The 72,089-nt window shown below is 38.9% G+C and overlaps 1 protein-coding gene across 2 annotated transcripts; it reads right to left on the bottom strand.

The window, feature by feature from the left end:
* Positions 1-24,843: 24,843 nt before the first annotated feature.
* LOC148011333 (uncharacterized) lies at positions 24,844-37,298 on the bottom strand. Of its 2 annotated transcripts, none has more exons than XM_087669837.1 (3): positions 35,952-37,283; positions 35,578-35,733; positions 24,844-25,233 (listed from the first exon to the last, which is right to left on the bottom strand). In XM_087669837.1, the coding sequence occupies exons 1-3, from the start codon at positions 36,024-36,026 to the stop codon at positions 24,973-24,975; spliced, it is 492 nt and encodes a 163-aa protein (XP_087525963.1). In that variant the 5' UTR covers positions 36,027-37,283; the 3' UTR covers positions 24,844-24,972. The 2 variants fall into 2 exon arrangements, with proteins under 2 accessions (XP_087525963.1, XP_087525965.1); XM_087669839.1 differs by lacking the exon at positions 24,844-25,233 and adding an exon at positions 25,948-34,302 and having other exon boundaries at positions 35,952-37,298.
* Positions 37,299-72,089: the final 34,791 nt, after the last annotated feature.

The raw sequence follows: 72,089 nt of genomic DNA, 5'->3' as shown, positions 1-72,089 counted from the left end.
CAAGGTTGCAGAAATGCATAAGGTATGTGAAGCCTGTCAATTTGGAAAACAGACAAGGAAACCATTTCCTAGACATGTTCAAGAGAGTAAGAAGCCATTGGAATTAATCCACTCTGATGTGTGGACTACTAAAGCTGCATCTATTGGAGGCTGTCATTATTTTGTCACTTTTATTGATGACTATAGCAGAAAAGTTTGGGTGTATTTTATGAAAAAGAAAAGTGAAGTTTTTGGGCATTTCAAAACTCTTAAAGCTATGGTTGAAAAAGAAACATGCCTGCAAATAAAATGCATAAGGTCAGATGGAGGGGGAGAGTACCTCTTAAATGAGTTTGCAAGGTTCTTGCAGGAGCATGGCATAAAGCAGCAATATTCATGTAGTCATACCCCACAGCAAAATGGAATTGCAAAAAGAAAAAACAGGCATATTGGAGAGGTATCTCGTGCCATGCTCAATGAAAAAGACCTGTCAGATTTTTACTGGGTTGAGGCAGTTGCTACAGCAGTCTACATAATGAACAGGACTCCCACTGTAGCAATACATGGCATGACTCCAGAGGAGAGGTATACTAGTAGGAAACCAGATATTTCTCATTTAAAAATTTTTAGTTGCATTGCCTATGTTCATGTGCCAAATGAGTTGAGATCCAAGTTGGATCCAAAAGCTAAGAAGTGCATCTTTATTGGTTACTCTCTGCAGAAAGCAGAAAGGGTATAGATGCTATAACTCTTCTACTCATAAGTTTACAGTGAGCAGAGATATTGTTTTTTATGAGATGAGTAGCTGGTATAAACCAGTAAATGTGATTGATGATGTAGATGCACAAAATGGTAATGCTGCACAGAATTCACAGCAGCAGTCACAAAATATTAGTGGACCTGGAGTGTCCTCTAGCAGTGGTTCACATTCTTCGCCATGGATAGGCGAATTGAGATCAGGAGAATCTCCTCAAAGCAATGCAGATAGTGGTATGCAGGTTTCACAAAAAGAAAAAGAGAAGGTAGATCAGCCCATGTTTGATGTGAATGCAGGTCACTCTTATATGGATGGTGAATCCAGTGGCTCAGAACAGAGCATTGATGATGAGTTGGGTATTCCTTCTATTGTTACACCTAGAGTAAGGAAGACTAGGGATGTTTTGAGAGCACTTGGGAGTGAACCTACTTTGCACAGGTCTACCAAAGCTAGGTATCCTGTGGATAGGCTGAAATATGATGGATTTACAGCCATTCACTATGCCTATATGGTCAAAGTGATACAGGAACCAAAACCCACTTCTTTTGAGCAAGCCATAGGAAAAGAAAAATGGGAGAAAGCCATGGATGAAAAAATGGATGCCTTGGAAGCAAATGCTACATGGAAATTGGTACTTTGCCTAAAGCCATGGATGAAGAAATGGATGCCTTGGAAGCAAATGCTACATGGGAATTGGTACCTTTGCCTAAAGATAAGAATGCAATTGGTTGTAAGTGGATTTATAAGGTGAAGCACAATGCAGATGGTTCTGTGTGAACAGATACAAGGTAAGATTAGTAGTCAAGGCGTATGCACAAACATATGGCATTGATTATAAAGAAACATTCAGTCCGATTGCAAGGATGGCAACCGTAAGAGCAGTTATTGCTATGGCTATATCAAAGGGATGGTCTTTATATCAGATGGATGTAAAGAATGCCTTCTTACATGGTGATTTGCAAGAAGAGGTCTATATGGAGCAACCACTAGGTTATGTGTATGCTCTTTATCCTGAGTTTGTTTGCAGGTTGAAGAAAGCCTTGTATGGCTTGAAGCAAGCACCTAGAGCATGGTCTGACAAGATAGGACAGTATCTTGTCACTATTGGCTTTCAGATTTCCACGGCAGATTTCTCACTTTATGTGAGAAAAACAGAGAAAGGTATTATGCTACTTGTCATTTATGTTGATGATTTGATTATGACATGTGATAGTGATGAAGATATCCTTCATGTGAAAATGCTATTGAAGCAGAAGTTTGAGATGAAGGATTTGGGAGAGCTACATTATTTCTTGGGCATTGAGGTGATTAGATCACCAAGTGGGATACGGCTCTTGCAGAGGCAGTATGGATTGGACATACTGTCCAAATATGGGATGACAGGTTGTAAGCCTATTTCAGTTCCTTTGGAGCAAAATGTGAAGCTGAGTGCGCAGATGCAGGTGAGCTTCTGGAAGACCCTACTATGTACAGACGCATAGTAGGAAGTTTGATTTATATGACTATTACCAGGCCAGATTTGAGCTATGATGTTGAATTGGTAAGTCAGTTTATGCAGGCTCCAAGGAAACCGCATATGGATGCGGTTAGACACATACTCAGGTATGTGAAGTCCACATTGCAGTATGGACTATTTTATGAGACTGGGATTCAGATACAGTTGCATGGATACACTGATGTTGATTGGGCTGGTAGTATTTCTGATAGACAATCTACCAGTGGATATGTGTTCTCTTTTGGGAGTGCTGCAGTCACTTGGAGCAACAAGAAACATCCTAAAGTTGCCTTGTCGAGCACAGAGGCTGAGTACAAGGGTGCAGCAATGGCTGCATGTGAGGTAGCTTGGTTACATAAGCTACTTTATGATATGCATCAGCCTACAGATGGGCCAGTTGTCATTTATTGTGACAACATGAGTAGTATACACTTGGCAAATAACCCAGTCTATCATGCTAGAACAAAGCACATTGAGGTGCATTATCACTATGTGCGGGAGAGGGTTTTATTAGGTCTTATTGATCTAGTTTATATCAGCACAGAGGATCAAGTAGCTGACATATTTACGAAGGCATTGGGCGCAGAGAAGCTGCGCAAGTTCAGAGACCTGCTTGGTGTGCACGAATTGGGATTGAGCTCAAGGGGGAGTGTTGAGATATCGAGCTCCACTCGTGATATGCCAGGGTGACCGTTGTGCATTTATGTCACCGACTTGTTAGCTGCAGATGCGGTTGGTACACCGCCCATGAATAATAGCTAGATGACAACTATCCTTATCTACTCTAGTTCGTGGCTCAGTTAGTATGCCACCTTAGTTAGTTGAGTTTGGTTTGAGACCCATATATAGGATTCTTCTATTTCTCTGTACTAGAGTTCTTTTTGGCTTACACAACTAAGAAGAGAAAAATTGTTTTCAGCCTCCACCTTTGTGTGTATTCCCCCATTGTGTAAGTGAGAAAGCTACAAGTGAGACTCCTTCCTTCTCTCCCACAATCTTGACATAATCAGCACTTATTATCCCCTCCTCTCCCTATCGTTTAGAGTTGTGCATTCGATGGTAGGTTTAGAGTGTTTTGATCTTTGTTTTTTATAAATAGTAATAAATACTCACTTTAACATAAAGATAGTGCTATACTAAGTTTAAACCTAATGCCTTAACCATACCATACATCCACAGACACATATATTATTTTTGCCTATTTTTGAAGTGTAAAAAAACCTAAATTATTTTTATTTTCTCTATTTATTTATCAATAAATATTAATATTTCTTTATTTTCTGATATGACTTGATTAGATTTGTTGAAAATTATTTTCATCCCTCATTTCATCAGCAGCCTTCTAAATAGTACATTTCCCTCCCTCTTCACCAATAGCCCTAGTTGTGGCCCTGATAGCCTCTGTCTCAACCCCCTTGCCAAAGCCGTCCAGAAGGCTACCCCACAAATGAGCATCTCCCCCACCAATGGCTGCTGGATCCACCTCAGGTAGAGGCGTCCGAACTCACCACAACTACGTCACATACTAATTACACACAACACATACACGTTGTGCATATATACACAACACACTTACACACTAACTCACGCTTCCATCTCCATATGCATGAACTCACACGCACATATCACCCACTAAATGCACCACATACACACATGATTGCACACACATCACCACACACAATACACTCACATATACATACCCACATAGACACACATGATACACAAGATACACCACTTATACACACATGCACCTCGCACCACAATATACACACACATATAACACACAACACAGTACTCACATTAACACCCTCCACACCTTACACTACACACACTACATGCATGTAGACACGCACATGCAAAGTGCATTTTAAAAAATCAGATTCAACATGTAAACAGCACTTATTACCCCCTCCTCTCCCTATCGTATAGAGTTGTGCATTCGATGGTAGGTTTAGAGTGTTTTGATCCTTTTTTTTTTCATAAAGAGCAATAAATACACAATTTAACATAAAGATAGGGCTATACTAAGGTTAAACCTCATGCCTTAAGCATACCATACATCTACATACACATATATTATTTTTGCATATTTTTAAAGCGTAAAAAACCTAAATTGTTTCCATTTTTCTCTATTTATTTATCAATAGATACTGATATTTCTTGATTTTATAATATGACTTGATTAGATTTGTTGAGAATTATTTTCATCCCTCATTTCATCCCATGTGAACACCATTAACACATCAAAACCCCCAAAATCCATGATTTGCTTTAAAACCCCAATTTGATGGGTTTTGCGTGTTTATAGAAAAATTAATAGATGACCGCTTCTTGCTGATTTTCATAATGTTTCCCATAAAAAATATCATTAACAATCGAGAGCAATCATCTTCAACCATTTGCATTCAAATTTCATCATAAAACGATAAAATTTATCACTTACTCATAAAACTATGATTTATCTCATACGTATCTTACATTTGGAAAGTCGCTAATGCTCATTAACAACCACTAACACTCCTCCAAACATTGAAGCTTCATCATGTATTAGGAGCATCATCTCCCAAATGGAAATCTCTCAAATCAGCCCACCCCTCTCTCACATAGGTTGAACGTTGGGAACAAGGAGCAAAGAGGAGAGAGAAAGATTGAAATCAGATATTTTCATTCCTCACATCATATTGCATGTGCATACAATCAGATTGAAGCCTTGAACGCATAGATCACGGATATACTTTCCATCTCTGATCAATCATCCCGGTTGAAAAGCCATCAACATTCCAATCGATAAGGTGCCAAAAAGTTGTGCCCCCTCCCTTCTCCATGCTGAAAAAACGTTTTTTTATTAAGCCCTTAGCTTAATCATTAACCTTAGAAGTTAACCGGTTCAACTTTTGCATGTTCACACTGCCCGTGGTTTCATCTTCATTGAGGGTACAAACGATCTTGGAATCACACTAGGAATGGACGAATGGCTTCATAGCATCAAAATCTATCAATCTGGCCTCTATCGCGCTCTTTCCGGCTCTCTGATCCTATAGCCACTTTATAACAGGAAACCTTGTGAAGATTAAATGGGGGGTCAAATGGACTCCAATCGACAATTGGAGACTTCATTGGGTTCCTAGCGTCGAAATCTATCTAGGTAAACTCCAGCTCGTCGATCCAAAATCATTTCATTTTCCACAAAAATTTGCTCTTTTATGCCTCTCAAACCACTTTTGTGCATTAAATCGAGCTCCAAAAATCCACTCTCAACACATGCAATTTTTAAAACACATACATCATGTTTATTATGTGATCTAAAAAACTTAATGTGCACACATGAGTGGAGTAAGAAGAAGCAAGAAAAAACATAAATGACTTGTCATTTTGACAAGTTGTTGAAGACAAGCCGGGAATTTGCAAAGTGAAGTAGAGAAATTTCAAAGTGGTTGTAATGTCATAAGGTTAACATACTCCATGAGGATGCCTAGAATAGCTCAACCACTTGAGCTACCTTCCATTAGTTCTTCATTTTCACAGCCCACTTTTATGTCATTTAGATGTGGTTGTATCAAACACATTTCATTATTTTGTGAAGCATATAACAAGCACATCATACTATGAAGCATATAACAAGCATGTATTATCATTTGATTAGAGATTGAATTGTTCTACCTAAGTAAAATCATGATATTTCTAAGTAATCAAATGCTTGATATATGAAATTATTTTTGGATGATTTTATGAAGTTGAATGTCTTAGTATCCTTGTATGACAATCACCCATGTGAAAAGAATGCACTCAATACACAATAAACATGGAAGAAAGGGGAAACCATCATCATCCATTATATATTCTCTAACTCAAAGCTCCATAAACTTGAATGAAGGCCAAATGAAGTCCTCTCTATAGAAGAAGTAGGTAGAATTTGTTGACTTGGATATTCCATATGCTAGAGAGCTCAAACTTAAGCTAGTTTGTTTCAAATTTTCCTACTCTTGTTCATTGTGGGATGTGGCGCCATTACTCTAGAGAATACCCTAACTTCTAAGATTGTTGAAGAAAACGTCCTCCACATCAGTAAGCCAAGCAAGCCCAAAAACCTTGTTGGGTGGATGTGTCCAAGATCAATAATCAAAGCTAAGGCAAAAGGAAATACAACTTGGAGCCTAAAGGAGAGGAGGGGGAAGGCTGGGAAACTATAAAAGATCAAAATGAGAAGTAGTTGGGGGACAAACACATTGGATCTTTCTAGAAGGCATATCAACCAATCCCCCACAAGTTAGAAGCTTATGGAATAAAGCCTTTATTCCCAAGAATAATAGAATGAAATCAAGCCCTTTTATTCATCTCAAAAAAGTGCATTGGAGCACCTAGATATGAAGTTTCCAGGTATTGACACAAATATCCAAACAACTTCTAGGAAAGACTATGCTACCTATCTATTTTGAGAAAGTTAAATCTAGTTTTTTGCTCATCTCAAAATCAAGAGCCCAAGGGAAATAACAAGACCCTAGCCATGGCATATGGTTCAAAGACTAATCACTCTTGGACTATGGGGTCAGAGGATTCAAGAAAGGGGAATCCTCCTTTCAACAAATTGATGATCAAAGTAGTAGGGGATTAGATTAAGCTCACTACACTTAATGCAAAAGGATTGAACAAAGATGCTAAGAGCCACATGCTCTAGAGGTGGATACATGAACATGACTTTGATGTGGTACTTATGTAGGAACATAAGTTGCATAAATGGAGTAGAACTTAGTTTAGCTATAAGGAATGCAAATGCATTGTTGGAGGAATGAAATGCCTTCTCTTTGGCTCCATGATTGTGGTAAAGATTTCCAGCGAGCCAAATCGCATCATCCATAATCAAGGGATGGTAGCATCCTCATGGTCTCCAATGAATAGGAGGGAAGGTGTATCAACCTTATTGAATGTTTGTGGCTCAAATGGTAGAAGGGTAAGAATGAAACAATGGACTTAGCTTGGAGATGCACAACAAGGAGATAGCTTGGTGGTAGGAGATCTCAACATGGGCCTAAATCAATTAGATTCGGTGAACTTCCTCCAACTAAGACCTCCCTTTACTTTCAACTCTCTTAGTTATAAGGGCTATTGGACACACTTAGACAAACGGCTATGCAATAATTTGGGGGATTGGCTATAACCATTTCAACTTTGGAGGTGGATCTAGAGTGCCTACTCTTATGCCTCTTCCTTGTGAACTTGTAGATGAAATCAATAATCTTTAAGAGACTCAAAGGCATGCACAAATTTTTGATAGCCAATGAAAGGCACTATGAGCATCTACCTTTTCAAATATAGTATTGGGTGTCATTGAGAAAATATCTAAGGATTATAAAAACTAGCTTCTAGATCCTTGGGGAATTTTTGCTGACACTCTTCAACATATGGCCACCCTATTAGGATCTTGGCTTTGTCAATCACATTGAAAGGAATTTGATCGAGACAAACACACCCTTTAGGAACTAGTTGGGATTGCTAAATTCAATGAGCTTAATTATGGAGAATTGGATATTATTAAGAAATCTCATATAGTCAAAAATGTGGCCATCATTAAAGATTTGGAGAAGCTTAGTTTTATATTTAATAAGAGAATGATTACATATCTTAATTGCATATCTATAGATTTCATTAAAAGCCTGCATGCAAAAAGGCATTAACCATGAGGTTTGCACATATAGTCAGAAGACATATCAAATGCCACCGATATGCGCTCATGAAAGGTAGGAACTTGTTAGATAATGTGTAGCTCAATGGGCCAAGGCATTTGTCCCAAAAAAATTTTCTTCAATTAGACACCGAAAAACCATTTGATAGCGTAAAATGATCCTACATTCAAAACATGATGAGAAAAATTGCTAATTCTTTCCTTCTTCCTTGTTCGATAGAATCATGCCTATATTTTTCTCAATGGATCTCTTGCCAAATAATTCAATGTTGAAATAGGGGTAGACAAGGCTATCTTCTTAGCCCCCTGCTTTTTACAATCACTACTCACCCCTTATTATGCATGTTGTAGCACTTGGCACAATAGTGGAGCCTAGAGGGCATCTCCTAATTAGGAAAGAAGTTGATAGGGAAAGGATTTGTAGATGATTTATTAATGTCTCTCAAGTCCAAGAAAGAGCACATTGACAAAGCATTGGATTTTCTTGATCTTTATAGTGATGCTTTTAGGTTTCACATCTATTATAGGACATCTTCGTTGATAAGTCTCACAAATGAGCATCTAGGAGACCAATGGAAAGGAGGGCTGAATTGATGTCATTGAGTCTAGGAGGACCATGGGGGATGGACAAGTTTAGAGGGAAAACCAAAATTTGGAGTCTAGCAAATTGGCCACTCCATGTCCGATTTTAAATTTTGAAATTATTCATTTACCCTTTCCTATCCTTCTATCTCCCCCTCTTATGCTAGAATGTAGGGACTCAAAAGCAATGGGAATCATTGATAGATTCCTAATAGGGGAAAAGAGGAGCAAGAGATATGCTTCCCCAAGTACAATGCATAATCTCAAATACCCCCTTAGCAAACGAGACCTTAGCTATGCTGGATCTAGAGAAGGAATGAGTTACTTTGAGGGCTAATTGTTGGATAGATGTTGCTCAACAACAACCCCATAGGCTCAAATGCTAGTAGACCATGTTTTGAGAAATAAGAAATTTTGTCATTCCTAGAAGGGACTTATGTGAGATGACATCATTCAATTTCAAACAATCACTCAAGTTAGGGTCTCATGCTAATTAGCTAGCTTGTTGGATTCGTGGACCAATATCCTCGATCATGACATAACTTGCACCACAATTGATGTCCTAGAGGACAAAAATTTTTTATGGTCTTGGAAATTTACTTCTTGCTTAGTTAATGCTAATGATAAGATAGGGGTTGCTTTAGCCAAAATAGGATTTATTAAGCTTGAGAACTCATGATACCTTGATAGGCATAGTTGAACAAGTGAAATCAAGCTTCAATTAGCCCCATTCTTTCAAGTTGTGCTAGGATTTGTGGCGGCTAAATATAACAGCCTTAAATTGTCTAATCAATACCATCACATATACTCTTTCACCAAGAGTGTTGGTAAAAAGATATGGGATCCTTTCAAAACGAGGATTGTTAAAGGTAACTTGGGATGGAGATCAATAGATTTGTTGAGCTAACTCAAAGAATGGGAGATCCATATGCTTGAGGATAAGCTAATGAGATGTTTCGATATAAATTTTTCTTTGAAATTCCCTCTTAAAAACTAATTATTTTCATAGGAAAATCATGGATGGCTGGGACTATTTTCATTAGGGGGAGAACCTCAAGAAGCATGGATGTACAAACACCTTTGATATATGTGGTAGGAAAGAAACATTAATCCACCTCCTGTGGAACAAATGCATAGTTAGAAGTATTTGGTATCAAGTGATGCAACATATTAGTTCCTTGAAGTTGAGCATCAAGGCATATCGTTTTGGACCTTTTGGCAATGTCAATTTTAGAAGAATATACAAATGCCTAGCAGCGCAAATTGTTAGGCTTTCTACCTTGCACTCTATCTACAAAGGAAGAAAACTTGCTTTTAGTGGGGAAAGCAAGCACTTATCTTGGCATAAAGTTACCTTCAAAGAATTATGGTATTGAGATATTTTTTGTAAACTAGGTGGAATGGGTTTGAGAGAGCCAATTTAAATGAGTTCAAGAGATCTAGCTAGGATAGTAAGCTATTAAGCCACATCAAATAGTTCAAACCTCCTTTTGTAAATGTTGTTATTACTTAATATTCTTGTCTAAAAAGTACCAAAAGAGACCTAAAAGTTTGAGAAATCCTTTATCATATGCATGAGAATAATGGACATAATGGTTCTACCCTATAATAGTGAGTTTAAACATCAAGAAGGTACTACGAGCATTGTTGTTGAATCTTGCATCCGATTGTGTTTGCAATTTGAATCGCCCAAATATTGGGCCAAAATCAGAAATGAAATCATCCATGTCCTTAATTTGTTCCTCCTCTAAGACCAACAATTCTTGAGTGCAAAAATTGTAACCATGAACATAGATGGTTGATTGCATTAAAGTTTGACGATTATCAATTATTGGCACAAAACCAGTTGAAATGATCTTATGGGACAAAGTTCACCATGCAATAAATTATGTGATTTTAAATTAATCTTAGGGGATATTTTATTCAAAAGGTTGCTATCCTATACCAAATCCAAACATTCCAATCTTATAATAACAGCCTTATGTAAAAATTTAGTTCATTTATCATATGTGCATGTCCCTCATCTATTGAGAGACTTTGTTAAAGTGGTCCATTCATGCAAATTTCCCCAAAAAGATGTTGGGGTTAAAGGCCAATGGCCAAAGGTTTGGTTGGTACAAAGATCATATGTAAGTGAAGGTAATAAGAATAAGAGTATCTTTGTACCAACCAAAACTTCTTGTCTACTTTTCTCTCTTTCTCACACTCTTGGTCTCCCAATCAATTGGCTTTGTATCCTACCATCACTTCCTTTCAACTAGTATCAAATGGGCATCCATCAAAGCTCATGGCTAGTGTAGGGAGCATGAGGAGTCAAGCTTCATTACGACACTCATGCTTGCTATCTATAATCAAAAAAGGTGCAAATCTTATTACCAATCTCTTTATTTAAGTCAAGATTAATTGCAACATTCATGCTTGCTATCTAGCATTGAAAGAGGTACAAATCTTATTAACCAATCTCTTTATTTAAGTCAAACAAGTACTCCACCAACAAGGAGCCATTGAGGCTTAGTATATTGGCTTCCATATTCCTTTTTGCAAGATTTTGGATAGCCAATAGTGGTTGGGTTCAAGGTAGTTGAGTTTGGTTCACATGCCAATAGTTGAGTTTGATTTTCATGTGAAGGAGACTATGAGTAGTGGACATGGAGTGTGGAAGAAGTTATGCAAGCTTTATGAGAATCAAGGTGCCATATTACAAGTTTATTGGTTGAAGAAACTCATTGACCTTTGTATGGAGGAGGTAACATCTACGTCCAACCATTTAAACATGTTCAACACTTTCTTTGGGCCAAATTTTTGCACAAAATATTACCTCTCTGAGGATTCATTCAAGGCTATGTTTTTCCTTGTGACCTTGCCTAAAAGTTGGAATACTTTTAGAACTGCAATAAGAAACTTGGCACTGCATGTGGATTGATTAATATTAATTTGGAAAGTAGCTTGCTTATAAAATAGGTGGAAAGAAAGAATAATGCAAGTACTAAAGGGCTATAGTGTACTTATAGTTGAGCGAGATCAAATGTAAGGGGGGAATTCCATGACAGAGGAAACTAAAGAAGTAAGTCTCTCACAAGAAAAGATGTAGAGAATGCTTTTACTAGAACAAGAAAGGACACATTAAGGACTTATTTAAGTGGAAGAACAATAATGGGTTCAAGTAAAAGAGTGATGAAGATGGCAAGAAAGAGAAAAAATGGAAGGCTAAAATTGAAGAACTAAACAACATATGTTGTAACAATGACGATGTGGTGATGTATAGTATGTCTCTACTATCTCGCATGCTTTCCTTATTGTTATGGATGATGGTATGTCATAGGACTTGATCTATCATTTTGGAGCATCATTTTATATTGTTCCTCATAGGGACTAGCTTACTATATATGATACATGTAGAAAGAAATGTCCAATTGCCAAAAATGGGTTTACACATAGCATTGTTGGAGTAAAAGATGTACATTTATCACTTGTTGATGGTTCCTCTTTTGTACTTAAGAATGTTTGCATGTACCGCACTTAAAAATCTTGATAAGCACTGGAAAGCTAGATGATTGTTGTTATCATGTTATATTTTATAGTCATGTTTGGAAGATATGCAAGGGGTCACTTTTTGTTGCTAGAGAGCCGGAGTTTGGGACTTTGTGCCATCCCTATTTGGATCATATATTAGTGACTAGAATGGAAGTTATTTTGCATTTGTAGAATCTTCCATCTTCCAACTTCTTTGACTTTGAAATGTGTGTGAACACTCCATGTATGGAAAATAAACTAAAATGTCCCATAAGAAGGTCTTGGTATGAGGAAATCCAAACTATTGAAATTAGTGCATAGTGATGTGTGTGGATCTATACCTATGGTATTTGTATGAGGTCAAGTCATTAGAATTAGTGCATAGTAATGTGTGTGGGTCTATGCCTATAGTATAATTGGGAGGATCATCTTATTTTGCTACATTCATTGATTATGCTACTGGAAAAGTATGGGCTTAAATCATATTCTGTAGAAGAGTGATACATTTGATGCCAAAAGTTCTTGGTTTACATGAAAAATCATTCAAGAAAGAATGATTAAGGACTAATAATGGTGGAGAATATAATTAAGATGCAAGTGACTACCCTCAAAAACCTAGCTCAAAATGGGGTGGCTAAAAATATGAATATGACCATACAAGAAAGTTCAAAGAATGCTATCTAATAATGGTCTCACTTATATTTTTGAGATGAAACTATTAAGATAGTTGTTCACTTGATTAATCAATCACCTGGCAATCCATGGATGGTGAGATACCCCAAGAGGTATAATCTAGAAGAAAAGCCCTCTTCTGATCAATTTGTGGTGTTTGGGTTGAGGGCTTGTATGCATATATCAAAGGACAAGAAAAACAAGATTGATCCAAAGTCCAAGAAATATTTTTTTCTTCGATATGAAAATTCAAGTGAGATGGGGTATAATCTTTGGGATCCTAAAGCCAAGAAGATAGTTCACAAGCATAGTGTTACCTTCAATGAGGAGAAGATGCATAAACAACCTATCAAGATAGTTGAGATACACATGATGGTATTCCAAGAGGACGGACAAACACCATATGAGTAGCATGTATGAGTTGTCTCACATGATGTAGGACTAGGACAGCTAGGAAATGTCGAGGAGGATGTGTTCTTAGCAACTAGCTAGCCTCACATACAATATGATAGATAGTTGGGACAGCTAGATACTTAGGTTGAGCTAGTGTTGAGATCATCTACGAGACTCTTTAGACCACCAGAGAGGTATACTGTCTCTTGATCATATCATAGTGATAAATTCGGAAGAGCCTTCATGTTATGTTGATGCTACGATCAGGGATAGCAATGCCGCCCTATCTCTTCAATGGTTTTGCATAAAGCCTCTACAATGTACTCCCCTAATTCAATCTTTCTTATGCTATCTATGGCTTTTAGGAATGTCTCTCTCCTTAGTGAGACCCACATGATGTTTAGTAATGGTGGTGTTGAACAATGGTCTAATACAATTGTATATCCAATCATGTCCCAAGTTTCACACAGAACAATCCTCTGAACCTTCTCTTTCACCTTTGAGAGGCACTTATCAAGAACATCATGCCTTATTGAGTGATAAGACGATAGGGAAAAGCTAGTTGCAAACTATTACATGAAAACTCTCATGGAGAAAGATTTGATGGACACTCACTCTATTCCTAGTTAATAGCCTCCCCAATTATGCACTACTTAAAACTCTTTGGAGTTAGAAACAAGGGGTTTTTGAGACTAAGAGGCACCTGCCTAGTTTCCAATGTCATTTTTTTGAGTCGACATCTCAACCTCAACACATGATACTCATTGTTGTTGTAGAGTCCTTCTTACTTTCATAGTGCTCTAGAATGGCTTTGGCCGCTTATTTGGTAGCTAGGTGTTGACACATGAACATGAACTTCTTCACACTACCAAGAAAGTAATCCCTAATGTGAGATGCACCATTGGACTTCATGATGTTACAAAAAATACACTCCTAATGCATGTATCCCCCTAGTAAGTTTTTCACAAATTGCCACTCTATCCCTGCTGACTTCTTTTTACATAAGAGACATAAATTTGCATTATGTTGGTCAAAGAAAGAACCATCATTCATCTTTGAAAGCTTGACAATCAATGCCCTTATATTCTTAGACATTGTAATGCACATGGAGCTAACAAGTAAGGGATTAGTGATCACTAATCTATAAAATTGCTAGCCACATCAAATGGTTAGAATAGTACAAAATAAACAAATAAGCAACACATGGAACAAACACAAATGAATAGACAAACAAGCAATATAACAATGCATAGAGCTATCAATCCTTTAAAATCTAAGCTCTAGACATATGAAAATAAGTTCAATTAAAAAACAAAGTATATGCACTCACATGTATATCACTACATCATTTCGATAACTAAATATACACACTACTCATTTTTGCATTGAAATAAAAGTTTGTAATCAATCAATGTTTTGCAAATGTATCATGGTTTGATTTTGAATTTTATCTAAATTTAACAAACAACTAATGCATGTAACATGAAAGGGTTGTAAAATACACATGTACATAAACATGCAATAATAATATGAAAATGGATAGCTTTTACACCTTACCAAAATGTACTAATACATATGTATGTACTATGCATGTATAATTATACTGAAATTTTCATAAGTAGCTATATTTATATGCATACAAGCTTTGAATATAATGTAATTTACATCCTAATAATATACAAACAAAATGATTAAGTAAATACAACTTGAAAACAATAAGTATAATATGAAAGCACATGTTTAATCTAATGAGCAACAAACGCTAATGAACTAAATTTTCCCAATTAAGGATAGCTTAGTCCAATTAGCATCAAATAGTAACCATTCCATGAATTAACATTATCCAAGCTAGGATGTTAGTCCATTAAAACCAAATCGTACATATCTAATTGCTACTGTCTAATACAATGCTTCATCTCTCTCTCTAGGATAATTGTTGCCCATAAGAGGATCAAATACTTGAGATATAAGGACTTTGTGATTGCCCCAATGTTTTTTCAAAAATAAAAACCAAATCTAGTACACAATCAAGGATTACCTCTTATTCTCAATAGAACAAGGAACATGATCTTGTCTATCACACACTTTGGTTCTTGTTTATAAGCATCTCTATGTAAAAATGAAACCTCGCCCATCATTGAACATTTCACAGAACCATTCACTCAATGCACAAGATACTCTCAAGGTTTTGCCTCATAAGTGACTTCTTTACCCAAGAATGATGTACTCCCCAAGAGACTCACCTAAAAGCTATGGGGGTCTAGGGAATATTCCATGAAATATTTTCAAGTAGTAGTGTTAGGTGGATTGGATGGACCATGAGGGTGGTGAGTTAAGAGGAACCACATGAATGGTAAGTCAAGGAGAACCATGGTGGAGGATATTTAACATCCTATATATTGACAAAACATATTAGCTCCCCAACATCCTTATCCATCCACCTCCATTTTCCATCCACTTTATGGATGCACTTATCATTTACTTTATGGATTTTCCAACCATCCACTTTATGGATGCACCTACCATCCACTTTATGGATCCACCTTTTCCTCATCTACCATGGTGACCTCTTTAGGAAGCCAATGTGTATACAAACACAACATAGTATTGAGCATGTTATTACATACCTTCTCCACTCATTTTTCTTCATCCAACATCTCTCTAGATTACAATCAAAGCTTGTAGGAGCACATGGATGGACAAAGCATTTAGCCCACTAGTTGTATCAATATGGTAAAAGAGAAAAAAAAAATCTTTTTTTCTCTCATATTCTTTCTTGTACTTGTGTTTGGTGTTATCTTCCACTGTGCTATATTTTCTTACATGGTATTAGAGCAACAAGGCTCCAAGTAACATCTTAGTACAAGAAAATTCAACTTTTTAAGTTGATAATTCTAAAAGTAATATCAATTAGTGGTAGCAATAATAGTTGCAAAGGGAGTAACAATGTGGCTATACCAATACAAACCCTACAAATTAGCCCATCCATCTTCATAGAAGGAAAACTTGATGGAACAAACTACACCTTATATCAGTTCAAGATCAGCACCATCTTGGCCTTGTACAAGTTGCTGGATACAATTTGGGGGATAGATATTAAATTAGTGTCAACACTAGATCCAAGTAATCTAAGAAATTTTGGACTCATATAAGCTCTTATATACAATTCTAGATATACTAAATTAGTTACAACATTAGATCCAAGCAATGCTAACAACCAAATCCCACTTGATCTGACTCTTCTTTATACCTAAAAACAAAGAAATGCATATGCACTCCTTACCATTATTACCAATGCATTTGATTCTATTCTCCCTCTCATTTAATGCATAGCCAAAGCTATCCAAGCTTCAGATATACTAACATGTGAGTATGATCCATGAAACAAGACTAGGATTCAAAATCTAAAGAATCAGCTTGCAATAGACAAGCTTTCTCATGGAGAAGTAGCAAAGCTCTTTATTACATGTATCAAAAATTTTCATGACCAAAATGCCATCAATTGGAATAAGAAAGGCGACTAAGGAGATAGCTAGGAGATACATCCAAGTTTTGTAAAGAGGATGAGGAGAGAGAAGGGAGGAGAGCGAAGACTATAGAAGAAGAGAGAAATACTAGAGGATGGAGAAAAAGAAGGAAGGGAAGCCATGGAACCTATGAGGAAGGTAAAGAAACTTTGTTGATTAATTTTTTGGATGCCCTAATCAAGTCCCTTTACACCTTTATACCCTGTTCGTGTGATTGATTCTTGTGGTATCCCACTCTTTATTTTCCATCCCAACCTCTAAGGTTTTTGCCCTTAAAAACCAAAGATGACTTATTGCCATAGCAAAGTAGTAGGGTTGCAAGTAGTACTGCTCTATTCAATATTGCAATGAGAAAAAAATGGATAGGAAAGCTCAAAATATAAATGGAATTGGGGAATATTATCATGCATGGGATATGTACATTAATGGGGTAGTAGTAAGTTGTAAGCTTGGCCACCAATTCTTCACAAGTGGGTTCCTAAAGACTATAAACAACATGTTGTCCACCACAAACCTACTATAGTAAATCTGCCATAAATTTCTACGAGCTGCTTCAAACGAGGCACCAATGTCAAGCATCCATACATCTAGCATAAAAGAAGTAAATACTTAATGTTGAAATAGTGAACATTAGACCTCTCCTAAACTATAGATCAATGGCTAACCTCAAAACCCTTCAAGAAATGCTCAAGATCAAAGTCATAGTACCGAGGAGAATGCCAATTGAATAACCAATGCTGGAGCAAGTCTAGAGCTAAAGCAAGTTGAAAATGATTGAGGAAAACTAAATGCGAACAGCCAAGATAGCTAGTGCAAATCATGCTTGCTATCTTGGAGGCTTCTACTACTACCATTAACCTCAATGGTTGCTTGTTGGAGCTCAAATCAATATTGGGAAGGTCTTAAGCAATGTCAAAAAGGATGGAAAATATTAGGAAAGTAATGGGACTGATGCATACCTCCTTGAGTGGGTGCCATGAAAGTTGTGAATGAAGCTCTTTTTCTGAGCTGAAGTGAATGCATATGAAGCTCCTTGAATGCCTACTTGAATACTAAATAAAAGGTAGAGCAAGAGGTGAAAGCACGTGGAAGAAATAAGATGCAAGAGCTATGGAAAGTAAGATAGTATGTGGAAACTCCAATAGTCACAATGTGTGATCGATCTTCCCTTATTTTATTATCATAGAAAGAATAAAGAAGAAAGAGACAGTGACGAGTGGTAGCCACCTGCAATGTACAAGTATGCAAGTAGTAAGTACAAGTAAATATAGGTAGCTAGTCATAGACCACCTTTAACACCCAATAACCTCCCACTTAAAGGTGAATGTGCCTATGTGTGGAAGAAACCCACAAAAAAAAGTGGTAATGTATAATGTATACTAGCATTCTGTGCACGCTTCGCGCGCACAGAACACTAGGCCGCGCCGTGGCAACTTCGCTGCCCCGAAGCAGCAAGCGCAACTTCGCTCAACAATCCATTTCTCATCTTTCTCTCTCCTCTTTTCTCTTTCTCTCTCTCTCTCCAAAATTCCCTGTCTAATTTTCTCTTTTTCTTTGCCTTCTATTTTAGTTTATTTTTTTCCTCTCCTAGTTCTCTCTCTCTCCTTTTTTTCTCTCCCCGCTTTTCTTCTCTCTCTCTCTCTCTCTCTCTCTCTCTCTCTCTCTCTCTCTCTCCTTTTATTCTCTCCCCTCTCTCATCTCTTTTCCTTCTCTCTCCCTCTCCTGTTTTATCCTTTTTTTCTTCTCTCTCTTCATTCTCTTTTGCTTTCTCCTCTATTTTTTATTCTCTCTTTTTAAATTTTATCTTCTCTCTATAATTCTCTCTACATGTTCTCTCTCTCTTCTTCTTCTTCTTTCACTTTCTTCCCCCAACCCCCGGTCTCTCTTAAAGTATGTAAATTTTATCTTTTTCTTATATAAAATTCTCTCTTTATGTTTATATTCTCTCTTCTCCTCTCCTCTCTCTCTCTCTCTCTCTCTCTCTCTCTCTCTCTCCTTTTCTTCTTCTCCCCTTTCTCCTAATTTTCCTTTTTTTCTTCTCTCCCTCTCTCTCTTTTAAATTTTATCTTTTCCTTCTCTTCTTCTCTTTTAAATGTTATATTCTCTCTCTCTCTCTTCCCCCCTCTCCTTCTCTCTCTCTCTTCCTCTCTCTCAAAAAATATTTAAAATTTAAAAAGATTTCTCTTTTTTCTTTTTTTCCATCTCTCTTCCTCTTTTCCTCTCTCTTCTTCTTATTCTTCTTCTTCTCTCTCTCACCCCCCCTCTCCTCTCCTTTCCTTCTCTCTCCTCTTTTTTCTTTTTTTCTTCTTTGTAAATTTTTTAATTTTCTTTTTATTTTAAATTTTATATTTCCTCTCTCTATAATTCTCTGTGTTCAAATTCTCTCTTCTTCTTCTTATTTTCTCTCTCTGTCTCTGTCCCCCTCTCTTTCCTTTTTTTCCTTTTTTCTTTTCCTCTTAAATTTTATATTTTCTCTCTATAATCCTCTTTCTCTCTGTTCCCTCCCTCTTCTTTCTTTTTTGCTCTCTCTCTCTCTCTCTCTCTCTCTCTCTCTCTCTCTCTCTCTCTCTCTCTCTATTTTAATAAAATAAAAAGTTTACATTAAAAAGTTTTATCTGAGAGAGAGAGAGAGAAAGAGAGAAAACCTAGGCCCTACGCATAAGAGACAGGGGGGAAGGGGGAGAAGAAAAATGTTTAATTAAAAAAAGACTATTCTCTTTCCTATTTCTCCTCCTCTCTCCGTCTTCTTTTTATCCTTCTTCTTCTTCTTCTTCTCCCTCTCTCTCTCTTTTATTCTATCTCCTTCTCAAAGTGTGAAAAACTATGTTCGAAAAATTTTAAATTAAAAAAAGCTTAATCTAATAGAGAGAGAGAGAGAGAGAGAAACTTTTGATTTAAAAAGAAGTTTGATTTAATTAAAGAGAGAGAGAGAGAGAGAGAGAGAGAGAGAGAGAGAGAGAAAGAGAGAGTGTGTGTGTGTGTGTGTGAGGAAACCTAGGCCCTACACATGAGAGAGAAGGGGGGAGAGGGGAGGAATTTAATTAAAAAGAGAAGGGGGTTTTAATTTAAAAAAGGGAGGTGAGGAAAGGAGGCTTTAATGAAAAAAGGGAAGAGGAAGAGAAAATGAGATATTACACGTGAGAAAGAGAGGAGGGGAGGGGGTTTTGATTAAAGAAAAGAGGTTTGGAAAAGGGAATAGGTTCAGGAAGCCCTCTGGAGGTTTGAGGCTTTCCAAACCTATAGCTAAAATAATATAGTAGTAAGATAAGATATAGAAGTACAACATGATGAGGACTAGATATCATTACATTCTATGCCCATTATCTTCCTAAGAAAGGCATAAAGTTCCACTAAGAGGCTTTTAGTAAGTAGATTCACAAGATTCTAGTCAATCAAGATCTTAACAAGCTCTATTTGTTTATCCTCAATCACCTCTCTGATGAAGTGATAGTATACCTTAATGTGCAAGCATACATTACCATGCAAATGGTCCTATAAGTTCAAAATATCTCCATCATATGCATTGCCTAAGTAAAAGGAAAGATTGGTAGGCAAAGGATTTAAGAAAAAAAAGGGGAAAATTTTTTATAAAATCTTTTCACCAATAGTCAAGGTGACCACTATTTGTACAATGCCATTTTGGTAGCCATAAGGAGCATATGGAGCTTATTTGAATGGATGTTGAGATACCTTTCTTACATGGAGACTCACATGAGGATATTTACATACAGCAATCTAAAGGGTTTGTTGTGTAGTAGGGCAAGTAATAATTGGTACACAAGCTCCTTAAGAGCATGCATGGATTAAATCAAGCTCCCCAAAAATGCCATCATAAGTATAATACTTTTTATGAGGTATCAAGGCTATACTAGGAGTGAGGCTAGTTGCTACTTGTACACACAAAAAACTATGTATGGTAGACTTATAATATCAATTCTTTATATGAATGACATGCTTAATGTCGAGAAGTCACTCATACAGTGGATGCATTAAAGTAGAGATTTTATGAAAACTGACATAAAAGATATAGGGAATGCAAGTCACATTCTTAGCATGCAAATAATGAGGGACAAAGATAGGAAATTTATCTATTTGTCTAAAAAAGTGTACATTGGAAAGGTTCTTGACTGTGTTCCATTGCCTCCATATTTGAAACTTAGACATGAGGATAGACCAAGAAATAATCAAGGTGCCTCATGCATCCGTATTTGGTAGCTTGATTTGTGCCATGGTTGCTATACATCTAAACATTGCTTGTGTAGTGGGAGTGGTAGTAGAATTCTGTCAAAACCTAGCAAGAAGCATTGGAAAGCACTGAAGAGTATCATGAGATACTTGAATAGCACTAGATCTTTGTGCATATGCTTTGGAAGAAAAGATAAATCTATCCTTCCAAACATTGGAAAGCAGTGAAGAATATTATGAGATACTTGAATGGCACTAGAGCTTTGTACATATGCTTTGGAAGAAATGCAACATCACGGGTCTCTCGATTGAAGCCATCTTGATTTTATAAGAAATGTGGACTCTAGGAAGCTGACGACAACTTTTTCTTCGCATTCATAGGAGGTTCAATCACAGGATCTCTCAATTGCAACCATGTATAACTTTATCTAGTGCTACTACTGAGGCTAAATATGTTGTGGTCATTGAGGTATCCAAGGAAGCTGTATGGCTTACTCATCTAGTGGAAGATTTGGTTATTGCCAGAGAGGTGCCTATTTTGCATTGTGATATTCAGAGTGCCATCCAGTTGGCACAAAATCTTTTATTTCATGCAAAGACAAAGCAAATTGTGGTGAAGGATCACTTCATCAAGACGGTGCTTGAATTTAAGTGAATTGGACTTAATTCATATAGATGACAACCCTATAGATCCTCTTAGATTACAAAGTGTTGATGGGCATTGGATAGTATCTTCAATTAGTTATTCTCTTTTAAAGGTACATTGGCCGTTAAATGGGAGGTTGTTGGGGTAAATTCCAATGGCCAATGGCCACATGGATGCCCCTTATATTAGTACACACTATAGAGTCATATATAACTGAAGATAATGTAGAATAAGGATATCTTAGTACCCACAAAAACTCCGATTTGCTTTGCTCTCTCTCTCTCTCTCTCTCTCTCTCAAAGTTATAAAAATTATAGTTATTTTAATATATCGTTCCATCTATTGAAGGAAGGAGAGACAAACAAACAAGATAACACATTGTCTTAGGGTACCAAGTAGAAAATTTAAATACACAATTTTTAAGAATATTGAAGCACTCGCAAAAAGGGGAGATCCTATAAAGTTATACAATGAAGCATAAACATTGTAGGATTAATGCAAAGGTCCTCATTTACAACATGTCTCAACAATGATACATGAGGTAGCAATAATGAGACATTTTCAAGGAAAGAGCTTCCTTGTACAACTACATACATTGTCCCTCTCTACTTTAAAATTAAGGACCTTATGTAAGAGCTTTTTTTAGCTCTAAAATGCAAATTCTAAGGAGTTGCCTATTATGAGTGTAAAATGGTAAGAAGTTTTATTTGAGCCTCCAAGAGCTAGAAGCACCCTTGTAGATGCATGGATGATTGAAAGAACAAGTGCGCACTTGGTGTACACTAGATGAAGGTAACAGGTTAAAGGATTGTCAAAATCTACTTTCTGCAATAGATTGAATGATTTCCTTTGAGGGGTATTAATGGGTAATTTGTTGATTAGAAACATTGCACAAGTTTTGTTTAGATCCTTAATGTGCATATTTCACAATAGGCATGAAGAGTCTCCTTTTCACATCTTATCGGGCTCTATGGAGGTGAGAATTATGGAGCAATGTCATGAGATGCATTTATAAAGATGTGCATAAGTAGTAGCATCAACTATGGCCACTTATAAGAGTTGAAGGCAAATTAAATGTAGAGACCCATAACTTGTGGTTAAACTATGGTCTTGCAAAAAATTGGAGGTGCATAATTTTTTTTGGTTTTATGAATAAATTATAAATAATTATTATCCACAATGCAAAAATTTGACGAAATTAACCTTGATAGAAAATTGTTTAAAGCTTAACAAAAGTTTATGAAAGTAAATTCATAAATTATAATAGGTGCAACTATACACTTACAATGTGACATAAAACATTGCCCTTCATCTACCAGACTTCGAAAGAGAGTCTCTTGGGGTTTTTCAAAGAAAGAAAGACAACTAGCCTTCCTTTAAGACTAAGGAGATGGCTTTAATGACTAGGTCACTAAAAACATAATCCCTCGTACTATATCAAGACACATCATTTGGAAGACAAATACTAGATGGGTTGGCAAGACAATAAGCTAGGCTACAAGAAGAAATACCATCTATTTGGCAAGGGTAAGAGGCATCATTCTTTCATTTGTTTCACAAAAGCGCGAAAGTGAGATTTTAGGAGAACAAGGTAAAGTTGTCTTCATAAAGATGGTCTTCATAGTAATAGTAGCTATATTTGGAGACTATGATTAGTTGAATGACAAAGAAGTGGAGGTTGATTCATGTCACTATTCTATTGGCTATTTTGATGTGTAAGGATAGGTACCTTTATGCTAGGAATGGTAATAGAAAGATGCTTCATGACAAAACAATTGAAAATGCTAATATGAACGATAAGAGCAAGATGCTAAGGATGGTAATAGGAAGATGTTTCATGGCAATACAAATGCAAATGGAATACATAAGAACTACATGACAATATTATCGACAAATGGATGTCAATTCATGGCATCATTTAATGGGCGATTTGAACTTGTAGGAATAGTAGACTTTAAGCTAGGAATGATAAAACGAGGATGTTTCATGACAATACAATTAATAATGGCATACGTAGAGTTTGTCAACAAGAATCACCCCTTGACAATGGCCTCAAGCCTACTTGTTGGTTCATTGGTTCATATCTACTAGTTAGAATAGATGAATGTTTCCTTCTAAAGATTTTGTAATATCTTTGGCTACTAAACTATATTACATTTCCTCCATTCTGGAATAAGGTTTCAACTTGCTAATCCATCTTACAAGTCTCCTAAAGTTGAATTTGCTAAGCTAATATACAAGACTACAAAGTTGGTCAATATGTCAACCATATCCCTACATGACTCTCAAACCCCCCTTAAAGAGATCAATACAAACACAACCCATTGAGGCCATGACTCACAATTATTAATCATATTCAAGATCCCCATGGCATAGTAATATATTATTAAAAGTTGGAAAGATTATAATCTATCAAAAGTAACTCATTGATGCCAAAGAGAAGTTCGCGGACATCCAAACATTGCACCTTTAGCAAAACTCCTAAGGTTGAAATTGCTAAGATGTCATACAAGCCTACAAAGTTGGTTAATCTATCAACCTTCTCTACATGATTCTCAAATCCCGCTTGAAGAGATCAATACAAGCGCATAGACCATCGAAGCCCTCACATGGCCATGACTCACAATTATTAATCTTTATTCAAGATCCCCATGAAAAAGTGATATCATTGTTAAACATTGAAAATGTTAAAATACACAAAAGCGAGCACATTGAAGCCAAAGAGAGGTTCATGTATATCCAAACATTGCAACTCTAACACAACCCCATTTACATGCTTACCTTATGCTCACCTAAAACTTCGCATTCTATTCAACATAGAGCACATTGAATTTCCTCTTATATCAGAATTATTGAAAAACATATAAATCATTGCTCTTTCTCCATTTATATGCTCATATCATATTTCTTGAAAATCCCACTATTGACAAACCCATTCATGAAAGAAAAGTGCGTAAGACATCTTCAATCTTTGGCACATGCTATTCAAACAACTCTTCATTGTTACAACTTGCATGTATCTTTTCATCCACTTAGCAATAATAAACTTTACCTATTTAATGTTCGTAACATAAATTTCCATACGTTAAATTATTCATGGAAAAAGTTCAATACAAATCATATGTTAACTTTGCCATTTGCAACATGTTAGACAAGCATTACTCATGTACTATGGCTCGTATAACATCCACATCTAATGATATGCTTCTTAACCATTTCATCTACATACACATACCTTTCATAAAATTGCTTTATATACACGACCCTTGGCTTTAAATAATGCATTAATTAACTTCAATGTTAAACTCGCCACAAGGACTACTAACATTCTAAACCTAAGCCATTTGAAACATCTTATAGACAAGCATTACTCATGTGCCTTGGCAAGTATAGCATCCCATAACACCTAGAATATATAACAAGATGCTTTTTAAACATTCTTATTTCACATATACCTTTTGTAAAATTGCTCTATACATGCATGCCCCTTAGCTTTATAGAAAACAACAATTAGCTTCAATGTTTAACTTGCAACAAGGACTATTAACATTCTAAGCCTAAGCGTTTATGCCAATCCTCAATGCTTTCATCAGGATACCTATCAAACTTCTTGTCCTTTGGCCCAAAGTGTGGCTCTACCCAAGAAGCTTTGAATTCAAGCATTATATGCGTTCTCTCTGGTGGCATAGGTAGATCACAATCGATGGCTGATGCAAAAGGATGTATAAGTTCTGGCCAAGTTGGGTCAAACAACCAAAGCATAGACCCACAAGTTTTACAAAAGCTCCTCTTGGCAGTACTAACCTGATCACACATGCAATGCACATAATTGGATATTAGCAAGGCACTTTTCACATGCAAGGTGGTGTGCCCATCTTTTAAAGAGAAAAGGAGAGTATACACAAAATCCCATTAAGGGGAGATTGAGATATGGTGAAAGGGAACAACTTGACAAACATACTAATCAAAGTGAGAGCAAGAGACATGAAAATGATACTATTTTCAAATTTAATCCCAAATCATGTTTTCTACTGCAATACCAAGGGCTAGGGCTAAACTCAAGCATGCTATAAAAGTTGTCCATACAATCTCCAAAATCAAGAAACTGCTTATGTGTCTTATTATTTTCAAGTGGAAGGCTCTAGTCTATACATCCTACCACAAAAGAAGTCACAAAGCAAACAAATAAATCACAAAAGCACTAATGTCTAATAAGGTAGACAAAGGTAAAAGTCAATAACCTACCAATTAGTCAAAAAAGCTTACAAAGTTTCTGATCTTATGAATGGACATGATTTGTGTAAGGCAAACATACAAAACTAACAAAAAACATTGTAAAGCTTGAATTCGTCAATTTTGAGGATAAGCCGAAAAACAATATCATGGTTTTGTTAAAACATTAACCTTAAAGATGAAAAGAAATATAGCTTTATACTTCAAATACTTAGAAATAGGAGGATACAATGCCAAAAGGATACATAAAAGTTCTTTAACCACCACCAAAGATGCACCCTGTAGCAAGTGGGATACATAGGAACTAAGGGTTAGACACCCAGTCATACTAACCGGGGTATATAAGGTGCAAGAGTCCTAATTTACGACAGCCAGTTATCATCAACAACATGCTCTTCACCTTCATCTTCAGCTTCCATGGCTTCCTCCTCCTCCCCCCCCCCCCTCTCTCTCTCTCTCTCTCTCTCTCTCTCTCTCTCTCTCTCTCTCTCTCTCTCTCACCTAGCTTCATTCATTAGAAGTGGTATCAAAGCATTTAAATTTGGTCATTTTCTTATTTCCTCTTTCTCCATCTAGTGCCTTTTCAAATCCCAAACCCTAGTTATTTAGGTTACATGTGTAGGTACAACAACAAGGACCATAGTTAGTTTCACCTTTTTGGAGCAGGTAAGAGCTATGGCTAGAGACTCATACATATCTAGAGGTAAAATCGCTAACTTTACAAGTCGCCACTTTTTTTCATGCAAATTTTAGGGGTTCCAAGCCAAGATAAGAGACTCATGAGTTAGAAGAGGGTAAAATCTCAGTTACTTTTTGCCTCAGCCCTCCTCTCTCTTCTCCTGCAAGTTGCCATGGCTACCAGCCCCTATAATCACCAAGATCTTGCTGCAACTCCCTTCAAGACCTTAGCCACTACCTAGGCTTAATACCCCACCCTCCCAACAGCAATTTGAGCACCCTTGAGGCTAGAGAAGAGCATGTAGAAGCTCCAGGTAGCAACTCGCAATTTGCAGTGCAAATTGCAATTTGCAGTGCAAATTGCAATGTTGTTCATGCCCTCCTCCTGCCCCTCTACCCCAGCACTCAATATCTCCCCTAGTCTCCCTGACCCTTGGGCAACTGGCTAAAGCCCCCTGAGCAAGATTTGGACCTTTTTCGACATTTGAGCTCCCGCATATTGAAAACCCTGTTGTACATTGTTTGAGACAAGCATTAAAGCTCAGCCCAAGCTCACAACTCAGCCCACAACCTCTGGAAGCTCATCCATCAAAAGATCTTTCAACTCCTTTGCCCCTTGTTACCCGAATTGAAGACGTGGAGCTCAACATGTAGGGAATTCTTGTGGGCAATCATGAAAGCTCTCTTTGAAGCTTTCCATCACTGAAGGTTAAGGTTGGGTACAAGCTTGAGAACCCTCGTCATCAATGGAAGCATTTGAATGCTTGGGGCTTCATCCATTAGAGCGCTCCAACCAATCGTGCTTACTTAATGGACAAATTGACATCATGGTGGATCATGCTTCAACCATCTTCCCCAAACACTGAAGAAGTATGTCAATCCGATCTCAATATCTCATCTTAATCCACTTGTTGAGCTTAATTTCTTTTGTTGGAGAGATTAAGGTTGCATAGGCTTTACTAGTTCAATCCTTTATTGTATGCATGTGCCCACTGAAATCAATACCCTGTTTACCTCCTAATGCATCATAACTAATCCTAAATCAATTACAATTGTTGACATTAACTCTTTCTTGATCTTATGTGCTTTGGATTAATTCAATGTGAGTAATAAGCCTTTGTAAAATGGGTAAGTAATAGCAATGAGCCACTGGACGGCCAAGATAATCACTATCCAAGCTCTCGTTCATCCTTGCATCTCATGAAACGACCTAATGTTTCCTTTCCAATGCATCTCATGCGAATTGCTTAATAAAAATACCTACCATGTGTACTCCGACTGAGGAAAAAGGTCCATGCTAGGTGATATGCATAAGGAAGTGCCCGATATGAATCCCTACAACCTACTCAACCACACTTTATGTCAACATGAGCTTCATCACATGGAGAGGAGAACGACATGGTCCCCAACGACTGCCAAATGATGTCAAATTTTGATGAAACAATTAAGCAAATGACCCTCTCAAACTCTAAGACTTAGCAAACCCTAGAGCACCTCACTACTCTTGTAGCTCAACTAGCTACCACTTCATCCCAAGAAAAAGGCAAATGAATCCAAGTGTGGATCTCAACGCCCTCCACCACTAGAGACACTACATGGTCCACAAGGCATTCTTAGATCCAAGGGTATTCTCCCTTCTACCTATGAAGCTGGTGAACCCTCTCAAGCTCATGATGAGCCTCTGTTGAGCTCCCCCATCAACCATGTAGCCAACCCTCCAGTGAGGCCCTCTCCCACCATTGGTAGAAGCTCCCCTACTCTCCCTTGAAGCCAAAATGGAACTTATATGACTCAACCCCATCATGGGCAGTATGGTATTAATGGCCAGCATGGCAATCATGGGCAATATGGCTATAATAGGCAGCATGGGATAAATGCACATGGTTTGTATGGGCAACAAGGTATGTATGGTGTTGCTATATCAATCAAGAGAATCATCACTTCATTAATTGGGAAGACTTTAAAATGCATATGGTTCAAGTATGTGTATCCCCCTGTGATAAATGAACAATTGGCAAAATGATGGTACACTCTTGACCAACGTAATCTCACTGTACAAGAGTACACAAATCAGTTTATGAACTTGACCGTGTATGTGGAGAGCATTAGTGATGATGCCAAATTGCATAAGAACATCTATGGGTTGGATCCGAGCCTATTGGTGAATGTTATGGCTCAAAAGCCTACCACAGTATTTGATGCAATTGAATTGGCTGAAAGATATGCATGAAAGTACCGTAAAAATGAGAGTTTTCAGCAAGGTTATGGATAGCCCCGTATCCCATCGAGATTAGCCCCGTATGGGGGTGGTTTTAGAGGTAATTCCATGCCTAATAGTAACCCCAAATTACCCACTTATCCCCCCCCCCCCCTTCCAGAAAGAAAACATTACACTTTCAAGACAGCACTTAGCTCTAATGTTGAGAGTAAGTATGCGTTGAAAATAGACACTCCACTGCATCCACCTCCAATGGCTCAAGTGCCCAACAGTTCATTTTCCCATATGTTGTGAAGAAACCAAAGGAAAAAGGCCTCTGTTTTAAATGTGGGGGGGTACACTCTCAAGATTCATAGCATGTATGTGATGGAAGATTGACACAACGATAAGGATGACTTACCTGTTGCTTTGACAATGAGAAGTATGCTGAGGATGTGGACCACGAGCAATTCTATGACCTGGAGGATGGGTTTCCCTTTGACCCAAGTGGTTGTCCATCCCATTCACTAGATTTGACATCCCACCTCACTACCACCTCCCTTTGCTCCATCTCCTTGGATACTTGGACAAGTTGTTGGAGCCCCAACACCTTATGCATTCAAGGAAGTATTCATGGAAAGCATGTCTTACCCTTATGGATAGTGGTAGTACTCAAAGTTTTGTCAATAAATCAGCTATTGACCGGTTGACATATACCCCTACAAAATTATAACACCCCCTAAAAGTGCAAGTAGTAAATGGTGAGGAAGAACTCAGCACACATGTATGTCCGGCAGCTCCCCTATGCTTGGCTGAAAATTATGTGGAATCGGTTGACCTTATTGCATTAGACATGGGCCCCATTGATGTTGACTTGGATTGCAATTAGCTGCAACAATTGAGGAAAATTACTATGGATTTCTCTCAACTCTACATGGAGTTTATGATGCATGGACAACTCATTTGCTTAGAGAGAATTCAACATAATGCTGATTTTTGGCTCATTACAACAAAGCAACTCAAACAAGAGTTTAAGAAATGCTCACAGATCTTTGTCTTACACTTGAATAAGGAAAATTCATATCAACCCTCTAAAATATCTAAGGATTCATCCTTCTAGGCCTTCCTTCAAGAGTATAATGATTTATTTCAGATGCCTACAGCCCTTCCCCCTAAGAGGCAAGTGGACCACCCACTTAACTTAGAGCCCCATTCCAAGCCAGTGAACAAGCTACCTTACAGACTCTCCAAGTATGAACGAAAAGAGATGCAAAGGAAGTCACGAAGTTGCTTGAGATGGGTCCTGAAGCTGTTCTAATTTTGAGATGCTTTAATCTTGCTAGTAACATTTGATCAAGTTACTAATCAAATGTACAAGGTTGTTTAGCACACGTGATGCACATGGCAATTATTTCATGGAAACGGGCCAAGGACCCTGAGGATGCAATGGGTATTAAAGGTAAAAGTTGTGTTAAGTTATGCCAACTCGGTTTTGGTGGTCAGTTGGTGCCACGTTGGACCCTAGGACAATTGTTTGGCCATTAAGTGTCAATGGTGACACTAGGGACTAGCATTAATTAATTAATGGCGGTCTAAAGGTCAATAGAGGTTGGGAACCACTCCAAGTTGCAAATGGCCTAGGCAATTTCATTCCAGATGGGCATGTTTAATTTTGGGCAAGGTCAAAAGGGTTGAAATTAACTTTCAGAATTAATTAATTTTGAAAAATTAATTTAATGGCTGAAAATGCATTAGGAAGGCTACCACTTGGCAAAACTTTCCCATGCAACTAGGGAGAAGGCTGTTGGAGGGTGGTGGAAGCTGAATGGCAGCCATTCGAAGCTTGGTGGAGGAAGAGGAGGTGATCAGATTTGGCTCTGAGAGGCGACGGCGACTGATCGCGCGCCGCGACAAGACAGGGGGCAACAAGTTTTCTCTTCCGCCTCAAGAGAGGTGGCGGTAAGAGAGGAGGGCTCGCCAGCCGAGCTTCTGTTTTACCCCCCTTTTGAAGCTGTTGGTGCCATCAGATTTATCATCAGAGCTGCGAATCAAAAGATACATTTCAGCTGATTTTCTCTCTTTCTACAGCATTCTCTTATCTCTTCCAGTCTATGCTCAAGTATTCTCAGCAATTTTCAGCCATGGGTAGCATAGTACAATCAAATTTGGCGAATAGCAGAGAGTTTACATCTGTAAACCCCAAATTACAGCAGTAATTAGGATTTAGCAGCCACCTTGGGACCCGTGCCATCAGTCAAAGGCATTGTACACTGAAATCAACATCGAAAATTCATGGAATTGTGAGAATTTCAGATGCCAACCCATCTATTGTGAATTTGGGGTAGCATTTGACCAGTTGAGGTTCCATTAGAGCAAGTCCTGGGTGAAAATCAAGGGGTAAATTGCTCGAATGCTTTGCTGATTATTGGAACAGCAAGGGGCTTTTGAATTAGCCAAGGAGATTGTGAAATCTCGCCTTGTAATTTATCCATCCGCAATTCAAATTAAAGAAATACGGAAAGGAGCGACGATTTTAGGGCCAACAGTGTCCATTGTCCAAGTTTACGAAGGTAAAGTGAGCATATTAGTTTATGTTTATTTGCTGATTGTTATAATTAAGTGCTTAATCAAGTTAAACCACCCTATCCGAGAAGGAAGGCTGGTTTCAGGTTGACTAACACCCTTGTCACATTTCAAAGCCTCATGAATAAAATTCTTCATCCCTCCTTGTTCAAGTTTGTGCTCGTTTTCTTTGACGACGTTCTCATTTACAGCAAGTCACAAGAAGAGCACTTAACACATGTGAGAAGGATGTTTGATAAATTAAGAGAGCATCGACTCTTTTCTAAGGAAAGTAAATGTATCTTCATGCAAATATCCGTGGAATACTTGAAACACATTGTTAGCCAAAATGGCATACATGATCTTAAGAAGGCGCAATGTGTTAAGGATTGACCCACTCCATCCACCACTACTTCATTACGTGGTTTCCTTTGTCTCTTTTCATTTTATAGATGCTTCATCAAACATTATGCAACCATTGCAATACGTTTGACTAGTCGCTCAAAAAAGCAATCGATCTTTTGGGATGCCACTGTTGATCATAGCTTCGAACGGTTGAAGGAAATGCTTACTTCAATCCCCATACTCATATGCTCAACTTTCTCCAAGGCGCTTACCATTCAATATGATGCCAGTGGCAAGGGTATTTGTGGAGTCTTGTTGCAAGAGCATGGTGTGATTGCTTTTGAGAGCCGCAAGCTTAATGACAATGAGATGCAAATGAATGTGTATGACCAAGATATGTTGGCTATCCTCCATGCTATTAAGAAATAGCACCACTATTTAAATGGCAATTGCTTTCAAGTCAAGAGTGACCATCAAGTTCTCCGATACTTCTTGACTCAATCTACTTTAACTCCTAAGCAAAGGAGATGGCTGGTAACATTGCAAAACTATGATTTTGACATTTCTCACACTCAATGCAAAGATAATATCATGGCTGATTCACTTTCTCAGATGTGGACAAGCAGAGTATCCTCCATTTCAGAGTTGCATAGTGATTAGATTGAGAACCTTCAAGAAGCTAATTTGTTGGATGAGGACTTCAGCCACATAATTCAAAAGCTACAGTATGGAGTAATGGCTCAAAACTCCCAATATCAGCTCAAGCATGGCCTTATTTGGTCTCATGGCAAGATTGTCATCCCCCATACTTCTCCTTTCACACAAAAGATCATGAAAGAGATGCATTCTTGCCCCACTATTGGTCACTTGAGTGCTGTCAAAACATATGATAAGATTGCCAAGAGCTTTCACTGGAAAGGCTTTATGGAGGAATGTCAAGGATTTTGCGACCAAATGTGTTTCATGCCAACAAAACACGAACAGCACGCTCAAGCCCACTAGCCTCTTGCAGCCCTTTCCCATTCCTAAAAGGAAATGGATACATATCACCATGGACTTCATCACAAGCCTCCCCATTACCAAGAAAGGATAGAATAATATATACGTAATAGTTGATCGCCTTACTAAAGCTACCCACTTTATCCCTACTAAGACACAATACACTACCTCTTAGATAGCCACTCAGTTTATAGAGTATGTCTCCAAGTTGCATGGCTTACCACAAGACATAGTGCACGATAGATATACTAAGTTTATAAGCAACTTTTGGTAGACAGTTTTCGCATCTATGGATACCAAGCTTACTCATCAACCCCAAACAAATGGCTAGACTTAAAGAGCAAATAAATGGCTTGAGACGTATTTATGACACTTTTACCATGATGTATAGCACAAATGAAATACATGGCTCCACTTGGTTGAATTTGCCTATAACAACTCTATCCACTCTAGCATTGGAATTTCCACTTTTGAGCGATTATACAAGTATAAGGTTTCTCTCCCTACAGTCTTATTCAATGATAAGATCAACCCTCAGAGCAAAGACGAGATGGATCGCATGCATATCCCACTTGAGCAATGCAAGGTGAATCTTCAAAAGGCACAAACTCACATCCCTACAGTCTTATTCAATGATAAGATTAACCCTTTGAGCAAAGCTGAGTTGAATTGCATGCGGGCCCTGCTTCAACAATGTAAGGTGAATCTTCAAAAGGCACAAACTCACATGAAACTCTATGCTAATAAGAAAAGAATACATTTGGAATTCCAAGAGGGAAAGTTGGTCCTCTTGAAAGTACTTAAATCTCGTTACTCCATTCTCAAATAAGGCAGTAGCAACAAGCTAGCCCACTATTTCTATGGCTCCTACCAAATCCTTCAGAGAGTTAGTGATTTGACCTACTAATTATAGCTTCCCCTTACCACCAAGCTTCACAATGTGTTTCATGTCAACCACAACTGAAGCCCTTCATTGGCGCCTCAATGGACTATGTGGAAGAACTCCCCCTTATAAAGAAAGAATATATCATTCAGTACATCCCTGAGGCAATCATTGGGCAACGAGACAAACACTTAAGATCTCAATCCATCAAGGAGTACCTCATCAAATGCCACGGCCTAACCTTGGAAAGAAGCCTCCAAGCACTCAACCACTATTGTTAATGAATTTCCTCGCCTCTAAGATGCCCAACAAGCTGAAGACTAGTAAGTTATGCCCTCTTTTTACCACACCATGCTTGCAAACTACACATTGTTTTAGAATAGTTTTGTACTTGCCCAAATCTTGACAATGCGCTTCCTACATCAACTGAAAGTACACGTCATAAGCTCCATTTCAACATGTGACACACATCATTTGGAGCAGCATATAAAAAATAATGACAATTTTACCCCAACAGGCCCGTCATGAACAACATGTTATCCCTACTCTTTACCCACCCACTTTCATTGTAATGTGGCTCAAAGTATAGTACTCTACACCCCACTCCTTACACCCATCTATCACTCTCCTCCGATTGTCTTTTGTTTTTTAAAGCAAAAACCATTGTGATGGGGATGGATTGTAACAAAAAAGTGAGATACACAGAAACTAGGGGGTTAGACACCCAGTCACATTGACTAGGATATATAAGGTGTAAGTGTCCCAGTTTAGGACAACCAGTTATTATCAAGAACATACTCTTAATTTCATCTTCAACTTCCATGGCTTCCTCCTCTCTTCTCCCCTCTTTTATATCTTTCTCTCTCCTCTTCTAATTCTTCCTTCTCTCTTCCTCTCTTCAGCTCTTTCTCCTCTCTCCTCCTAACTTCATTTATTCCACATCCGATCAAAGGAAAGTCAAAACTCAAAGACTACCCTGTATAAGAATCCAAGGACCACTAAATGATAAATATGAGTTGATTCAATAAGCTTACATATAGAATGAGCTAACAACGATTTTATAAACTTTCAAAGTAATGTTTAAGTCCAAATAAGCACAACAAGAGAAATATGGCTGAAGCAATCACTTCAATCTACAAGAGAATCACTTTAATGTTTTCTCTATCAAGAGAAATGTAACCAACCTTACTCATGCTTAATTCAACTAAATAAGATGTAAAAAGAAGGGTATAAAAAGGAGCCCAATTGCGATGTACATAAATCAAGAGAGTTAAAATGCATATAAGTAAAGAGGAAGAGAGCTAACATTCAATTAATGGGCTAGACATCAAGATAAATTGGCTAAATCCTATTCGGCTCTATCACAATTATTTGAAGGCACATAACAACACGTGCACTAAAGGAAGAAAGAAGCCTTAACTTAGTATACTTACACTAGTAGGGCACCAAAGTAAAGTGACACTAAAATGTTATAAAGAGAAGTGCTAACTAAGGGAACTTAAACTCCAAAGATACTATGACACCTACAGTCTTTAGTAAAGCATGCTAGTTTCATATCAACAATATGGTTGGGCTATGCAAACCCATTCTTTGCTATCCCAATTATTAACTAACCATGTATCATATTTTTATGAAATTCAAGAAGCCAGAGCAAATGTTTAGCAAGCACATTAAGAAGGTGACCTATTGTGGTTGGATTATGTAACTGATTATGAAAAACATATCTTATCTACATTAAGAAGGTGACCTACTATGGTTGGACTATGCAACTGATTATGGAAAACATATCTTATGTATCATATTTGCATGAAATTTAGGAAGTAGGAGCAAATGCTTAGTGAGTTCATTAAAAGGGCGGCCTAATGTTGTTGGACTATGCAACTCGTTATGAAAAGCATACCTTGAAGTCATTTTGTGGGAACATGATATAAATTAAATGAACCTAGGTTTTAAAACATAAAAAGCCTACTCCAAAATTTTCAATGCTTTTTCCCGATTTAACAATTTAGTTCTAGACTTCAACGTTTAAAAACCCCCTAATTGTAATATGTAAAAAACGTCCTCTCCAAATTTTTCCAAAAAAAAAAAAAATTGGGTTTATACTAAATCTCGATTTTTCTAGACTAAAGCAGCTGTAAGCCATTCCCCTACGGCCCCAATTATTAGACAAGCATGTACCATATACATATCCCACAAAATGCACGACAAATTTGTCTGCCCTGAGAAAACAGGTTAGGGTTGGGAGAATTACTCTGGGCGAAGTGTCTTCAGGGTTCTGAATGAGAGCTTGATAAGCGCTGATGTTGTCCTGGCCTCGGACGATCTGCAGCGAGCGGGCTTCGCCGGCGAGGTTGATTGCGTAGCCCCCGGCACCTGCCGTCTTCCTGCAGATAGTGCAGTAGCACAACTGCGAAATGCACAGACAGACACACAGAGAGAGACAGAGAGAGAGATGAGAAAACCTCACAGAGCAAACCTGACTGTTTTTGCAGACATGCCAAAACCCTAGATAATCTCACTTCACCTAATCTGATTACCCGGTAAGGAAACCTGCCAGAGCAAGCCTGACTGTTTATGTAGACATGCCATGACCCTAGATGATCTTATGCACCTGATCTGATTTACCTGATAGGGGTAGGGATGCTTGGACTCGCATTGGAAGCTTACAGCCCCGCAATGGCACGACCCTTGCAACCTCATCTCGCCCTTCTTCTTCTTCTTCTTCTTCTTCTTCTTCTCCTTCTCCAAAGCTGAAACTCTCGTTTTGTGACGTGTTACCTTTGAGAGTGCACGAAGGGCATCTCATCTGTTTATTGCTTGATACTTATTTATATCTATGTATGGCATTTCCCAAGGCTAATCCCATACCTGATGTTGGTGACATGGCAACTATATACTTTTCGCAGGAGACTCACATTCTATGCATCCTCCCCCCGCCCCCTCCCTCTCTCTCTCTCTCTCTCTCTCTCTCAAACTATGCAGAGGCTGTAGCAGGCATGGAAATCTTAAGCAGTGCATTGGAGACACAGAGAGAGAGAGAGAGAGAGAGAGAGAGCATGTGCCATGTTAGCTCTAATGTAGCCTCTGTTTCCGTGCATCCCACTCTTACAATGTCTCTCTCTTTACTGCAGGTCACTACCCACAGAAGTGTGCTACTATTGCAAACCACTGCACTGCAAGCAGATAAGGTCCCCCTGCCCCTGATCACGCAGGCCATTGAGAATCACGCCAGGTGCTTCTCTGTCTCTCTCTCTCCTCTCTCTCTTTCTCTGCAGACCCCAGAGTTCGTGTGACTACAGGTCCATGTCACAATAGGGCTGCAGGAACACGACTGCTTGCTCTATTCCTTTGCAAGCCCCACTGGACTGTTGTAGGTTTTAACTTGAGCTATGGCATGCGCTCCAAATCTGACGTGCAATCTCTGTCTCTCAAGTATGCCCTGCCATGATAGGCGCCACTACTTGCATGCTTGTCCCGCAACCCTGTTATGTCCGCTTTAGACGTAGGTGAAAGACTCTCTCTCTCTCTCTCTCTCTCTCCCCATATGTCTGTGAGACAATAGGACATCAGGCCATCAGATAGACAAGTCACAGGCATTCGAGGCATTGGCACAGGGAGAGCACGTCACGTCTCTATGGGTCGGCAACCTGGTTGCGATTCGCGAGCCATTTCGTCAATGGAGACAGGTCCTAAGATTACCAACATGCATGAAGGTTTACTTGCTAGCACAACAACGTAACAGGCAAGCAAAATGTCACGACAGGAGAGAGACGAGAGGCGAGAGATGACAACTTGGTAACAACATGGATGGGCAGTAACAGCATGGACAGCGGAGAGAGAGAGAGAGAGAGAGAGAGAGAGAGACGGAGACGCCTGATGGCATGAAGGGACCTGAAAGCCTATTCGCACAATTCATAGGGATAGATAGGCATCACAGACATATATGGATAGGTAGCAGCACATGTAGTAATGTGAGCCTTGCAGCACTAGCAGTGTGTGTGGAGTAGACGGTGAGAGAGAGAGAGAGAGAGAGAGAGAGAGAGAGAGAGAGAGAGAGTTGTAACTTGTGGATGTGAAAGAGATCTGTTACAATTCTCTCTCTCTATGTGCGTGTGTGTGTGTGCGCGTGCGCGTGCGTGCGTGCGTGCGCGTGTGCACGCACGTGTTAAATACTCTCTTTGAGCACTTTAGGGCCAAAAGGTTAAGAGCGACACTTTTGTTAATCACCAAATTAAGGGAAGAACCAATGAGAGTTTATCAAGTATGTATAATATAATGTATTCTTATCTCTACTTTGGAGATAATATAGACCAAAACTCTCAAGTATGTATAATATAATGTATTCTTATCTCTACTTTGGAGATAATATAGACCATTTCATGGATTTCTCCTCTTTTTTGCTCGAAATCTTTGAGATATGTTTTTTTTTTTGTAGTTTCAAAGCTCATAAAGCAAACAAAAGCTAGTACAAGATGAGATAAAAACGAGGTATAATTAATACTATTAGTTTTGTAACTTTTGATACACATTCAAATATTCTTCTTAGCATCGAGTGTATTTTCATTAGTCTTGTTGAGTTCATTTTAGGTTCATCGGCCTTTTCTCTTTGAGTTTTTTTCTTCGCACATTGGTTGTGCTCCTTCTTTTTTATGGCTTCCACGAGGCCTTCTTCTCATTTTATAAACTCTTGCACTGTCTTTAACAAAAGTACAAATGGAAAATGGGAGCCCAAAAGATTTAGTATAAACAATCGAGTTACCATATTGTCATCTTACAAGGGCTCTCGCAAGGTGAAGAAAATAAAACGAGAAGATATCAAGTACCACTGGAAGGGATGTATCACTAGTTTCAAAATCACAGCTCAGGGGTGGTTTACTAGGGTGCAACATGTTTACATGGCGAAAGAAATGTACTTACTTTCAAATGAATGGTTTTCTCAACAAAGTTATTATAAGTTTAGTTTTAAGTTAAATCTTATATGCAAATATATTGTTTCTTTAAAGCACTCAATAAACAATGGATTATTAGTATTAGATATCTTTCCATCGACAAGTTCTGAATAGCAATCTTTGGAGAGTCTTAACAGCATATTCTATGCAATTCATAAAGATTTTGCAAATATTACCTATGCTAATCAAACCATATTTTTTTTAGTGAATGTAAGATTTTTCTATATTATGCACAATATGGGGTTCCATTAAGAGAATGTGTATATGGACGCATTGAGGATTTACCATTGCCAAGCCTTACATTCTTAAATTGGGAGACTCGATATAAAGTGACGATAAAGAGTTTCAAACTCAGAATAGCTAAAGACATTCTAAAGGCCATGACTCTTAGAAGGATATCTATAAGACTACGCTTATCATGGTTTGTATCCTTGCATGTCTTTGTAGCTTGTTTTAATCAGCGAATTTATGGAGGATGAAGGTTTCATTGCTAAGTAGAAAGATTTCAGAGGAGGATTTGGGCAATGTTCTAGGACTATCCTAGAAACTTAGGGAATGTGACCACAAGACTGATTTTATACGATGCAATGCATATATTGAGTCTTTGACTATATCTTACAGTATCTCTCAACAATCTCTTGTTATCAATTTTGATTATAAAATATACAAACTTAGGTATGATAGTTGGGTTCTTTTAGATTATGATGTTGATTGTATTCTAATAAAATTGGATGTATGAGTAATTAGACAAGAAGCAAAGGAGGTTAATATAACTTTTAACTAGAGTTTAAAGGATGTAAGAGACAACTTGGAGTTTCAAACAATACAACTCCTGGGTATAAGTTCTCAAGATCAATGGCACTGCAATTAAAAGAAGAGCTAAATGCTTTCTCTTGTATTAGGTGTTTGTCTCCAAGCATTTTGAGTTTTAAACTATGAATACATATAAAAACTTGAAACTTGTGCTATCTCACTGGCATTATTGTCAATTGTATTCTTCAATAGATGCTCATAAGCATTGCAGAGAACTTGTGTGAGCAAGATCAAAAAATTCCATTTTATGCGAGTTACAAAATTGAAGTACAAATGTACGAAGGTAATGTAACTGTGGTACATATGTACAAAGAAAAAAAATACAAGGCTAGTTTTCTTTTTTATCTTCAATTTCTTCTTCCTTTGAACTTTCCTCCTTGTCTGGAATGGGTTTATCTTCTTCACTTTCATTTGTCATCACTAGTTTCCTCATTGCAAGATGTTTTCTTTGATGTTAGAAAAATTTGAGTGTCATGGGCATCCCTCTTGTCTTGGGGCTTCAAAGTAGATAGATCGAACTTCAAAGGAGAAAGCTTCAACATACCCTTATTTGTGGAAGCAACAGAATTCTTTTTTGTAGTTGACTTAGTTGTGCCCTTACCTTTCTTTATAGAGGCAACAGAAGGCTTTCAAGTAATTGCCTTGGTAGTACCCTTACCACTTGTGGCTTTCACCTATCTCTTGGCTTTGCCCTTGGAAGATTTAGGAAAAAGATGGAAGTTAGGGTCCACTAGTGTGATTGCCCTATCCTAAATCACCTCAATACACCTCTCTTTTATCCACCACACATATGAATTGTGGTAATCTTTGCACTGGAATAATGCACAAAACAAATTAGTTGAGAAAACAAGAGGATTTTTAACTTTAAAGGAAAAATGCAAAAGACTTACATTCACTCCATCTACATTTAACAACTTTGAATCTATAGTCCTGCAAACATTTGAGATAACTCTCCATCCAACTGTGTGCATCATTCTATAGTGGCACCTCTTGAAGGAGAAACTTGAAAGGTCTCTCAAAGTGAGCAATATCTTCAATTGTGGCATCCAAGTAGGTGGTAACAAGTCTAGCAATACTTAAAGTGAAAACTTGTTGGAAAATAGTAAAGAATGCATGTAAGAATTCCAAAAAAATAAGGGAAGACTATTTATAACACATTTTTGCCATGCTATGAATTTCTAAAAGAGAATTCATAAGAATAACCTCTTAAGCAACAATATTGAAATAGATCAAACTCCAATGTTCACTATAAAGAAAAAATTAATTAGCAATAAATATGAAAAAAATCACCAAAAGTAACTATGTATAAGTGATTGATTTACCTTTTAACATATGAAAAAAATAGGGGGGTGTGTGTGTGTGTGTGTGTGTGTGTGTGTGTGTGTGTGTGTGTGTGTGTGTGTGTGTGTGTGAAACTTTCAAAAAACCTAAGGAAATTTGTAATATTTAAATTAGACTTTGAAAAAAGATCCACATAGAGAAGTGAATCGATAATGGAAATGTTCTTTGCAATTTCATTGCTAAGAGAAGCAATGTATGCCCTATATAGGAAAAAAAGACCAAAATAAGAGAATGGAAGTGTAAGGTACTTTGAAAAAGTTTATAAAACCAACAACAAACCTCACCTTAGACAACAATAAACAACAAAACCCGATAGTTGTATATCTTTCTTCTCTGCATAGTCTTGTCATCTAGAGATATGCTAAGGTAATCCTATTTATTTACATTCGAGAGATATTCACAACCATTTGGCAAAATACTTTACACATCCTCTCATAGTTAGCTAGGCCAATAGAATCAATCTTCCTCTTGCAAATAACATCCTCAGTTTCAACCTCCTCTTTGATTTTCTCCTCCATTGCAATTTCTCTCTGAGTTGTAGTTCTAGTTATATATATGTAAGTAATATCTTCAATGATAGGTTCTATGACCTTTCTCAACTTTGGGAGAACATTGCGGATCTCAAAGGCTTTATAATCAATGATAGGCATTGGCTTTAACACTTTGTCAAACCTATACCTAAGCTTACTCACCATACTGAAATCCTTATTCATCAATGTGACCTTGTGTACATGAGCAGCAATAACGTAAGCATCATTCATAAAAATCGATGATAAAGTTATTTGCAACCTCTTGTAACCATAGAATAGCTGAAAGTTACCACTTCCTTTGGAGTCCATCAATTGTGGTAACCCTAGACAATCTATTTGAGATATCCTTGACCACTCTGATAAATGTGGCCTTTGGGATAAGATGGTTAGTTTCTTTCTAGGCTTTCCTAATTTCTCTAGAGCAGCTTTGCATATAAAACCACCTTGATTTTCTTTTCCTCTTGGTTGGGAATAGTTTGGAAGGTTTCTCAACTAGCACAATTGAAAACTCACCAAGCTCAAAAGCAAAAAGGAGAGTTGAATGCTCTCCTTGGCTGGGCATAGTAGGAGGGGTTGAATCCTAGGGACTAGGAGAAGTTGGTGTTTGACTAGCATTTGAATATGATGCTTCAGGTAGAATCTCAATGGAAACTGCTTCAAATATTGTGGGATGTTTTGGGATAGAGTAGCCAAGATGCTCTAAAGAAACATCAAAGGATTGTGGCTATGCCTGCTAGATATATACCTTCCTTGCAATTTGCTTGGTCCTAGCCTTTGAAAATTACCAAGAGAAGGATAAAAAACTTCAAAAGTTGGAAAGGAAAAATACAAGGATCAATGGTTGTCACTGCATGAGAAGAAGGCTTAGAGTAAAATGCAAAGAGACAATCATGCCATTGCAAACCAAGACTGTTATAATGCAAGGGAGCTCATTTAGTTGGCTAGGATGTTATACTCGCACTGTTTGCGGAATTGGTTAGTGAGTGCAAGGGAAGAAGCTATCATAGCGCAAGAAGAAGGCTTTGAGTACAATGGAAAGGGACAATTGCACCATTGCATACTAAGACCATTACAACACGAAGGGAGCTTTTCCTAATGGCCAAGATGTTATGTTTGCACCATCACAAAACTTGTAAGCTAGTGCAAGGAAAGAAGCAGCCATGGCGCAAGAAGAAGACTTCATGTAGAACCAAAAGACATCATCGCACCGTTGTGGACCAAGTTATTACGACACAAGGAGACGTGCTACTGGATGATGGATGAGCTATGGGGAATAACCATCATGTAGGCCGATGTTTGATTTTCGAGGCTTCCAGGGCATGAGTGTAATGAACCGGGCATATGGGAAAATACCAAACACACTGACGGCATAAAAGGTGTAAGAGGGCTTCCTCAAGCATCACGGAATTATCAAGAAACCCTCTTATACCTCTCTTCAGCTCTTATGGCTTCTCCTTCTTCCTCCCTTTCTCTCTCTCTCTCTCTTCTTCATGTATTTCTCTCTCCTCTTCTTCTTCTCCAATAGTCCTTCTCTCTCTTCTCTCCCTTAGTTAGGCTAGCTAGGTCTCCTTCATTACAGTTGGTATCAGAGCTTAGGTATTTGGTCATGTCTTCCTTCTCTTTTCTCACATCTAGTTATATTTTACAAAAAAAAACCCTAGTTCATATAGGTACAGCAGGGACAAGAGCTGACAGGAGCTGTAAGGAGCAGTGATGGAGTACTACAGGGGGATGACAACTTTCTTGGAGACCATAGCAAAAGCTTTACTACGCATGTCTACAGCTTTCCTCTCTTCCTTCAAAGATGATAGCAGAGCGCTCATCAAAATGTGCCTTGCACTTGAAGGTGCAGTAAAATGAGCTTTCCTGGACTTGTGCCTAGAGCTGTGACTCTTGGATTGGACTTCATGGTGACTAGCTCTGTGCTTCACACTCCAAGAGCCTGTCGATGCTACGAGATGGTGTAAAATGAGTTTTCCTGGACTTGCACCTGGAGCTGCTGACTCTTGGATTGAACTTCATGGTGACTTGCTATGTGCTTCACGCTTGGAGCCCCAAGAGGAACACCAAGGAAAAGGGAATTCTCTTGCAAGAAAATCTATCTTGTAATATCAACAAGCTTTTATTTCATTCTTTTGATCATCAAAACAAAGAAAACAACAATTCTTCATGCAGCATCATAGTAGATTTCTCCCACGGATTTGATAGAATCAACCATAATCTTTAACATCTTCATAAAATTTTTCAATAGAACAAGGAACACAAAAGAATACATCATCTTTTGAATGGAAATCAATTACATAATATTCATCTTCAATGTCTTCATAGTTCTCTCTCTCAATCTCTCATATACAGTTACACTATTTTGATAAAATTGACTATCTCTGGCTCTCTCTCTCTCAATAATACATTATATCCTCACTATAATACTCTCATAATAACTCTCAATAATCCTTCTTAGGTCGTGGATGCACCTCCCAAGAGGTATGTCTGATATGAAGAGTCATCAGAGCCATTACAGTGTCTTTTCATAGCTCACTACTGTCACTGTCACTTAGTCTTCTCTTCAGTCTTTAGTAGTTGCTTTTTCCATTTGTTTTAGCTCTTTTGAACTTAGATTCATCCTTTCCAAAGGTTAGGAAACTTTCCCAAAGTCACACATACATTCTACAGAACACTTACAGAAGGTCTACAGAACAGTTACAGTACAGTACCAGAGCAGCTACAGTACAGTTACAGTACAGAGACAGAGCAGAGATAGAGGCTTTACAGAGGGTCTACATAGGGTTATCAGAATCTCATAACTCATACTCAAATCATTCCATACTATCAAAAACTATTCAATAGGCTTCCAAAAGATCTCAATCTTCATCAATCATCAATCCATGCTTTATACATAACAAAACAGAAGCTATATAGAAGGTATACAGAACCAATCAGAACCTCACAGAACATCATAGAGCTTCATATCTCCACGGAGAATCATCATGAACTTCCAAAACATAATCAATATCATCCAAAACACTCTTAACAACCATACATTATTCTATATCCATCAAAAATCAATCATTCGGACCTCAAAAATAACAAAAATCAGTCAAAATTTCAGTCTTTTTCCACTCTCAACATATCCCCACACTTAGAAAGAAAGCGTCCTCGCGACCTAAGGAAAAGAAAAATATAAGTTCATTAAGAGCTCAATTTTATCTTCTGTTGGATCTTCAATAATCTTGCTAAACCACGACCCAAACTTATTACATGTATCTGATAGAAAAATACTACTAAATGAAAACTTTGTTATTCATTAACTCATCTAATTAATCATTTAAAAACCATAACAAATTTGTAAAGAATATGAGAGGTTTTCTTCAGCTTTCCGCCACAGGCTTTCCATCCACCATCACCATCAATAGTTTGAGAAGAGCTCTCGAACAAATTATTCTCAATCAGCACGAACTCATCACATACAATTATTACAACACACACACAAACACTAATACAACCATCTGAATGACATCTTCAAAAAGAGAGATATATATCATTAAGAATCATCAGCACATCTTTTCTAGCAAAACAAGGCATGTGCTAGGTAGACATAGGCCATGAAAATAGAGGACATCCAACTAGTGGGAGTCAATGTTCATATTGACATTCATACAAAGTTTTAGAATGGCCTTTTGATCATTATGGGAATGCCTATGCATGTATGCTAGATACCAAGAAAAATGAGGTGTCAATCTCACTAAAGGATCTAGAGATTGTGAATATTAGTGAGCAAAATAAAGGTAGCTCTGGTATGCTTGACTGACAGTTGTCCAATCTCCTAGAATTATTGGCCAGTTTATCTGAGGTCTTGTTAGAGAATTAGTGGAGCTCCATCCTCTTCTTCTGGGAATCTGCTGATCAAACCCTTCGTATTCACTAACCAACTGAGGGGGTTAAGAGATAGAAGTGGTAGGAGAGGGAAGTGGAATAAGTAAAAGAGGATAAAGAGAGGGGTAGGCAAAATCATAAAAGGAGGAATAAGTTAAAGAAGTGGCTAAAAATTTAAGGGAATCTGTTAGAAAAGGTATTAATTGATAAATAGGAAAAGTAGAAGGTATATGGGTAGATAGAGAAGGGCATGGTGGAGAAGGGGAAAATACTCTATCTTCGATAAAAGAACAATATGTAAATATGGAAATTTGAGAAAAAGATTGAGGTTGGAAAAGAAGGGGTAAGATTGCTGTTGAATTGATTTGATAAAGAGAAAGATAGGTATCATAGCGATGAGCCATTTGTTGGTAGTACAATAGGCTAGGAACAGAGGGACCTAATACAGATCTTCTTTGATAAGCATAAAAAAAGGTTGAATCAAATGGATGGTTTTTGGAAAGGTGAGCTAAGAGATCCACCCTCAGTTGGTTAGTGCTCTGTACATAGGTAGAAGCTGTGTTTCGACGTTGATTCAGGACCACAGAATCAATCATTGAGTGCTAGGAATTATCAGGGCAAGTAGCCACTTTTGAGGAGTAACAATGGAACATGTCATCTATCCACAACTCCAAATAATTAACATACAAAAAAGCTTGCAAAATCACGTCCCCCACATACCATGCCATATCTACCTCATCTGGAATCAACATATCACCTCGTAGATACATGTATGACAGCAACATGGTATCCGTCATCACAGAATCTTCAAACACCATACGGACCACTTCTGTTAGTAACTCACGAGACCAAGCCCCACTCCAACCATCCTCTGGAAGAGGAAGATCCATCGTTGAAAGCTTCATGTAAAAGGCCAACTTCTGTAATTGATAGTGGACAAAGAAAGAATGGTCTGGAGGAATATATTCTTGAAAATACTCAAATGTCGACCATAACACATCCATCCTGGACTGCAATCTTTCCACTTTATCTTGGAATAAAGGACACAATGTGGCCTATCTCTAGAGAACTGTCAAGTCCTGCTTAGAGATAGAAGGAATCAGTGGAACATTGGGGCTTGGAGGAACAGGCCGTGACTACATCAATTGGTCTTGCAGTTGCTTGATTTAGAAAGCTTGTGATTCCACTGTGTCATGAGCAGTTTGTAAGGCTGACAGTTTTGCATCTAAAAGAGTCTGAAACTCTTGAGCTTCTTTGGACATCCTCTCCTTCTTCTCTGAGATTTTAGTGACCTCTGACTGAGCTTCTGTTATAACTAAATCTTCAAAGAAGATATCTCTTCTCTCTGAGCCTCAATCATTTGGGTTTGTTGCTCCATCTGCTTAAACAGATTTGCAAGCGTGTCTTTAGCAAAGGCTAACTGTGATGCTGCCTTATGCAACTGGTCTTTGGACTGCATTAGTTCTTCGTAAAAGGAAGCATACAATTGTTGAGCACACGCTGTCACTGAAAGTTCAATCAAACTCTGGATGTCTTTACAGAGGAATGGAATGGCATCTCCCGACACTAGACTGTTTAGTGAAGGGACTGATATGTCCAAGAAACCCTCTCTATGTGCTTTGAACAAATTGTTACATGTGAGATAAGCAGGGAGGTCACTGCCAAATGTAGCAGGAATTGTAACTGAAGGAAGAACTGAAGGAGCTTTATCTGCCACACGCTTTAAGCATTTTCGCTGAATGACCAGTGGAGGAGGAGAATCAAGATTCTCTATATCAATAGATTTTGACTCTTCTGAAGGTGGAGGAGGAGGAACTGGATCAGATGGAGGAGGTGGTAGCAGATCCTTCTTTAGGCTTGAGTATGTCAAGAAAGCATACAGGTAGGATCCATAGGTAACATTTCTAACATTCTCCCTGGTTACTTTAACAAAATATTGATCCATCTTTGTGAGTAGGTAAGTGCTCCAATCAATAGCTACTCCTTTTAACACCATCCTGGAAGCTGTGAAGAGCTCTTTGGACAAGTAATGGGATGGTGTTTTGACAGGCATAAACCTGTCTTGGAGAAACTGGCAGACCAACTTCCACAGAGGATCAGTGATCATGGAAAAAGAGACTCCTGAAGTGTTGATCACTTTCTTGACATCCAGAATTTCTTTGGTCTGCTTCTGTAACAGCTTGAAAATCTCATCGTTGGAGAATAATTGTCTAACTGTAACAAAGGGCTCTCCTTTGTAGGGAAGAGACAAAGCCTTCCCTAACCCTCGGGGTGTCAATGTCATGGAAGCACCATGAACCAGTCCCAACTTCTTACTGTATGAGGCAAGGAACTCATCACACAAGGATGGATCATCTGGAATCAAGGGAAATGAAGCAGCCATGAAAGTTGCAAGTACTGCTTTTGCTATAGGCTCAAAAGCTAGTAAGGAAGAGTAATCCCTACTAACCAGTGGGACATACTGGATAGAAGGAAGAACGTGAGGCGCCATTCAGATGGAAAACACACACACCACAACACAAACAATCACAAAGAATGCCTGCAAAACAACTAAAGGGCTATAAAAAAGAAATGAATCAACAGGACACACATACATAGACGTAACTAACCCATTTACCACCCCAAACAACCCACATCCTAGAAAAAATTCGGCATGACCTCTACACATATGCGACCGAAAACTTCATGCGATGCAATAAACAAGCACCCAAAACCCCTTATCAGGCAAGAAAGAAAGAAAACTATAAACCGTACCCGTAATCGTAACAGATAAACAAACCATAATACCATAAAAATGTACCTCAAGACTGGACCATAACCTTGACCATCAGTGTCAACTAAAAGACTTTTACGCACCCATCCCACGAAGCGTGTTTATTAAAAAGGGGAAAAAAGTGCAGTGAGGGAGAAATTATTGTAATGAAGGGTTCATTTTAAGAAATTATTAACAATGGGTGACATTTTATTAGGTTATAAACCTTAATAAGAAAACGGTGGTTCCTTCTTAAAATTTTAATTACAAATTATTAGGGTGAAACGGTGCTTTATCGAAACCCCGACTATGATTCCCAGACTGGGTCTCTAAATGCAAATTCCTTAATTAAAAATTAATAGTGATGTAGAGCACTTTTTTGTCAATGCGTGCTTTTTTATGATGGCAGGTTTATTTTTATTACAAATTAATGTGCCTCTTAAGCACACGTAGCACGTGCAAAGTGAACGGCTGGTTGATTTTTAAATTATTAAATTGTGTGTTTAGTGCGAATGCGTGTGGAAAAGATGGGTGAATAAAGTTCATTTTAGCAATTAATTGTGGTTAAGGGATAATGAAAATAAATAAAGCTCACAAAATAAATACCTAGTAGGGGTGTGTATGCAATGGACTGAAGGCACACGAAGTAGTCTCCCAAAAGTAATGAATCCAATCAAATAAAAACAAAGTCCACTAAGACTGAAAAAAAATAAAGCATCTTAGTGCTTTCGTTAATTTTTATTTTTATTTTGTATTTTATTTGTTTTGTATTTTAGGTATGTTTGTTTTGTGTATATTGTTTGGTTTGGTTAATTTATTTTGTTATTTTTATTTTTATCTGTTATTTCTTTAATTTAAGTAAATAATTAAATTAGAATATATAACACATAGATATGTTATGAAGTGTAAGAATGAATTTTCAGCTATCTAGCAAGTGTCCATAATGTATGTTAATTCATCCCTGATTTTCAACTAATTTTTAGGATTTAAAATATTTTTTTATAAAATGTAGTATTAAAATTAGGATTTTTTGGCTTCAAAGAATGTTTTTGCCTTTTATGAAAATATTTTTAATTGAGAATTTAGTGAGAAAAAAAGAACATGGGATTTGTGGAAATTTTTGAAATTTTTTTGAATTTATTTCTATATTTTTACTAATTTTTAATGAAATTTACTCATTTTTCATGTAAATTTGGATGAATTTTCATATTTTAATTTTTTTTACAATTTATTTTTCTTAAATTTCCACCTTAAAAAATATTCCATTAAATTTTTTAATTTTTAAATGAATTTTTGAAATTTTTTATGTTTTTTGGTTTATTTTTATGTATTTTTATATTTTTGCGGGTTGGAAAATACAAGGCGGTACCTGGGCTGCGTGTGAACAGCGATGACTGTGTGTGAACAGCGGGTCTGCAATACTCCACCGCACGGACAAGTCGAAAGCGCGTCCTCGCACGTGAACGCCCGCTAGCACACTTGTACTCAGTGGAAAAAGAATGGAAGAGAAAGGGCAGGAACGGGGGCTACCTGAGTAGATTAGGTGAATTAGGTTAGCTTAGTCTGATAAAGTTAATTTAGTTAATTTAGTTCAATAAATCAATTAAGTGAGTTAAATTAGGTTAGTTGGTTAAGTGAGGTCAAGTTAGGTCAATTAAGTTTGGTTAGTCTAGGTAGGTTAGTTTAGTCTGGTAAGTCTAGTCTAGTTACGTTAGTCAGGTCTGGTTAGTCTAGTCTAGTTAGGTTAGTTAACGAAGGGTGGGAACTAGCCAGGTGTAGTGGGGGGGTTAACTAACTGGGGTTAAGTTAGTGGGGGGTTCAACTAACCCAATGGGGGGGGGGTCAACTAACTGGGGTTAAGTTAGTAACTAAGGTTAGATTAAGGTTAGATTAATGTTAGATTAATGGTAGATTAAGGTCTAACCTGTCTGGGAGGAGGAGGAGGAGGAGCAGGGGGAGGAAGTGGTGGTGGGGGGAGGAGGATGAGGGGGAGGAGGAGGAGCAGGGAGGTTGTGGTGGTGGTGTAGGAGGAGAGGGAGGAGCATGGAGGAAGTGGTGGAGGTGGAGGGTACGGTTGGTGGCGGCCGAGAGGAAGAGGAGGAGGAAGAGAAGGAGGAGGAGGAGGAGGAGGGAGGAAGTGGTGGTGTAGGAGGAGAGGGAGGAGCAAGGAGGAAGTGGTGGAGGTGGAGGGTACGGCTGGTGGCGGCCGAGAGGAGGAGGAGGAGGAGGAGGTTACGACTGGTGGCGGCCAAGAGAAGGGGACGAAGGGTGCCACGACGAAGTGGACGGTGGGCAGCCGGGGTAGGAGATGGCGACGGAGGGGACGGCGGGCGGTCGGGATTAGCAACAAGGGGGGAGAAGAGAAGAAGGAGGAGGATAAAGAAGAGAAGGAGGGAGAGGAGGAAGAAGAAGGAGGGAGAGGAGGAAGAAGGAGAAGGAGGGAGAGGAGGAAGAAGGAGCAGGGAGGGAGGGATGCGACGCAATGGGAAACAGATATGTTTTTTTTCCTCTCTTCTTCTTCTTCTTTTTGGTGTTTAAAAAAAACATTTTTCTTTATTTATTTCTTCTTTCTTTTCTCCCTCTTTTTTCTTTTTGTTTTTTTTTCTCTTTCTTTCTTCTTCTTCCTGTTTGCTGTTTTTTTTTTCTTTTTTTTCGTGCTTTGTTTTCTTTCTAGTCGGTTGTCTTGTTTGTTTTTTATTTTGTGTATATATATATATATATATATATATATAATTATAATTATTATGTTTTATTTATTTATTTATTTTTATTTGTTTGGTTTTTTGTGGATTTATGTATTATAATGAATATGTATGAGGTTGTGTTTTTCTTTCGTTTTGTGTCCTTGTGGTTTGTGTGTTTTTTTAATGAAAAAAGAAAAATAAAATAAATAATAAAATGCAAAATGGAGGGGCAAGAAAAGCATCCCCGTCCCGTGCGCATGCGCGGGCAGGGGTAAAAAAAATTTGCAGTGATGGGGTCAAATGGGGCAGGGACGGCAATGCGCGAGCCACGGACGCCATAGGGAGTCACGAGGCGCGTAAAACCAGAAACAGGCGCGTTCACCGCAAAACATAATCACACTGTAAAAATGAATAAAAATTAATACAATTCAAACCGTTTGTCAATTCAAAAATTCATAAAAATGAAAAATGTGTTGGGCGACGAGAAAAAATGATGGAAATATGTAACACTGGTTTCGGGGAAAAATCAGGGTGTTCACATGGGAAAAACACAAAAAAACAAACCCGAAAACACATTCGGGTATTAATATCGAAAAATTCGTGTATCGCAACGAATTTCAAAAAGAAGGAAAATTGTGCAAAATAAGGTCGCCAACAACCCTATCATAATAAAACACAGTTTCGATTGAGATAGGATGCGTTCACATGGGAAAAACCCCAAAAATGGGCCTGAAAATAGACTCGAGAATTAATACGAGAAGAACCGTGCGTCGGAATAACGGGAAGTAAAAAGAAAAAATATCTGAAAGAAAGTGATTCACAAGGTTGGCACATCAAAACTCAGTTTGAAAGGAATTAGGAGGGGTTCACGTGGGAAAAACATGAAAAATGCATCTGAAAACACTCAGAAAAATTAATAACTAAAAATCTGGCAATCGGAAGAGGGGGGAGAAAAAAAGGAAAAAGTGGGGGAAATATTGGTAGGACACGACTGTCAAATCAAACTGGAATTCCGGTGAAAATAGGGTAGGTTCACATGGAAAAATATGAAAAATCGGCACGAAAAAGGCCCGAAAACCCGCAAAAATTAATAATGGATCAACCGTGCATCGGAATGATACGGAGTAAAAAGGAAAAATATCAGGGGGAAGGGGTGGGACAGGGCTGGTGCATCAGACTAGGGTTCTGAAGCAATAAAGATGCGTTCACATGGAAAACCATTCAATTTATGGGAATTGCTTCAGAAATTAATAACTTAAGAACCATATGTCGGAACAGGGGTTGGTAAAAAGGAAAAATAGGCAATTTGAAGGGACGAATAGCATTGTAAGGTTGAATTGGGATTCCGGTGAACGTAAGGTGTGTTTGTATAAAAAAGTCACAAAACAAAGGATAAAGGAAAACGATCAAAGAACAACCTTAGGACAGGGTAAAATAGAATGAAAGGGTGGGGAAGGGACCCCATCAGGGTAAAATGAAATCACGACATAGATGCATGATCATAACAGTGTATATGCATTCGGGTAAGCAACATAGACGCACAAAAAAGCGTCCCCGCACTTAAAACTTAGCAGAAAGAGTAAACCAACATCAACGACCTGGCACCTCACATCAAACCAACCACGATGTCCCCACACTTAAGACATAACCATCATTGAGAAGCAAAAGGTGTAGGGTTAGAAAAACTTGGCCCATATTACCGAGGAGGAATGTCAACTATCGAGGTTGTATCTGGTGTCGTCATTGGCTGCAGGAGGTAACAAGGTATCTTCACAGCACTTGTCCAATGTCCTTTGTGGCAGGAACCATGCAGCAGCACCTAGGGAGGTAGCTGGTTGAAGGAATCACAGGAAATTCTTCGATGACAAGGGAGATTGCACTCAACTCACGATCTCGCAAATAGAATGAAAGAGCAGTCACTCGTCCCATGACTAACATCACTTGAGGAAATAAGGATGAAAACCCAGAGCTCACACTTGGTTTAGAAATTGACAAGGGAATGGTGCAGAAGAAGTATGCCAGGGTGTACAATTAATGATGCATCAATGCGTTCAACCCCGTTTGGCATAGGTGCAAGTAGGAAGGCCAGGGAGCCTTGCAGTGTAGTGTATAGAATAGAGTGACATGTCATGTGCTGATGGCAGAGACCCAGCCCGTGGGTACATAGGGAAACGGAAACGTACCTGACTCCAAGGGTCGTAACGTCCCTCAATCCTTACCTCTCAATAATTGATTGAAAAAACTCCAGTCACACTCAACCCACCCTCTGTCTCATGCTCTGTTGAAAGATACATAGGGCAGTCTATTCCTGAAATCCATTGATGTAATCCTCGTTGTCACTTGTGCAGAGGTTGTATACCTTGTGCGCATTTGATGGTGCAACTGTGCATCCCGCCCTGTGCCGGCATACAATGCAAGAAGGAAGGCTAGGGAGCCTTATGGTGCAGTGTACAGGAACAGATAGTGGACTTGCGATGGCGGATCTTATAAAGTTCCGTCAGCTCCTCCATAATTTTGTTAAGGAAATGAGTACCTCTGTCACTTCCCTCCCCAGCTCAAGGGGACTGCCAAAACGGGTGATAATATTCTCGTACATGAACAAGGCTACACTGTTACCATCGTCCCGCTTCAGGGCTTTAGCTTCACACCACTTTGTGACATAATCTGTACATACCAAGATGTATCTGTTCTGCTTCCGTCTGGTAGGTGGATCAATGGGACCCACGAAATCAATCCCCCACTTCTCGAACGGCTTTAGAAGAAGAATGGGTTGCAGTGGCATGGCACTTGTTTTGGTGGGTTTCCCCATTCGCTGACAAGCATCACATCTCTTACAGTAATCATATGCATCCTTGTGGAGGGTCGGCCATCAGTATCCTGCTAACAAAGCCTTATTTGCTATCGCTTCTCCTGTGAAGTGTCCACCACATGGTTCGTCATGGCATGCTTTCAATACTATGCCGATTTCATCCCCTGCAACACATCTTTGCAGCACTTCATCTTTACCTCTCTTGTACAGTGCACTGCCTAGCAAAGTGTAGGGAGCTGATTCTAACAAAAGCTTCTTCTTCTCACGGCTTGAGATGCCAGGAGGATATTGTTAAGTTGCTAGGAGATTGGCTATGTCTGCATACCAGGGAGTGGCTGTTTCAACTAGAAACAAGGAAGCATCAGGAAGGTCAGGATCATCCTATTCCTCTGCTTCTGTTTGAGGGATCCGTGATAGATAATCGGCTATAGGACATGGGAACGGATAGGCTTAGTTATCACTTCAAAATCAAACTCCTAGAATAGGAGCAACCATCTCATCAGTCGTCCTTTAATATCTACTTTGTTCATCAGGAAGGATAGGGCTTCATGATCCACATAGAACTTGAAATGCGTTGACAGTAGATAGTGCTGAAACTTCTCCAGTGCAAACACCATTGCCAAGCACTCAAGCTCTGTCATTGTATAGTTATGTTCCCTATCAGTGACCTTTCGACTTGCATAATATATCGGCTGATCTAGTTTAGAGGGGCCCTTTTGACATAGGATAGCACCTAGCCCTTCAACTGATGCATCCAAAAGAAATCAGCTTCTTTCCTTAGGAGCTTGTGCAGAGGGGCTGCCTTGGTTGCAAAAAATCAACACATATTCGAAGTTTCCCGTTCTTCTTGGGTACAACTACAATGGGTGAAACCCATTCACTGTTAGCCACAGGATAAATGAACTCTGCTTCAAGAAGTTTCAATAATTCAGCCTTCACCAGAGCAGAGTAATTAGGATTGATATGCCTTTGTCTTTGCCTTACAGGTTTGGCATCAGGCTCTAGGTCAATGTGATGCTGGCATACTGTGGGATCAATCCCCTTTAGGTCTTTGTATGACCAAGCAAACACATCTAAGTTCTCCTTTAGTAGATCTCGCAAGACCACTAATTCTTCTTCTAGAAGATTGAGACCCACTTTCAGGTGATGTTTAGTACCATCAATATCCAAGAACGTTACTTGCCTTTCACCTTCCACTTCGCGGATAAATGTCCCACGGATTGCTAGAGGTCTGACTCTTTCAAGAGAGTAGTATCCTCGTCTGATGTTCCACTAGAACTAGTGTCCTCCTTCTGAACAAATGGCTTGTTTGTCTGTTAGAGCCTTGTTTACTTTTGTTTTAGTGGTGACCTCTTCAGGACTCAAGGCTTCATCTTTAGAGGATGCGTCTAGGAATGCCACATAGCATGGACCTTCTAGAGGCCGTGGCTCGGAGGGCTTGGGCTTCTATTGGCAAGGGGCATCATCATCATCTTTTCTTTGGACTGAATAGTTAGGGCAACAGGAGCCACTGGTGAACTTAATTTTTATGCTTTTAATCCATTGCTTATACAGATTCTACATACTTTTTGGTCCATTGATCAATCCAAATGGAACCATAGTCATTCCATCCAGCACCCGGAGATCTTCGGCCTCTGAGGTCTCTATAGAGACATCAACGAGATCATCCTCTATTAGAGGAAATTCTTCATCTGCACTTTCATAATCTGATTCATTTTCTTCCTCATCATTTTCATTCTCTTCCTCTAGAGGCTCTGTCTCTGCTTCTGTAGAGGCTCCGTAAGAGAAGAACATATCTTCTGCCTCTGCATCTGCTTCTGCTTTTGAGACAGCTTTTGACTCTACTTCTGGCTCTGGCTTTGGCTCTGGCTATGTTACTGTCTCTGTATCTGCCATGTCTCTGTTTTGTATTTCCTTTGTATTTGCTCTTCCTCTGTACTATCTCTGTAGGGCCTCTGAGGTCTCTGATCTGTACTATCTCTGATCTGTTAGGGACTGTGCCTCTTTTTTCTTAGGAAAGCTTTGCTTAACAGCCTCTTCATCTCCTGATGTACCATTTGTTACCTCATTGGAGGAGTTAGTTATGACTTCGATGGATGTGGATCCATTGCCTTTTTGCAATCCATACAGCTTCAACACCGCTTTGTTGGGTCCTCTGCCTAGGGTTAGGGTTCCTTTGAACCAATCCGTCTTGGCTCTTACTTCAAAAAGCCAAGGTCTTCCCAACAGCAGAGGGTATGAGGTCCCATAAGAATTTGGTTTGACCACTAGGTATGTCAGCCAATAGTCTCTTCCTACAAGGGTTGTTTTTACGTATGGGAGGATGCCCAACGGTTTGACTCTGCTTTGGTCTGCCAATCTGATAAGCCACTGTGTAGGTTGAATTCCTTGCAACCCTAAGTCCTTCATTGTCACATCCGTCATTATGTTTACTGATGAGCCTCCATCAATCAATGCATCTGAAATAAAGCATCCTTCTATCCATACACTAATCTCTGGTGTTGAAGGATCTAGGAAGGCATTAGCCACATCTACTTCCTTTACAGGCTCCGGGGCCTTATTGGTCGGTCGCTGTTGAAGAAGCGATCCTTAATCCACGTCTTCTTGTCAAGATGCTTTTGAATTTCTTTCGGCAGCTGGGAGACAACATCAGCAACTGTCAGAATGTTAAGTTTGGTTTAAAAGTGTCTAAGTCTTTTATCAAGTCATAATCTTTGATAGGATCCACAGGCTTCTCTAGCCTGCTAGGGAATGGGGGTACACCCTTTCATTTTTCCTTTTTCTTCTAATAATTGCTGCATCGACATTTCCTCTGTTTCTGGAAGTGCTTCTGTGTCATCTATCTCCTGGGCCTCTGGTCCTGTCTCTGGGACTGCCTTTGTGTGGCCTTCTCCTTTGCATCGGCTGCATAAGGGCTTGTAAACCACAAATCGTCTAGGATTTGGACAATTTGGGGAGATATGTCCCTTTTCTCCATACTTGTAACACTCCACTTCTGATCTCTGACCATCGCCAGACTGTCGTTCTCTGTAACTTTGAGAGGGAAACCTCCTTGGCCCGAAATTAGGACTAAAATCCCTAGGCTTTTCTCCAATATCCTGTGTTGTCATTTTGGATTCTAGCAAGTTGAATCTTGCATTTTCATCCTTCTGTCTTTGTTCATGCATCTCTTTCAGAGAGCAAATATCCTCTGTATGGTTTTTCCGCAAACAGTAGGAACACAAGGCTCCAAGAATGGTTGGTTTTCGGGTACATTCAATGGCTAAGTGTCCCGCTTGATGACACTTTCTGCACCATGTATTAGAGCGCATCACATCTCTTCCAACTCCCGCATGAGTGGATATATTGGCAGTATTCACCTTCAGCGTCTGTAGCTGCTCTGTAATCACATCCAAAAGCTCTTTCTTGATACTTGCAACTGAGTTGGATAATTAGTCCTTCAAATTTTCACCTCCTGAAGTACTTGTAGTGGGATTTTGGGAAACATCTATAATGACTGCATAAACTAGTTGGGTCGATCCAGAAGGTCCTCTATTTTGGCTTTGATTCAGAGCTCCTGTTGAGACTTGGGGTTGTTGATTCCAGTTGGTAGGATTCCACTGTTGTTGAGTCGCCATTGGAGGAACTTTTTGAGGCCACTGTTGTTGTGGTTGAACCGTCATTTGAGGCACTGTCGCCTACGGCGACCACAGTGGGTTAGGTGCGTTATACTGTGGCGTTGTTTGCATCTGGGGATAGGGGTAGGGAACTGTCCCTGGGACTGCATTTAGTGGGTATACCATTCCAAGCATGGGAGGAGGTAAGACTCCTCTTCCTGGAGTCATTGACAGCCTTGCTTCAACTTCGTCATACAATCTTACACCTTCCATTGCAGCTTGCAGATTGATTGGTCTTCTCAATTCTATGAACTTGCGAACTTCTAGTCGTAGGCCTCTGAGGAACACTCCTTTTTAGATTCCTTCATCCAAATGATGGTTAGTCCATCTCTTCAGGATGATTCCATTCGCGAGACATAAGCTTCTACTCTTTCTCTAGAGGACTGACTTAGGTTCATAAACTTCTCTCGCATCCATTCTTCAAAACCTTCACGTCTGAATTTAGTGAGGAAGGCCAACTTCAGGTCATCCCATGTGCCAAAAGTTCCTGCTTCTTGTCTCTCATACCACTGAAATGCCGTGCCCTTGAAAGTGGCGAGGAATATTGCTAACCAGTGCTCAGGGATTCTGGCATTGTTAGCCACACATGCTACCATGAACTCTGCTACATGAAGATCAGGGTCTTCATTGTACTCTCCCTTAAAAACTGGCAATGGGACTATATTTGTTGGCCTGTCATCAATATTTCCAGGACGAATCTGACTAGGAAGGGGACCTTGAGTTGCCATGGGGACGTCTGTAAAGAGTGCTTTTAGGGCGTCAAAGGAGGCTTCTGCTGCTGCAAGCTCATTCTTAGCTTTGATTTTTTCCTTCTCTCTTCTCACGTACCTCTGGACTCGTTCTAATGCTTGCCTCTTTATTGCGTCATTTATCAGGGGGTTGGCTCCAACCAGTTGGTTTGTACTCAACATGATAGAATCAGAGAGGGCTTCAGTCTTTGAGGGATTCTCTGGCCAACATCTCCTCTACTTCCTTCTTTTCAACATCTCTGAATTCGGCTTTCAAATCACTACAGAGGGGAAGATATTCTGTTCGGAAAGTATCAAAACTCATTCTTCTTAAGATCGTTATTGTGTCATTATAATAATGCCAGCTTTTGAGGGTTTCAACAGTATATGTTGTGAAAAACACTCTGTCTACCAATTTCCAATGGGTTGCTAATTGGACAAATAGAAGATTGTCAGTGCACCAAGCATCCCACATATCTTGTTGTTGAGCATCCACGAACAGATTCCAACTCTTTTCCTTCTTGTTTTCGTAAACCTCTACAGACCAAGACTCCTGAAGCTTCTTCACAATCTCCCACTTGATGATGTCGGGAAACTTCTCAATGAATGCCAAATCTTCCATAGATGGTCATTCTCTCTGTTTTTGCTCTTCAGTTTGTTCCCAAACAGTTTGCCACCAAGATGCAAGTTTCTGCTGCTTCAACAGGAAGAGGAAACAGTCCACCACATAGAGCCTGCATCATGATGGTGATATGTTTTCGCCATTGTGGGATGAACTTCTTGTGAAAAGTGGCTTTGATAATGAGAATTTTCAACTCTTCAGTGGAAGAAGAAACTTTGCAAACATCCATTGGATTCTCCTCTTCTTGGTAATGCCATTTCCTTCATTTTTAGCCTCTTCTGAGGCTTGTTGATGGCAAGTTTCCCCGGCTACGCACCAAAAACATGGAGCCCCAAGAGGAACACCAAGGAAAAGGGAATTCTCTTGCAAGAAAATCTATCTTGTAACACCAACAAGCTTTTATTTCATTCTTTTAATCATCAAAACAAAGAAAACAACAATTCTTCACACAGCATCATAGTAGATTTCTCCCACGAATTTGATAGAATCAACCATAATCTTTAACATCTTCATAAAATTCTTCAATAGAACAAGGAACACAAAAGAATACACCATCTCTTGAATGGAAATCAATCACATAATATTCATCTTCAATGTCTTCATAGTTCTCTCTCTCTCAATCTCTCATATACAGTTACACTGTTTTGATAGAATTGACTCTCTCTCTCTCTCTCTCTCTCTCTCTCTCTCTCTCTCTCTCTCTCTCTCTCTCTCTCTCTCTCTCTCTCTCTCTCTCTCTCTCTCTCTCTCTCTCTCTCTCTCTCTCTCAATAATATAGCATATCCTCACTACAATACTCTCATAATAACTCTCAATAATCCTTCTTAGGTCGTGGATGCACCTCCCAAGAGGTATGTCTGATATGAAGAGTCACCAGAGCCACTACAATGTCTTTTCACAGCTCACTACTGTCATTGTCACTTAGTCTTCTCTTCAGCCTTCAGCGGCAGCTGCTTTTTCCATTTGTTTTAGCTCTTTTGAACTTAGATTCATCATTTCCAAAGGTTAGAAAACTTTCCCAAAGTCACACATACATTCTACAGAACACTTACAGAAGGTCTACAGAACAGTTACAGTATAGTATCAGAGCAGCTACAGTATAGTTACAGTACAGAGATAGAGGCTCTACAGAGGGTCTATAGAGGGTTATCAGAATCTCATAACTCATACTCAAATCATTCCATACTATCAAAAATTATTCAATAGGCTTCCAAAAGATCTCAATCTTCATCAATCATCAATCCATGCTTCATACAGAAGACAATCAGAACAAAACAAAAGCTATACAGAAGGTATACAGAACCAATCAGAACCTCACAGAACATCATAGAGCTTCATATCTCCACGAAGAATCATCATGAACTTCCAAAACATAATCAATATCATCCAAAACACTCTCAAATACTTTCATTGACAACCATACATCATTCTATATCCATAAAAAATCAATCATTCAAACCTTAAAAACAACAAAAATCAGTCAAAAATTCAGTTTTTTTCCACTCTCAACAGCGCTCCAAGAGCATGTAGATAGTGCCGGATGGTGTAAAATGAGATTTTCTGGACTTGCACCTAAAGCTGCTGACTCTTGGATTGAACTTCATGGTGACTAGCTGTGTGCTTCACGCTCCAAGAGCCGGTCGATGCTATCGGGAGGGTGCCTTTGAGACACAATAACCACCAGGACCTTGTCGTTTATGAGCACGGGAGATGGACTAACCTTTTTCTTATCTTCTCCATTGGAAAAAGACTCTACAGTAGCATGAATGAAATGCTCCTCCACATGCAAGGAAGCCTTTAGCTATATAGTGAGCTCCACAAGCCCTTCCATAGTTGCGTTACCTTATTTCTTTTGCCCTCTTTGTCGATTTTCTGCTGCCCATGCTACGTGCTTACAACTCTCGAAGAGTAAAAGAGGAAAGGCCTGGTTCACCGAGCTACACTGTTAGTGCCACATTTTATGCTATGATGATCGACCCGAGTTTATGTCTGATCTTAGCGACGCTATCAATAATCTAAGGCTCAGGACATTGAAAGCAGAAATAGATGCAATAACCTTGTCTTGACCCTATTGCACAGCCTGCTTTCTCCCTGCTCTCTTGAAATGTGGTTTTTCCAAGGAGGCAAAAGACATGGGGTCACTAGGTCCAAGTTCTCCTACATAATTAAAGGCTTTGAAGAGCTGCCATTGTATTGCAATGCACCAGCAATAGACATAACATCACCTGGTGTTTGAGTAGGAGTAGATGGAGCAGAGTTTAGCTCAGCATTTATTCCAGTCCCTGTGCTATTTGCTGGGCCAGAAGAGGATGCAATAACTCTTCATTATTGCATCACGAAACATTGAAGGCTCCATACGACCACGAGCTGCTGCAAGAAGGAGGGCAACCATGAATTTCTTGGAGTGGGCAGCCACTACCTCTTCCCCAAGCTTAAGCAATGTATGTCTCATGGTTCTTGGTATCTCTTCTCCAACCAGTCTCATGGTTCTTGGTATCTCTTCTCCAACCACTTGCTGAGCCCAACCTCTTGCTTGGAGAGATTAAAGAATTACATGAATTCTTGCTTTGACTGAAGCTATGGATCACCTATTGATTGCCTTCTTCCATTATGCACTTCTTGAAATGCATGCATGATTGAGCACACTTCAAATTTCTTTCCTATTGGCTGAGAATTTAACTCCTAACCCATAACCGTGCTTGGTCTTGATTCTTGATCATTAAGCCAAAATTGTTAAAAAAAGGGTAAGTGATGCAATCAATGAGTCACTGATTTGCAGAGGTAACCCATTTCCCCATCCCATTTACCTTATTGATCATGCATATCATGAAAGGCCCAATCCTCAATTTGTAAATGCATATCATGCTGGTTGCTTAATAATAAATGTCTGCCATGTATATTTTGGGTGAGGAAAAGCCCGATGCCAAGCAAGGTGGCAAGACAAAAGAGGGGTGACCCCCCCCTTGCCATCTAAGACCCTGACGGGGTGCACAACCTGGCTCGGGGGAACTTTGCCCACCTCTCGGTGATTCGGAGCCCAATATTTGTTTGTAGGTGCATGTACTCTAAATTGGTTGCCCGAGCCCCAATCATTGACATCCAAGCAGCTTACACATGTATGGACAGCAAATGTATGACTTGATGGATATATGATGGATATATGGTGGATGTATGCAATGGGAGATAAGTGTACCATGTCTCAGCTCTGAAAAGTAAATTATAGCAAATTATTCATATTTACTATGAGAAATATTTTTGCATGGCCTCGTAGAGAGGATCAAGAACTCCGTTTCGAATCAAGAAGCTCGACGATCGGAGCTTCCTAGCTCAAGATATTGCAGTTTTGTGACAGGGGGTCCGATGGATTGCACCTAGTATGACACGTCATAAGGGTAAAGCCAAGGCCTAGGAGAACTTCCAATGCGAGATCATAGATTCCTGTACATCTATGAATGCTCCTAGCTCCGCCCAAGAGGATCGTGAAGGCATGCTTGAAGAAGGGGCCCCTGAGACAAACCGTTTTACTAAGCTTAACGACACACTATGCCAGGCATCAAGAGCTGAAACATCACCATAGGGAGATGGAAAAACGCCAAGATCAACGTCATAGCGAGATGATGGCTAAGATTGACTTGCTCGTAGAGTGCATGGGCACCCTCATCTCCACCCTCTCACCCTCCTCGGCTCAGCCCAAGGAGCATGGTCCTCCCCGTGAGACCAACCGCCCTCCCCCCTTGGAGACGGGACGTGGCCAGCAAGGTTTTGGTAGCACCCATGGTTTTCCCTATAGCACCTACGAGCTGGGTGAGCCCTCTATACGACATTATGAGCCCATCCTCCCCTCACCCGTGACGAACCCTTCCATCTCATCCTTGGGACAGCAGCTCCCCCGTAGTGGAAGCTATATGCAAGTGCAAAATGCAAATTCTAGGCAGCATGCACATGGTAGTTTTGGGCAACAAGGCCCCAATGTTCAGCTGGGTTTGCATGTATTGCATGGGCAACATGGAAATTTTGGGCAGCAAGGCCCTAATGCAGGTGCACATGGGCATCATACACATGGTAATGGGCACCATGCACATGGCAATTTTGGGCAGCAAGGCCCCAATGTTCAGTTTGGTTCACATGTATTGCATGGGCAGCATGGAAATTTTGGGCAATAAGGCCCTAATAATCAGTTTGTTCCACATGTAATGCATGGGCAGCATTAAAGGCACTCTTGATTGAATATTGGGATCTCTTTCAACCCCCCACCACCCTCCCACCTAAGAGGCAAGTAGACGACCTAATTGAATTGGAGCCCCATGCCAAACCAATCAATAAACCCCCGTATCAACTCTCTAAATGCGAGTGAGAGGAAGTAGCCAAGCAAGTCAGGGAGCTCTTTGAGATGGGATTTATCGAGCCTAGCTCTTTCCCTTATGCATCCCCGGTTCTCTTGGTCAAGAAAAAGGATGGGTCCTTTCAAATGTGCATTGACTATCGTGATCTCAATAAGATCACAGTCAAAAACATGTATCCTATCCTTAGAATTGATGACTTGCTTGATGAGCTCAAGGGAGCCTGCTACTTCACCAAGATTGATTTGAGATCTAACTACCACCAGATATGAATGAGAGAGGGTGATGAAGTTAAGACAGCTTTCCGAACTGATCGTGGCTTGTACTACTTCCTTATCATGTCATTTGGGCTCACTAATGCCCCTGCCACATCTCAGAGCCTCATGAATAAGATATTGCAGCCATGGCTTTTCTAGTTTGTGTTGGTATTCCTTGATGATATACTCACTTACAACAAGTCACTACATGAGCATTTATACTATGTCAAGCAAGGTTTTGATATACTAAGAGAGCATCAATTGTTTGCCAAGGAAAGCAAGTGCGATTTTATGCAAACTGAGGTCGAGTACTTAGGACACATCGTTAGTGAGAAAGGCATCCAAGCTGACCCTAAGAAAGTGCAATGTGTTCGGGACTGGTGCACCCCCACTAACACCACCTCATTGCATGGTTTTCTTGGTCTCTCCTCCTTTTATCTGAGATTTATCTGCCATTATGCTACAATTGCAGCACCATTGACTGATAGGCTAAAAAAAGAAGCCTTCTTTTGGGATGCCTTAGCTAATCACAATTTTCAACAGCTGAAGGAATTGCTTACCTCAACCCCCATTCTTGTGTGCCATGACTTCTCGAAAGAATTTACCATTTAGTGTGATACTAGTGGACAGGGTATTGGCGTTGTCTTGCTGCAAGAACATGGTGTGATAGCCTTTGAGAGCCGCAAATTGGATGATAAAGAGTGACAGTTGCATATCTATGATCAGGAGATATTGGCAGTCATTCATGCTATCAAAAAGTGGCATCACTACTTGCATGGTAGCAAATTCAAAGTGAAAAGTGACCATCGTGTGCTCAAATAGTTCTTGACTTAGCCCAACTTAACTCACAAGCAATGCAGATGGGTAGCCACCTTACAAAACTATGGCTTTGAGATTACTCACACCCATGGCAAGGATAATGTAGTGGTTGATGCACTCTCTTGCATGTGGGCATGTAAGGTCTCATATATCACTGAACTCCATCATGATTGGATAGAAGAACTCCAAGAGGCTTACTTGCTTGATGCTGAATTCAACCCTCTTTTTTAGAAATTACAGCAAGGTGTTATGGATGCCAACTCCTAATATCAACTCCACAATGGTCTTATTTGGACACATGGCCGTATTGTGATTCCCCATGCCTCCCCTTTTACTCAATGGATACTTGAAGAGATGCATTCTTCTCCGATTGCTAGTCACTTAGGGATGTTTAAGACGTATGACCCCATTGCAAAAAGCTTCCATTGGAAAGGCCTATGGCGGGATGTTAAAAACTTCGTGTCTAGATGTATGTATTGTCAACAAAAAAAGAACATCACTCTTAAACTGGGTGGATTACTACAGCCTTTGCCTATACCCGAGAGCAAATGGACCCACATTACGATGGACTTCATCATCGGGTTGCCTACAACCAAGAAGGGCTGGAACAACATCTATGTGGTAGTTTACCGCCTCACTAAAATAGCCCATTTCATCCCTACAAAACCTCAGTTTACAGCATCTCAAGTTGCCACTCGATTTATGAAGCATGTATTTAGGTTGCATGGATTGCCACATGTCATAGTGCATGACTAGGATACCAAATTTATGAGTCAATTTTGGCATACAGTTTTCAGCTCCATGGGGACCAAACTAGCTTCGTCTACAACCTATCATCCCCAAACAGACGGGCAGATTGAGCGGGTTAACAAGTGGCTTGAGACCTACTTGAGACATTTTTGTCATGATGTGCAGAATGCTTGGGATATGTGGCTGCATTTGGTTGAGTTTGCTTACAACAACTCCACTCATTCGAGTATTGGAGTATCCCCCTTTGAGGCATTGTATGGTTATTGGGTGCCCCTCCCCACTGTGGTCTTCAGTGAGAAGCTTAACCCCCTTGGCAAAGAAGAGTTGGACTACATGTAGGCCTTGCTTTAGCAATGCAAGGTCAATATCAAAAAGGTTCAAGAGCACATGAAGCTCCATGCGGATGAGGCGCCCTCTTGACTTCCAAGAAGGCTAATTGGTACTCCTCAAGGTCCCCAAGTCTCATTATGCTACACTTAAAGATGGCTCTTGTAACAAGTTGGCACATCATTACTACGGCCCTACACAATCCTTAGGAAAGTTGGAGACTTGGCCTACCGCCTCCAACTCCCCCCTAACACTAAGATACATAATGTATTCCATGTGAGCCAATTGAAGCCATTCATAGGCACCCCCAAAGATTATGTGGAGGAACTACCCCCCAATGGATGAAGAGGGCCTTATTCAGTCTGTGCCTGAAATGGTCATACGATAGCGTGAAAAGCAACTTCGTACTTGATCCATTCATGAGTACTTGATCAAATGGCAAGGCCTACCTCTAGAGGAAGATTCTTGGTGCCTGGCCTCTATTTTGAATGAGTTTCCCCACCTCAAGGAGGCCGCATTGCTTGGATCTTGACCACACTTGGTCCCTGTTTGGACTACAGCCTACTTCTGGACAACCATCTGTTTTGCATCACTTTTCGTCCTGAGCTATTCTCAGCCCCACCTTACCTACACAGGCTGAAAGTACACCTTAAGGGCTTCGCAACGACACCTCACTTGTCCCGATTGGAACTTCCTATGGGAAGTTATGGTTGTTTTCCTATAGCAATCCTGTCTTGGACAGCATACATGTCTGCCTCTGGATAGCCATCTATTTTGCAACAGTTTTGATCCTGAATTATTTCCAGCCCCACCTTACCCACATGGCCTGAAAGTATATCTTGTGGGCTTCGCAACGACACCGCACTCATCCCGTTCAGAGTATTCTACCCAAAGTTATGGCTGACTTCCTACAGCAAACCCATCTTGGACTGCACACTATCCACTCCATCCAAGGCCTTGTTTTCATGACATGGATGCCCTTGCTTATTGCCCTTGTATCACGCGTAGAGTAGAACTCTGTAGCCTCCCCCCCTATTCCTCCCTTGTTTTTGAGGACAAAAAACTCATGAGATGGGATGGTTTGTAATGAACCGGGCATATGGAAAAATACCAGAGACACTGACGGTATAAAAGGTGTAAGAGGGCTTCCTCAGGCATCACTGAATTATCAAGGAACCTCTCTTCCACCTCTCTTCAGCTCTCATGGCTTCTCCTTCTTCCTCCCTTTCTCTCTCTCTCTCTGTGTCTCTCTCTCTCTCCTTCTTGTCTTTCTCTCTCCTCTTCTTATTCTCCTGCATTCCTTCTCTCTCTCTTCTTTCCCTTAGTTAGGCTAGCTAGGTCTCCTTCATTACAGTGAGTCAACCATGTCAGGTAAGGAAAGAACTGTGAATGATGCAATGCAAAAAAATCCACCTTATATACTTTTCCACCTGGTGTGCCACATGTCAAGGCTCTACTAGTGAAAAGAGCTAGGGTTTCAAATGGCTTGTTCCAATGGACGAGTCCAATGGCTAGATTTTTGCCACAAATCCAACAATTGTTGTTTTTGCCAACAAATACAAAGGATTATAAATACATTCGGTGAAGCTTTTGTCTAACTTTTTTGCTCTACATACGGCTAGTCCTGATTTTCCACTTGTGTATACATTGCACATACCTTTGTTTGGTTTTTGTTATCATTGTGTTTCAACTTGTCTGTCATGGTACAACTAGCTAAGGTCTAAATCTTGGATTGCTTCTCCTTCCATCGTTGTAGCATAATTTGCCTTTGCCATTTTTTAGAACTCCAGCAATTCCCCTCTTTTTGTTATAGCATGGCTAGCACATCAACCTAATCTCAAATTGCCACTCCTTGTGCCATTACATCATATTTCTCTCTCCTCTAGAATTTCCATTTTAACAACCTTCAAGCATGTCTAAAGAGTCAATTTCCCTCCCTATTTCATCTACAAAAGTTGTGAATCTAAAAAAAAAAAGGGGTGTTTCCTCCATAGCATCCAAGGAGTTAGTAAAGAGAAAGGCAAACCTTGTCCCAAATGTTCTTTCTGCCAACTCCTCAAGGTCCACAAGAAGTGCAGAAATTCCAAGGAGAACTCCACCAAGCAAAGGAAAATCACCATTGAAGGCCCCATGCCTCTCTTAAATCACAAAAATAACCCCCTCTAATAGGCTTTTGGATTTCCTTGTCCAGAGTAACATTGAATTGACCTTTTTCCCAATTGCTAAGGACATCTTTAATCATGAATGGGACCTTGATCAGATAGCTGATTATTACAAATAATTTTGCATGAAGGACTATGCAGAGTTTGAAGATTTAGCATGCCCAATTGTGCAAGTGGACTCAAAGATTTTTATTCACATTCCTATTGGCAAGTCACCCATAGAGAAGATATCATTCACAAAAAAGTGTACAAGGCATTCTTTGGAGAAGTTTTTTGTTTCAGATATTGTGTACTCTTTGCACCTAAGAAAATATAGGCTTGTAATGAAGTCTATTACATTCATTGTGTATTTCCTTGTGAAGTATCCAGTGAGTTCTAATGGGCAAAAGATGGAGACAGTGAGATCCTCCATCTATTGTCTACTCAAGGATGTGGAGGAACATTTTGATCCTTGAATGGAGGCATCTATTGCAAAGAACCTAAAATGTTTCTCATTTCAACGCGGAGATTATTATTAAAGAAAGTAGTGCTGAGGTCCTTGAAATATCTAAGTCATCCTTGAGCCTTATTAGACCCTCTTTGCTAACCTTTCCAGTAAAAGACAATGAGTAGTTGCTATTGTTTGACACCCAAATACTCTTTAATTTGTGAGAGGACTATTGTTTGGCAGTAATTTTAGAAGCTAGTACAGATGCTAATGGCATTATTGATGTTGAACACAAGTCCAAAGACGAATTTCTCTCACTAGATACACAAATGTCTTATGATAAGTTCATCGATGCAATTGAGGCCTCGTCTATGTGTTTAGCAAAAGCAAAAGATATTAAGAAGGAATAAAAAATTATCAATGAGAAGTTTCACAAGCTTCAAGAAATACTCAAAATTTTCAAGTTTGCTAAAGAACAATTAGATGTTAAGGAACTCAAAGATGCCAAGGAAACATCATCAATTAATCTATGGAATCCAAGTAAACTAGAGAATGATGAGAATCAAGTGATAATGCTTTATATTCTCTTCCGTGAATAGTTAGAGATATTTTACATTTCCTTTTCTCACATCTCATTTTTATCTTTCTTTTTCCCCTTCAGTTGGAGATTGCAAATTAGGATAATTTCTTGGGAAGAGACAAAGGATCAAGAATTAGTAGTGGCTCTATCAAGCATGTTGCACTTCGACACTACCTTGCTATAATTGATCCTCATATTTTTTTTAATCTTACATAGCACTTGGACACTACCTTGCTAGAATTGATCCTCATATTTTTTAATTCTTACATAGCACTTTCTTAGAGAAAGCCTCATGGCCCATTCTTTATATAAAAGCTCTTACAAGGGTTCTTGGCTACTTATGATTACAATATAATGCCCACAAAGTAATGTTTCTTGAAAAGATAGCAATCATTCAGAATTTTGGCTATGCACCTAGCTACTTACCTCCAGAGTTGGATACATTCTAGTATTCTCCTCTTATGCTTTGGTAGCATAACAAAGAGATATTAAATCCATTGTTAGATATAAGAGGAGAAAGTTTTTGTGTTAGAGAGGAAAGATGTGTAAGGATGAAGAGAATGAAAAGGCTATTTCTAGCTAGCTAGCCCTTTGTGCATTTGGATGTCCAAATTTCATAAAGATTTGTTGTATTCTTCAATCTATGAAGTTATCTTTGAAAAAACCAATCGGATAACTCTTCAAGAGCATTGCTTTTTGTTACTCCTCCACCATGTCTTGTGCTACAAAAGTAACATGTATGAGCTTGATAGTGGGATTTTTCCATTCCTTGGCTACTGAAAGTTACCAATAGCTCATGCTCCTCCACAAAATAAGGCCCATGAATTAAAATAATGTGATGCATCATATAAGAAGCAAGAGTTGGTTTCTATCATTTGTTTTTTTATTTTCAAATATGCATGATTGAGCTCTTTCTCTATCTTACCAAATAGAACGTAATATCCTTTTTGCCTCATTTGTCTTATATTGCTTGAATAATATTTGTAAATAAAGATTTGTATTCTTTTGGACACATGAATGATATTTGTTGTTGCCTAAGCACTTTCAGAAAGATATTGAGATGTTTCCAAATCTCCATTCGTGTAGAAATGCAATTTGGGATATGTTGGTCGCATTTGTCATGATCTCACACAACTCTCTTCAATACTCCTAGACCATGTTTACTTGTTTTCCATTGTGGTTTATGAGAGACCTTTTGGCCTTTGCACCTCCCATAGAGACATCTGTTAAGACATCTCTTTTTTTCCCTGAAGCTATTGGGTTCTTTCTCATCTGAACTTGTCCCCTATGAAAATCCATTCTTGAGAGTAATATCTCACATTTATCAATGTACTCATTCGATAAGGATATTGGCTGAATTGGATATGCATAGTCAAGATGTAATCTGAGAAGCTTATCAATTATTCTAATCTCTACATACAAAGCACAAATATGAACATTCCTAAGAGAGATTGAAAAATTTAGGATCCCATATGCCCTCCTTATTTCTATTTTTTAAAAAATCTACAAAATCTCTGGAATCTTCTTACCGGTCGTTAATTACTCCAATCTTTAGATCCCATTCTTTCCATACAATAAATGCAAGGGTATTTTGTATTAGCCCCATTGCATATCCCAAACGTATATTTGATAGTCTTTAAGTCAGCATCATTGATATGCCACTCTATGTTGAAACTACCAACCCCATCAATTATTAATCTTTTCCCTTTACCTTGAGGCTTGATAATCTCAAGAATACATGTTTAAGAGAACAACCATTTCAAGGTTTGATGACTTTCAATTGGTACTTCAACTGCACCAATCCACATTATGTCTATCTAGAGCTAAATTTTAGGATGTTGTTTGTGTCCCTTACTATTATTATATTCTAGTGCCCTATTCATGATACAAATACTAACTCTTTTGATCTTTTGTCCTGTTGAACATGTGCTTCGTCAAGCTTTAGCACAAACTTTAAAATGCCATCACATTCTTGCACATTATACATATGGACGATTGCAATTTGCATTCTTTTAAGATCAACCCAAATATTATTAAATGTGTTGTATCCAAAGATAGCTTCTTTTGTTTTTTGTAGGGAATAGATACTTCAATATAAATATACTCCCTAAATACATTTAAAATCTTACTATTCATGGTTGTTCTAATATTGAAACTACAAAAGCTCGAGGCAAACCAAATGCACTTATCCTATGACATCAAAGGTTTTTGAACCACAATTTAGAGAGAGTATGATAACCTCAATGGCTTATACCTACAATGTCACATGTTTCAACTACTTCATTTGGTTTCACAGTCCCTTTTAAGCCTTTCACTAACTCTTTCGAAGTTTGACCTCTCACATCTACATTTTCTAGTGATCGAAGAATCCTTAAGATATCTTTTTTATTCATATTTTCTTTTAAAGTATGATTCTCTCCGATATCAATGCCTAAAATACTAGAGATAAATTTTCTTGCAAGATTTAGTCTCATTTTTTAAGCTTGTTTACACAAGCCAGTTAGATTTTTTAGTTGTTTTTTTCTTTCTCTAAATCCTATTGGAGTTTCCTTTAAGTATAATAAATTTTTTTGCACAGACTTGTTAGTGTTTTCCAAAACATTAACCTTGTTCATTAGCCTAAATATAGTTGTTTTGTAGTTATTAATGCTTCTCTCATTTCAAGCATCTATCTTGTGCATACAAAAGATGTATAATATAATCACATGCAATACCCAAGCATTCCATCACAACCATCTCCAACATATCTTACGAAGTCATAAATATTGAGAGGAGGAGGCTTACCTACTAAAGAACCTTTGAGATAAATATTTCCATCTATACACAAATCTATATGCTTAATTCCTTTCAATCGTAACCTATTAGCTTCATTCTTATACAACAATGCTCGATGATGTATACTTCTCCAAGATGAATAAAACTTATCTATTTGAATAGCAAGTTTTTATTTGCATGCATTTGAGCTTGTGTTTCTTGAAGAGCTATTGTTAGACATTTTAGCAGAATAAAATCAACCAAGTGATAATATCACAAAGAAGTAAAGCAACTGCAGAATATAGAATGGCATAAGAAATTAGCCTAAAAGAACAAATGAACATGTTTTGGCATGAAAATCTCAACTATGCAAAATTTTTCAAGTTCCAAGAGAAAAATGACTCAAAAGGTGGCCCTTGATATGGATTAAAGAATGTAGGCATTTTAATGGTTGATCTCTTTAATTTCATCTAAACGGCCAAATTTGAAGGGTTTATTACTCAACAACCTCTTCTAATTAGCAACTTAATCATTTTCTTGCAAGTGTCATTTTTGAAATATTTTTTACCCTAATGCCTTCTAGTGGTAGTAGTCCCTCCATCCCCCTCTCTCTATCCTAGTCTCTCTCCCTATTCATGTATGCACGAGGTGCAACAACAAGCCCAACAACAAGAAGCAACTTGGATAGGTGGATTGGCAGCTTAACACAAGACATCATGTGGGCAAAAGCAAGCACCCTAGAGCCCAAGCAAGTGGCCAAGCATGAGTGGTAGAAGACAGGAGATAGTGCTAATAAGAAGGGATGGATGACATCGGCCCTTACAAGCAAACGAGTTGTAGTAAGTGACAATGGGGTTTTAGGTCACTTTTCTTGATTGTTGCAATATCATTATTTGGGACCTTTCTTAGCAAAATATTAGTAAAATGCTTAGCATTCAATGATATTGAATTGGGTGTGTTCTATTTTTAAAAATCTTTGTATGGTACAAGTGTTCTAACTATTAGAATATGATCTCTCTAATACAAACTATTTTTTGGTTTTTTATACATGTAAACTCCTCGGTAGGTACACCCAATGGGTGTGTTTGGGGTTCAAGCGCCCTTGAGTTTAGGTCTATAATGGTAGTATGAAGTGATTTTCAAGGGGTGTTTCATGTCCATTTCAAAGCCTCGTTTTTGTGTATGTTGCAAGACTTACAATAAGTAGTGTGGCTTCCTCTACATATCATTCATGTTATCAAGTAGTGGTTCAATTCTAAGCCTTAGGCACCATTTGTATCTTTATATCAAGGGAAGGTAGTCTGGTCAACATATTCAACCATATTATGAATCTTCCCTAGTCGATCAAGGAATATTTTCTTTACTGTTGACCAGGGGCGCTACCCCTAGACCCCCTATCCAGGGCTCATTGCTTAACTAGAAGTTTTCCATAATTGGACTAGTTATCTAGCCCCCAAAATCTTAAGGTGATGGATGATCTCCGGTCTCTCCAATTATGGAAAACTTCTGTCATTTAGCCTAGGATTCAAACCTAGTCTCAACACATCACCATTGCACTGATAGTGAGCTAGTTTTTCTCTAGCAAGCATG

This window comes from Lygodium microphyllum, chromosome 28, assembly GCF_053477565.2.
Source record: "Lygodium microphyllum isolate KBCC chromosome 28, Lygodium_microphyllum_v1.1.10, whole genome shotgun sequence".
In the NCBI taxonomy this organism is placed as follows: domain Eukaryota; kingdom Viridiplantae; phylum Streptophyta; class Polypodiopsida; order Schizaeales; family Lygodiaceae; genus Lygodium; species Lygodium microphyllum.
Note: the sequence above shows the minus strand (reverse complement) of the source record. Positions and strands in the feature narration are given on the sequence as shown.

What these genes read in the sequence shown, in the direction of transcription:
- LOC148011333 (XM_087669837.1), bottom strand. Translation starts at nt 36,026, where the DNA reads ATGAGGTTGCAAGGGTCGTGCCATTGCGGGGCTGTAAGCTTCCAATGC. An exon ending in AGCATCCCTACCCCTATCAG is followed by an intron (nt 35,734 to 35,951) that starts GTAAATCAGATC and finishes TGCATTTCGCAG; the next exon opens with TTGTGCTACTGCACTATCTG. An exon ending in CTGAAGACACTTCGCCCAGA is followed by an intron (nt 25,234 to 35,577) that starts GTAATTCTCCCA and finishes ATGTGTGATCAG; the next exon opens with GTTAGTACTGCCAAGAGGAG.